This window comes from Micromesistius poutassou (genome assembly GCF_964030765.1).
Source record: "Micromesistius poutassou genome assembly, chromosome: 1".
In the NCBI taxonomy this organism is placed as follows: Eukaryota; Metazoa; Chordata; class Actinopteri; order Gadiformes; family Gadidae; genus Micromesistius; species Micromesistius poutassou.
In genome coordinates this window covers 1773758-1845846 of record NC_140271.1, presented here as the reverse complement: position 1 = coordinate 1845846, position 72089 = coordinate 1773758, and the positions used below count along the sequence as shown (strand labels likewise).

The 72089-nt window shown below is 41.9% G+C and overlaps 3 protein-coding genes and 2 pseudogenes across 8 annotated transcripts; 4 read left to right on the top strand and 1 right to left on the bottom strand.

The window, feature by feature from the left end:
• Positions 1-5941: 5941 nt before the first annotated feature.
• Positions 5942-11683, top strand: LOC311362018 (extracellular serine/threonine protein kinase FAM20C-like; the record flags this gene model as incomplete). The annotated part of the gene is made up of 10 exons (XM_084481813.1): positions 5942-6351; positions 6654-6832; positions 8185-8263; positions 8591-8683; positions 8943-9058; positions 9251-9431; positions 9915-10024; positions 10293-10374; positions 10508-10567; positions 11437-11683. The coding sequence occupies 10 exons, from the start codon at positions 5942-5944 to the stop codon at positions 11681-11683; spliced, it is 1557 nt and encodes a 518-aa protein (XP_084337939.1).
• Positions 11684-17869: 6186 nt separating this feature from the next.
• On the top strand, positions 17870-18661 carry LOC311381591 (annotated as a pseudogene). The gene has a single exon. The product of its transcript is annotated as an uncharacterized misc_RNA (transcript).
• A 1705-nt stretch (positions 18662-20366) lies between these two features.
• On the bottom strand, positions 20367-21269 carry LOC311381575 (annotated as a pseudogene). The gene is made up of 2 exons: positions 20587-21269; positions 20367-20393 (listed from the first exon to the last, which is right to left on the bottom strand). The product of its transcript is annotated as an uncharacterized misc_RNA (transcript).
• A 12217-nt stretch (positions 21270-33486) lies between these two features.
• Positions 33487-46651, top strand: LOC311376697 (nuclear body protein SP140-like protein). Its single transcript, XM_084488163.1, has 13 exons — positions 33487-33868; positions 36057-36176; positions 36770-36903; positions 37989-38027; positions 38151-38187; positions 38862-38978; positions 39313-39452; positions 41117-41182; positions 42425-42552; positions 42928-43036; positions 43616-43690; positions 43943-44083; positions 44625-46651. Exons 1-13 carry the CDS (start codon positions 33685-33687, stop codon positions 44706-44708), a joined length of 1374 nt encoding a protein of 457 aa, XP_084344289.1. The 5' UTR covers positions 33487-33684; the 3' UTR covers positions 44709-46651.
• Positions 46652-47586: 935 nt separating this feature from the next.
• Positions 47587-62031, top strand: LOC311376256 (nuclear body protein SP140-like protein). Of its 4 annotated transcripts, none has more exons than XM_084488160.1 (17): positions 47587-47791; positions 48210-48384; positions 50300-50491; positions 50876-51049; positions 53193-53309; positions 53910-54043; positions 55096-55134; positions 55258-55294; positions 55489-55641; positions 56541-56657; positions 56993-57132; positions 57902-57970; positions 58975-59102; positions 59496-59604; positions 60189-60263; positions 60497-60637; positions 61204-62031. In XM_084488160.1, exons 1-17 carry the CDS (start codon positions 47648-47650, stop codon positions 61285-61287), a joined length of 2028 nt encoding a protein of 675 aa, XP_084344286.1. In that variant the 5' UTR covers positions 47587-47647; the 3' UTR covers positions 61288-62031. The 4 variants fall into 4 exon arrangements, with proteins under 4 accessions (XP_084344286.1, XP_084344285.1, XP_084344284.1 ...); XM_084488159.1 differs by having other exon boundaries at positions 50837-51049; positions 57905-57970; XM_084488158.1 differs by having other exon boundaries at positions 50837-51049.
• The last annotated feature ends 10058 nt before the right edge of the window (positions 62032-72089 follow it).

Sequence of the window (72089 nt, the reverse complement as noted above, 5' to 3'; positions counted from 1 at the left end):
TTTCAGATTTTATCATGGTATTTTCTGAACAAGTGAACTATGCCACCCACTCTTTGAAGAAAGCTTAGGAAGAGGAACTGGGTCTCCAGATTGATGATATTGTTTGGGAAGAGTCTCAGTATAATCCAATATTGTTCTATTCATGCCAGACATCACTTGATACAGTAACAGTAAGGTCATAAACTCCATTATTCTAACCCACTAACCCTAAAACAAAACTATAAAGAATGTCCTACAGTACCACCCTTGTGTGATGACGGTTCCTTAACCCACCTCTTTTGGACCTGTCCAAAATTGTATGACTTCTGGTGTGGAGTATTCCAATGGTTTTCTGAAATGTACGACTGTGTGTTCAAGCCTGAGCCAGAGGTGGCACTGTTTAGCTACTCCCTGTCTCTATTGACTCATAGTCCCCCTGTACAGCACACCATTATGTATAGAATATTACTTGCAAAGAGACTGATTTTAAGGCTTTGGAAGTCAGAAGCAGTATCACGCTTCAAGACGTGGCTATCAGAACTTACTTCTGTATTACATATGGAAAAAATCTGATATGGCATGGCACAGACAATCTTAAAAAATTCTACAAGATTTGGCAGCCATTCTTTGACCATCTCGCTCAACTTGATGGAGACCATGAGCAGTCGTGAGATTCACCATAGGCCACTCACCTCTTCTTTGATACATTATGTTTTACTTTTGAGTACTAGTGATGCAACAATACATTTCATTGTCTTGAGTTGTATGTTTGCTGTTTTCTGTTTGTTTTTTGCCTTTCTTTTGTTTTCTGCTTATTTTCTCTTCATATTGGCATACTTTCTACTCCTAATTGTTGTACTTTACTACTGGAAAAAAACGTAATAAATATATTTAACAAATAAAAGAAGATTAGACACACACTGATCTAATTATTTCCAGTGATAGTTAGATATACATTGTTAAATAGCGTTTGTGGGACGATTATATAACCATCTCAGCCTTGCAACAATGTTGAAAACAATTTGACAGCTGCTATCATAAATATCCTATATATACGGTATATAATATGCAGGAAAAAGGAGCAAAATGGAGATTTGTTTAAAGGATGTCAGATGGAGGGCGAGAGAGGTGGAGACGAAGAGAGAGATGGAGAATCAGGAGTAGAGTTGAGAGACCAAATAGAACATTGACCAGTCTCATGTTTTAAACATGTCCCCACACACTGGACGAAACACAAGCAAACAAAGACCCTTTTCATGGCTTGTAGGTTTATATGCTTAGATGAGCTCTGAATCGCGGAGCTAAAGTGAGATGACATACTGTGTGTCCTCTCAGAGTCTGAGAGATAGAGATTAAAGACAGAGAGAGGGTGAGTGAGGGAGACAGAGTTATGTTCAAATAAATTAACTGAAATGAGTTGCGTTGAGATGGAGAAAATGAGATGAGATTCAATGAGCTTCGTTGAGACACGATGAGACCACGCTTTCCTGCACCTTAATCAGTAAATAGAGATGGTGCAGCAGCAGAAACCACTGTTAGTCAATATCAAGGTCAGATAAGAACAATTATGATATGGAATATGAATTAAGGGTAAGGGTTAGTTATATGTACAAAAATTATCGAATAGAACAAACCAAGTAAAATATAAATAAAGAATAACATGTGTCTACGTATCTACATGTATCTCAATATAGCACAACAGCTTTCAAAATACTGTAAATACACACACACACACACACACACACACACACACACACACACACACACACACACACGCAAACAAACAACACATTCTGTGACTCAATTAGCCTGTGGTTGACACTGATGAATAATACAAGCTCTGTGTTTCTCAGTGAGGAGAGGTGCAATGTAGCTCTCGCTCTCTTCCTCCTCTGGTTTCACCTCACCTTCCCTTGCCCAGCGTCCGTGTCCATGTTATGGGTTATATCCAATCAACCGACAACAATCACACCGCAGGCTTTGGAGGGTCAAACACAATGGGTGCAGTGCTTTTGAAGCGCATGTGCGCATGTTTGTCTGTTTTGTGTGTGTGTGTTTTTTGGGTGGTGAAGAATACTATGTTTGTGTGTGTTCTTTTTTTTTGAGGGGGGGGGTGGGGGTAGGGTTGGGGTTAAGAAGACTTAAGTGTATGTGTGTGCACGCGTGTCTTTGTGTGTGTCATTCCGAAGAACCTGGAGACAGAACAGCTAGCAACACCTGCATCTCAAGCCCTGGAGTGCACGCCCCCACCTCCCAGCCCTTCACATTCCATCAACACCTCGGTTACAGGCTCCATATAACACCACAAGGCTGGTTTTCAATGGGGTGGAGGGGGGTGTAGCATCCCCACCGACAAACTGATGGTTTACTTGATTTATTGAAATCCTTCCGTAGTCAACCACCGTGAGAGCTATAAGCAAAGCACAAATACAATGCATTACCTAATTAGCCAGTGTCATATATTAACCTAGCATGACATTCAGAATATATTAACTTAGCACATGTAAGAAATGTCTTATTATCGTACAAAATAATTTCAAAAGGCATTAACACATGTTAACCGTGTATTATTACATGAACACTGACCTTGTGCCTCTTCGGCGGGTGCTAAAACAATTCCATATTGAACCTTAACCGTATCGCTATTTTTCTTCTTTGTTAACGTTACTATTACGTTCTGTTCTTTTCCGCTTTGTGCGCGCTAGGAACTCACTTGAGCACGGCAAATTATTTCAACTTAAAAGTCCTTCAAACAAGGCAGAATATAAAGCAATATAAATTCACCAAAAATGGAAAGCAATAATTATAGCTCATTACTACTCAATAGCGCTGTGTTTTCTTTTACAACTACTTCAGAAATTGAGTCCTTTACAGGGGAGGTCAGTGTGATGGAGTTTGGTCATCATCCGATAATCCGATGGAAGGTAGCGGATTGACCACCATGTGGAGGCCGTTGGATGGATGGACCCATAGCAGGCTGTGTGCCCCATCCTGACGGGATTCACCTGGGGATCAACATCATTTGAGATGTTGAGGTTTTAGGGAAGGGATGGACATCCTTACCATCAAAGGGGATTGTGCACCTCATATACAGTAGTTGGCTTGGGTAACCAGTTTACCTCCTACTGTAGCGACATACAATGAATACATGAGGAAAGCTGTTTTAAGCACTTAAATTATATTTTCAATGTTTGCCAAAGACAACCGACCTAATAAAGAACTTAATAGTTTGATTCATCTTAACATTACCTTACACATTAACAAGATTCCCTGTTATCATCCAGTCTGTATAATTGAGAAAGACCAGGACAGTAACGAGGAAAAGCTGTGAATAAATGTCCCTCTATTATGTCTCCTTCATTGGCTCTTTTTTCTCTCGCTGACGTTCCTTTGACTTTTCTCTTGAGGCCTTTTAGGAATGATCTCACATTCCAAATCCTACACACAACAATGAGAGAGAATGGGAGGTTTCGACATCAAACAGATCCACACAGTGGTTACTATGATATGGGATTGGGGAGTCCTAAAAGCAGAGAGAAAAATCAAAGGAATGTGAGTGAAAGAAAAATAGGAGCCATTGAAAAAGACAGAACAGAGGGACATGTTTGAAAGAAAGGGGAAAGGACTGAGGTTGAAGGGCCAGAGGAAAAATGTGTTTGACATGAAGACAAAGACAGAAGGAAGATAGGGAGGGAAGAGAAGAAATGCTTTGGGAGGACAATCAGGGAATGAGAGAGAATCCAACGCCAGTAGAGGAAGGGATGGAGAGAGTGATAAGGAAAGAGAGGGGAAGGGAGAAATGGGGAGGAAAAAAAGGACAACGAAAGGGAGAGAATGGAATAGAGAGGGATAGAGTTAGACAGAGAGAAAGAGAAAATTAGAGTGTAGGACTGAGTAAAGGAAGGCGAAGGAAAGTCGATGAGAGAGAGAGTAGGAAAGAGGGAAGAAGGTAAAGTTGATGGACAGAATGTCGAGTCAGTCAGCATGTGTCAAGGACGTTAAATTGAGTTCTCTCCCAGCAGAAAATCTTACATCTCACAAACCCATTTGTACAAACTATACATTTCTATATTGGTATTCTTTAAAATGACCATGAAAATAAATGAACATAACATTTTTTTTACTTTCCCGTGGATGAAGAAAACCATTTTGGATGAGAATCTGCGTAACGCAACCTGGTATTTTTTTTAATCGAATTGACATCCAAGCATTGGGTATTCAGCATGTGTGTGTGTGTGTGTGTCTGTGTGTCTGTGTGTATGCTGTGTGCCATTGTAGAGACCAGGAAAGAAGCTGCTTTAACCTGGTTAGACCCTAGCGTCGAATCAATAGCCAGGTGAAAGAGCCCAGGAAAATGGAGTGCTGGAGGCTGAATATATGGGCCTCCTTGTCGTGTGGCTCAGGGTTTATGGACACTTTGGTCAGGTCAGACCATGTTTTTGTGGCCAATACGCTGGAAGGTCACTCTAATCTAAGTCGGCACCTTAGGGGAACATGCTGGCAGTCGTTCAATGCGACCAGGCACAACCTTTAAGTACTTTCTCAAACACACACATCCTATCCCGTACACAGTATCTCAATTGATATACTGCTCTGTTCCCTGCCTTATATTTATTCACAGCTCTCGTTCACTACTTTCCCAGTATTTCCTCATGTATCATAAAGACTGGGATATGAGAGGGAATCTTGTTTATGTGTAAGGGTTAAAAAAAAGTCTCAATGTGTTTGTTGAGGAGGAGGTAATGGGCAAAATGCCCAAAAACCAGAAAGTGTATGTGTGCAAGTGTATGATTTTAATTATTATTATTTATTTTTTTTACCAAATTGTTATCTTCTTTTTTTTTTTGATTACTTGTAATTATTGACTGATTGAGCAACTGCTGTTTATTAACAATCTCAGCATTAATACAGGATTTGCGTGAGCCATGAAGCTACCTAATAACTAACTGGCTGACCCTTGAACGGACAGCAGATCAATACGGTACTGTCCACTCCCCACTGCAGGTCAGAGCGACACGGGGCACAGAAACCTGCTGCAAACACCACCTCGCTGTGTTTACATTACTGAAGAATTGGGAACAAACACACACACACACAAAGATACATAAACACACAAGCACACTTTTATGATCTTCAAAAGAAACATAAAAAGCCTAACCCTTCATATGTCAGGTTTCTTTGATGTGCTTGTTTCAATGTATCAAAATGACAAAGCAATCTACAGAGGGATCAGACAGAGAGATGGAGAGAGAGAAAGAGAGTGTGAGCGATTATTGATTCAAGAGAGGTAGACACCCCAAGGAGAACCTGACGAGAGAGAGAGAGAGAGAGAGAGAGAGAGAGAGAGAGAGAGAGAGAGAGAGAGAGAGAGAGAGAGAGAGAGAGAGAGAGAGAGAGAGAGAGAGAGAGAGAGAGAGAGAGAGAGAGAGAGAGAGAGAGAGTGGATCTTCAGCTGAGATCCGCGCTGGAGAACTGAATACTGGATCAACTTCAGAGTCCTTGAGTCTTTCCGTCGGGAACCAACAATAGCTGATTGTATGTACCCCTCACCTCTACTCTGTTAAACAGAAACTGTTTAATTCATGGCATTCATTCTTTTTTTTCTCTTATATATGTATGTGTGTGTGTTTGTGTACATTTTAGCTGGATGTCAGGGATCTGGACCTACTCTATTCTAGGCAATTATTACTTTCCTTTCTTCACATTAATTCCTCCCTAAAGTATGTTCATATCAATGTGTACAATAATTTACTTAATAGTTGTCTGGATTTCTGAACGGTATCTGCTTTTTTTTTCTTCTTTTGTGTTACCAACACAAAACAATGCCGAAATGTAATGGCCCGTGCGGTGCAGCCTGTTACATTCCGATTTTTGGATTAGTATCTGGGAGAAGAAAAATTATCTTCAGAAAAGTCCCCTTTTAGCTCCCCCCTTGTGGTTATTTCTTTCTCCCAGGACCAGCATGTTGATGCAAAGCGTTGGCGGTCGGTCCACACGCTCCATCTGTCTGGTTCTGGCATTTATGTCCCTGGCGCTGCACATCCTCCTGGCCATCTTCTGTTTCTCCGTCCTCCAGACAGCCTGTGTTCTACCTCACTCTTCGTCCTCCCCCTCATCTCCCCTCCATGATCCTGGAAGTACTTTGCGCCAAAGAAAATCGTCAGTCTCTGACGGAATCTTTGCCCATAACGCCACTGAGTGGGAAAAGGAACCGGTAGATCCAGGAGGTTCAAAGTTAGAAGCTCTGTTCAGCCACCCGTTGTATAACCTGCCACGGCCTGAAATGCAAGAAGATGATTGGTTGCTGCGAGTCAAGACCAGTGAAGATGAAGAAGAAGAGAGGGACACAGGAGGCGAGGAGGTGGAAGACTGGTGAGTGGAAATCAATAAATAATAGATCAGGCCACTGATGCATATCACTATTTTTCGTAGCATAGCAGTATTCTTTGCGTTTGTCAACAGGGGTACAGAGAAGTACTTGAATACTTGAAAAGCAAAAGAAGGGACTTCATTGTGGACATTTATGATGTTTCTGCATGATTGTTGACTTTATTTATATCAGTAAAACGATCAGATTATAGAAAGTTTGACATGTCAACAAGGGTCAACCTTTCTGATAGGATATATGTATTTCATCTCAGAATCAAGAATCAATCCATTCTCTCCTCCCATAGGCAGAGCAGTAGTGAGGAGGACGGCTACGACAAAACTAACTGGACGGTGGCGGCTGAGACCCACCCTCCCTGGCTGCGCTTCCACCTGGGTATCTCCCGCTGGGAGCTTTACCACAGGACCGACCCCCTGCTGGACCAGATCACCCACTACATTGCCACCCAGCGTATCCTCAATGCTGGTTAGTTACTCTCATGGGTGTGTGTGTGTGTGTGTGTGGGGTTGCGTTAGAGCATAATTGTGTGTTTGTGTCTGAGACATAGCCCATATTCCTGGAAATGCAGAAAATTACCTCTCAAACATCGAGAAAATAAGCACTGACTCATACACATGCATGGTCACACTAACATTAAATGGAGAAGTTGAGGATACAACCTCTCCCTCTAAGCAATCTCCAGCTTGCATGGTCTTTCATTCGAAAGTCATAATAGAATCTACTCACTCACGCACTCACCCACATTAACCTTAACCCTATTTTCTGAATAAAAATGCATACATACAATACAAACTCCATTCCCACTCATACACCAACTAAAACAACTGTGAGGCCCACACAGATAAAAACAAACACCCAGAAACACAAACAAAGACACACACTCATGAACACACACCCAAATACACACATGCGTGTTTGATAGCGCACAGCAGAATGAATATCAACAATATTTGTCTGGAGTGCTGCAGATTAAACAAAATAAGTTCCCAGCTGCGCAAGCTTTTAGTCCTACTGGTTTCACTACCGATATGCGGAACCTCACGCCACATTTGTTTGTTATTCATGATCTAGACTTTAGAGCTACACTGCATATATTCACTGGCTTTTTCTGTTTCTGAATTATGATCACTACAAAATCGGCATTAAACAATTTGAAAGATAGACAAATAAAGTATGTATCTGTGCAATATGCGAAAAAAACCTGCCTTGGATTGTTTAAATATTTTTTGTTTATTTGAAATACACACAATTTGGCTTTCGCTATATTGCAGCACTGCTTATGGGAATGCAACATGCATTGCAATGAATGAACTGCAGTAGAGCTCTTTATATACCGTACATTATGTATAGAAGATTGTAGACAGCAAAACCTATGGAGGTTGGCGGTAATGGAAATTCAATGTTAATGGTCTGGTTATAGTTGTGGCAGGGCACCACGTTGTGGAGAAATAGTGACAAGACATGTCGAATCCACAATCGAAGTGTGTTCACAGTTAGGCGTTCCTATAGCAAAGTATCAAGATATTGTATTTTTTATGAGGAGTGATACTTTTGAACTACTAACTAGAGAATACTTAGACTTGGCCTATTTAGTTAGCCTATTACCAACTAGCTTTACTACGGATAATTATGTGCTATTTCCTTGTATTTTTGTGTCATGATGGTTTGTACATGCTTTGAATTGGCATGTCAACTGTGACCTCAGCGAAGTACACATCTAACACATGCTTTTTAAAAATGATTTAGTGTAGGCCTACCTTGCCTGTCAAAGTGTTTGGATGTATTTAAATATTCCTGTGTCTGTTTGTATCTTTCAGTCCAGAAAAGAGGGGGTACCCAGCTCAAACTACTCATGTCGTTTCCCAATCACGGGGAGGCTCTGCTCAAACCAATGAAGTAAGACCACAGCTTCATCGTAATAGGGTGTCTTGTACATCGAATTAAGTGTAGAAGAGGAAATTCTAATGGTTACGATGTTTGACTTTCAGTGGAAAGGATGTGGAGTTAACTTTGAGCCCCAATGTCCACCATAGTCTAGGCCTATGAGTAGACTTCACTGTGCAAGATGAACTCCTTAATGACTTAATTAACTTCAGGTCTCATTAGATAAAGGCATCTGCAAAATTGCTCAATAAAAAATAGTGAATAATAATTTGTGGGATTACGTGAACTATACAAATATTTGTCTGTGGCTGTGTCAATGTGTTCCATCACCATTGTCAGACAGACCAGAGATGCGGAAACGGACGTTAATCTGTTCTACTTCTCAGACTTTGAGCGACACAATGCAGAGATCTCTGCCTTCCACCTGGACAGGTGAGTGTCCAGCATCTGTTGAATTGTAGGCTGCTATAGTGACAGGAAGTGTGTATCTGATCGATTGATAGATTTAAAAAAATGTTTGAGACAGCAGTTAAGTCAATCAAACTATCTCCCGGACAATGACCTTCTAGTGTAGACCATCTCTGTATAAATGATTGTGCATGTGCATTATAATATAAAGTATATACAGCACTATAAGACCTTCCTTCTCTCTCTCCCCCTGCCTCTCTATCTCTCTCTCTCACTCTTTCAGGATCCTAGGTTTCCACCGGATCCCTCCAGTGGTGGGAAGACTTGTCGACGTCATCTCGGAAATCAAAGATGTCACCACAGACAAAAAGCTGTTGAGGACCTTCTTTACCTCCCCCGGTTTGTGCGCCATGTGAATGCATGTGAATATGAGTGCATGTGCATGTGTGTATCACAACATCAAGTATCACAGCAGAGATGGACGTTTCATCTTGACAGTTTTGGGCTTTCATCTTGACAGTTTTGGGTTGGTGCGCCCACCAACGATTTCAACTCTATATTCTTCTCTTGTAACTCTCTGGCTCCCTCCAGTGGGGAACACGTGTTTCTACGGCCAGTGTGAGTACTACTGCTCCACAGAGAACCCGGTGTGTGGTGGTCCGCGTGCGCTGGAGGTGTCCCTGGCCACCATGCTCCCTGACCTCACCCTGGCACCCCGGCGGTCCTGGAGGTCACCATGGAGACGTTCCTACAGCCGCACCAAACTAGCACAGTGGGTAACAGTCTGCTGGTCATGTGTTTGTGTGTGGCTGTTGGTGGATGTTTAGTTTAGTGTGTATGTGTGTTGGTAGAGAATCTTATTTTTTCATCAAATTAATGTTTGGGTCTGTAAAAAGAAAGTTGCGTGAGATTAAAATTTTGTTGAGAAACATATGTTCAGTTAATTATTTTTTAAGTTTTATCAACATGTTCCCAATCAAGTAAATTGTAATCGTATAGCCCTTCACTGGCTTTATTATGCAACCCTCTCAAGGGCAAGGAGAACTCCCTAAATGATCAAGGAAGAAACCTTGAAAAGGAACGTTTATGCACCAAGAATCAGGGATCACCAGGGATCCGTCCCTCCAGGTCTGGTTAGGAGTGAAATTTGTGCCATCAAGGGCAGACAAATTATGGTAGCATAACAAGCAAAGCAGTTGAAGGAAAATTGTTAGAAAATGTGTAATGTCCAGGATAATTCACTGAGTGTGCGCAGGTGGGAGAAGGACCCGGCCTACTGTGAAGGGGTGAAGCAAACTCCTCCGTACAACCAGGGGACCAGGCTGGTCGACCTCATGGATATGGCTGTGCTGGATTTCCTCATGGGTTGGTCAACACCTATACAGTATATGTGGCACAATTTTGAGCAGAGCTGGAAGACATATCACAGCACCGTTGGATGAGCGCTATGATATGTCAATGAAATAATGGTTTCCAATTTTATAACGCGACATGGTGCTTGTGGTTCGAGTGTCTGATTAATGACCTGTATCTGAAATCAATGTAAGTGGCTTCATATAAATGTGTCTGCCAATGACTTCAAGAGTAAATACTGATGGATAACTGATGGTCAAGCTATTTTCTGCCTCCCCAGGCAACATGGACAGACATCACTATGAGACCTTTGAGAAGTTTGGTAACAAGACATTTATGCTGCATCTTGACAACGGACGCGCGTGAGTTAAATTTGTAGAAGTCAGGTTATCTGCATTGATTAATTACTGTAGACGCCCAGAAAAACAACAGATTAATGTATAAATCAATAAAATTCATTTTTCTTTGAATATCATCTCAATCTTAAATCGACAGTTTTGGACGTCACTCTCGAGATGAACCCAGCATTCTGGCCCCTCTGCGACAGTGCTGCAGGTACAACAGTTTTTCACTCAAACTACCAAACGTATGCATACTATACATGTTTCATGTAATATATGGTTCCTTTAATTACTACTTGGCTTTTAAGTAATTTCAGTTCCAGAAGTTTGACAATGCAATTGCAATGCAACTTTGCATTGCAAACAAAAATAATTGTTCTGAAGCAAAAACTAGCTTTTAAGGTTTTAATAGACTATTTTATTTTATAATCGAGATCATAACATTAAGCATTCAAATCGAAAATAATTATATAATATATAATATATATTATATAATATAAAATTAATTATATTTCAGACCAAAATAATTGGTTTAAAAGTTTTGAGCGCAAAATAAACGTGTTTGAACACAAAATGGCATTCCATTTGGCTGCATTTGCCCTGTAGTCAGGATGTCTAATGGTTTGCCCTTGGTGCCATATTTTTTGTGTTTAAAATGAATACATTTTAAATGAAACTCAGGTTAAATTTAAATTTAACCTGAGTTTCATTTAAACTGAATTTAAACCAGGTTTAAAGTTTGGTGCAACACGGTTAACAGTTAAACCTTGATTTAATCCAGTTTAAGAGTTAATCCATGTTGGTGCAACCCAGCCTAACTGTATTTGATAAACATGTCATCTGGACCTAGTATCAATTCAGAATGTCACAAAATCTGAACTAGTTCAAGTTCTTTCGTTAGAAATATGTTAAGTTCAGTTCAAAGTTCATAGAAAAATGAACTTGTTCAATGAACTAGTTCATGCACAACACTGGGTGTCAAGCACCCTAACCACTATACAGACCCAATTAACGTCAAAGATGTTAATAGTTGAGTTACATAAAATTATAAACACAACTAATTTTCACGTGTTCTCTTTTCAGGATTCGACGTTCCACTCTCCTACGTTTGCGCCTCATGTCCCGGCCGGGCTTCCGTCTGAGTGATGTCATGCGTGAGTCGCTGGACCGGGACCCCCTGGCTGTCGTCCAACCCCTCCTCTCAGAAGCACATCTCTCCGCATTGGACCGTCGCCTAGCAACGGTATTGCAGGTGTTGCGCACCTGTCAAGATCATCGTGATGATGCTGTCTACGACGATGTAGAGGGACACTACGAAGAACCGGACTGAATAATAAACTACATGAAACCTTTTGAAACCTGTTTCAAAGCGCTTTCAATGGGACAGCAATGCCCGCTTGTTACAATATTAGGAATAGGGTTAGCTTTAGGGTGCTTATGATTAGGGACAACAATACTGACATCACACAGAGGGGGTGGTAAATAGCAACAGCTGAGGCGGCGGCTTCAAGTTTGACGCACCACGTAGGGACAGACATTAGGTCAGGGGTCGGCAATAAAGTTTGGCTGCGGGCCAGATATTTTCCAAGCCATGACATGGCGGGCCGCAACCCGCGGAGGGGGGGGGGGGGGTGTCGTTATAGGGCTATAACGACACATTCAAGAGTGGGTGAAATTTGTGGACTGACCACTGGGGGCGCTATTAATTATCTGTTAGTCTGTTTGAAAAAAAACTAAAATAAACAAAAACAAGCAGCAACAGTATTTCCACGTATTGCTGTTAGGTGTAAAAAAAAATGTCTCTCTCAAAAGATCTCAAGAGAAAACTTGTGAGCGAAAACAGGGTCTTTAATGAAGAATGGACAGAGAACTACGCCTTCATCCTCCCCAGTTTTATCAACGGCAAGCCGACATGCCTGATCTGTACCGAGGGTGTCTCTGTATGTAAAGAATATAATATTAGACGGCACCACGAAACGAAGCATGCTAATTTCAAGGATGCATTCCCTCCGAAGACAGAGGCACGAAAGCGCAAAATCGAAGCCCTCAAAGGTGGTTATGCACACAGCAGCAGGATCCTGGTGCGAGGCCTCACATCCCAACAGAAGGTAACCAGCGCATCTCTGAAAGCGTCGTGGGTACTCGCAAAGCACAATAAGCCATTTGTTGATGCAGAGGTCTTCAAAGAGATGATGGTGACAGTTTTGGAGGAACTGGATACCGACAAGTCGATGGATAGTGTGATCGGGTCAGTGAAACAGATGTCCCTCTCTGCGAGGTCCGCTGCCCGCCGCATAGAAGTGCTGTCCGATGCAGTGCAGGCTGCAATTATCGACGGTGTCAGTCGCGCAAACTATTTTTCCTTAGCCATAGACGAGAGCACTGACAAAACAGATGTAGTCCAGTTGTGCGTTTATGTCAGATATTATGATGGGAAGGATTTCAAGGAAGAGCTGCTGTCTCTAATTCCATTAGAAGGGCACACCACTGGAGATGTTATATTTGCGAAACTGGAAGAGTTGTTTCAGTTGCATTCATTATCATTTGAGAGGGTTAACCTAATCGTGACAGACGGGGCACCTGCTATGGTGGGAAAGCACAGAGGTCTGGTTAGCCGGCTGAAACAACTCGCCCCCCAAATCCACGGGCTGCACTGCCTCATCCATCAAAGTGTCCTTTGTGCCAGACTGAGTGGCGAGCTTAAGGATGTCATGGACAAAGTGATGAAAATCATTAATTTTGTCAGAGGTACATCAAGCACCCAGAAACAGGCTAAGCCTAATTCTTACTAAGCATACAGTAAATGTAGCACGTCTGCTCTGTCGTTTCAGGAGCTTCGAGCGCTCCAGCCCATGGTCGAGTGGATTCAGCTTTTTTACTTCGTTTTTTTTTTCTCTGATTTGCTCCAATTTGACCGGGCAATAGTATTGTTATCATTGTTACCAGTTTACATTTTTGGTGCCACCAAAAACAGTCAGTCAGGCCTAAATAACTTGAGCAGGTCTACCTATGTTTGAAACTCGTGTTTTACTTTTCACAGTCTATGTTTGATGTCTGGCCTGTTTGAAAGAAGTCGTGTTTTAATTTTCACAATAATATGAAGCTATGTGTTTTGTTTGAAAGACAACCTGTGTTTTAAGGACTAGTTTCAGCTATTTTCAGCGCCAGGCGCTGTCCAATAACTTACTTTGTTTTTGCATGTTGAGCGTTCACGCTGCACATCGTGCAGTTCACGATGTGTGTTCACCCTCGTATCCAGATGAAACAAGTTATTATTATTAGACTGAGGAAATTTTTCTGTTTTGAAAAATAAAGTTACTAAATAAAGAGCATTTTTTTGTCAGTCTGATTTTATATTTTTATTTTCATTATTTTTCATTATCGTTAATTATAGTTCAAACAACCTCACGGGCCAGATGTTTCCTGCTCGCGGGCCACATCTGGCCCACGGGCCGCCTATTGCCGACCTATGACCTAAAGGAACTTGGTCCTTACTCTTTCACATTCGTCGTGACTCCGACCCGAACTAAAGGAACTTGGTCTTTACCCACGTCGGGACTCCGGCCCGACCTAAAGGAACTTGGTCCTTACTCTTTCACATTCGTCGGGACTCCGACCCGACCTAAAGGAACTTGGTCCTTACCCACATCGGGACTCCGACCCGACCTAAAGGAACTTGGTCCTTACCCACGTCGGGACTCCGACCCGACCTAAAGGAACTTGGTCCTTACCCCCGTACTCTCTGGGGTCTCTCTGGTATCAGATCATGTATCTCTCTGGTAAAAATAGGCAAAATTAGTAATAAAATAAAATAGATAGAAAATAAAGGCAAAGTTAAAAAAGCATTGTAGATTTAAGATTTAGCAGAAAGCTAAAGCAAACATAAAAGTCTTCAGTCTTGTTATAAAAGCTGTCAGAGTTGGGGCAAGTCTTAAATCCTCAGGGAGTTTATTCCAGCTATTTGTTGCATAGTAACTAAATCCTGCTTCCCCATGTTTCGTGTTGACTCTGGGGATAATTAACAGATTGGTCTCATGCAACATGTCCTTAAACTGATTCTAATTCTCATCCATTTCTTGGCAGGCTGAGTGGTATGCTGAGGCACCTCTTGCCAGCAGACCAGGACATCCAGAGAGAACTTGTGCGGTTCAATGTTGACCTGACCGTCCTCAGTTTCAAGGAGGGAGAGAGCATCGTGGAGTGGTGGGGTCATGTCTTTGACATGCCAGATAAATACCCCTCCCTGAGTGCGATGGTTAAATGTCTTTTTGCAGTGATAATGTCTCCTGCAGTTGAGAACACTCTCTCTGCTGACACGCTTGTCCCTGGGATGCACAAGTATCTCTTTGCCATCCTAGAAAGGAGAGGAAATGTGCCCTTATGGCGATACCACCAGTCCAAGGGATCCTCAGAGAGGCACTAGGAGTCGCATCCCCCTAAAGAAATTAAGAAAATACATTAACAAAAGTGTCATTATTGCATTTGAGAGAACTTGCTAGTCATAGCAATAATTTTGTATGTGTATTACACAATTTGTTTTGGCCAAAGGCACACATGCACATAGAATTAAACTGATTAAGAATAAAGTGTACTAACCTCCTCCTCCGCAACCACTTCCACAACAATGGCACGTGTCAGCCTGGGAGACACCCCAACACTGGGTGCCGCCTTGACCTGTTTACGCAAAACAAAACCATGTATTTTCTTATTGTTTTCAATAATTGCCAAAGTACTAAACAAGTAAAGCAAAGAAATGATTGCCTTATTGGTGTCTACCATTTGTACTGTGCAATTCAGTGATTACATTAATGAAATAAAGACAAACCTGGCACATTGCAGGTCTCCCCTTGCAGGCAACACGTTTCGGTCGTCGCTCCACCACACACCGTGTCTGATTAAAGAAAATCAAACACACTTTTAGAACATATATAGGAGTGTTTAAGGGAGAGAATATAGTTTTAAAAGACCTCAATCAACACGTCACATTTTCAGCTTACCGTTGTATGTTGTGGAACAGCTGGGCAGTCAGGGCTCAAAAGATGAGCTTGAACCACGGCGTCCATCACAGCCACATAATACACAGCTGCACAGTGCTCCGACATCTTGTGTCGGATTTGCTTCTACATTGGTCAGCGCACATGTTACGACGGCACGTGATGCGGCCGCAAGCCGGTGCGAGGTCCCGTTCATCACTGCGCGGTTTTAATTTCTAATATTATTCTATCAACACAGACATTTACATCAATAGTTGGGCATTATAATTGGTTTGCATCGGGTGTACTTTGGAGTGGGTAAAACAGTTTTTAATGGCAGGCTAGCAGTTCCCCTCGACTTGCGCTAGCCTAGCACCAGAAATTTCTGCAATAGAAGGACTGAATGAAAAGTGTTGAAAACTGTCTCCAATGATAAATAACACACTGGCTCACTTGGAAATGAGACCCGATGTCCAAAATCCTGAACTATCCCTTTAAGATAACGTCTGGCGAATGTGAATGTAACCTGGCATCTACATGCTAGTTCAATGAACACTCATATCTTGACTTTTTCAGATTTCCAGTTAATGATAGATTTGCTGCCCAGTGATGTAATGCAATAGAAACACAAAACTGAACGTGGTTGATGTGAATGAATTATTGTTGTCTATATTGATCACAGGGGTGATAGTAGAAAAAAATCCTGAGCCTGAACTTTTTTTCCCTGGGAGGTAAGCGGTAAACCAAGATATATGCCCTGATCAACATAATTGTCAAGCGGGCTCCAGGGGTATGCTCCCCTGGAGGAAAATTTGGATAAATAGTCCCTTAAATGATAGATTCTAGTGAATTTTGTGGAAATAAATTGACAACATTCAGACATGAGATGAACAAACCAAATAAAAGCCTATATTACAGTAGCATTTTTGTGTAGAGCACCAGAGCTCTTGGGACCCTGGGCCTGGTAGGCCTGTTCAGTAATCCATCCCTGCTTTTAACTAGTCACTTACCTGCGTACGTATTGCTTGTATAGCATACTGAGACTACAGATACTACAGCCATACCAAGAAAGGTCAGTAGGTGGAAATTATAATACTCCAAAGTAAACTAGGAATTGATTAGTAGCCTAACCATTGACTAAAGGGCATGAACAAGGTGACATAAATTCTTCTGCAAAATATGCACCATTTATTTTAAATACATTTTGAAACAGTTACAGTGCAACAAAAACATATATAATACTACAATCCTAAAGTTGTTTATTCAAATCAATTTGCTATTAAGAGAATACTATTTAATAGAAAACTAAAAAATATAGCTTACTAAAGATAAGATATTATAAGATAGCTTGCATGCTGCCTCGAAACAGACAGATGCTTAAGGGCGGGTTTATCCTCCGCTAATTTCTGACACAAAGTGACGAGTCGATGAGCGATTGTAAACAACAGATCAAACTCGGCAATGAAGGAGCACAAGCTAATTTTTAAATCAGCCATGTGATCGGTCATTGAGGGTCAGATATCTGCTGTGGCTGTTTCCCCCGGCTAACGTGAGGTGTGCTGAATTGCTCGGACAGCTGCTTGATGCCTAGGGTCGAATTTGTGCCATGGCAGCACTTTTTTTCCGCAAGTTCCATACAATATTCTCCTTGTGCACAGAGTTTTTGACACCAGCTCATCCACACCTGTCCGTTGTGACGAGATTGCATTGTAAGAGGAAAATAAGCTTTGTTCCACGCTGTAAAGCAACACAATAAACATAAGAGCTGTGTACAATTAGTGGTAACGTTATCGTCACTGACTGAATGCGTTATCTTATGCAAACCAAAACAACCTTACAATAAACGTAATATTGCTCTTTGGACTTACTTTGTAATCGGGGCCTTGTGTTGTTATCTTTGGGAGGTGAGACGCTGCGGAGACGCTTCAGAAATATGCAGAATGTCCATTTTATAAATATATATATAAATATTGCAAACCGCATAAATGTTTCTCGAGCCATTGATCAATAGAGACAACCTGCCGCTTCTTGATAGCCGGGGTTATAGATAAATTATAGATAATTGCTTGTGCTTGTGTAGGTACAACACATGGAATGTTGCCACTTTAAAAATTACACCAAATATATTTAGGAAGACGTTAAGGCATGTAAACATGCCTTTAAAAAAAAAAGGCATGGTCTCTTAATTAAAAAAAAAAAATTTTTACAGGTGCGTAAACGCTATTTCCAAAATTCCAGAGGTGGGTAAAAGGCGTTTACGTGTGTTTAGCCACCACTACAGCCCTGGATATGACTGGCCAAAACCCAAGACTAGCCCCTACCCTATTTCTGATTGGCTTAAGTACTGGTGTGGTTAGAGTGAAAGCGCCTCTCTGACCTTGGGAAGTGTCAGACCATGCGAACGTGAACCTGATACATATTTTTTTTCGCAGACACATTGATACGCCGGAATTCCGGCGTGGCGCCGGAACACTATCAGCCCTGTGATCAGTTTTACTCCCATTTTCCTCAAGTCTGGCACAAAGGGGCAGATAATGCTGGACATGGATGACCACACATTTGCCCGGCATTACAGAATACCAAAAACCCGGTTTGAGGTCCTTCAAGGGTACCGACAGGAGGGTGGCCTGCAAAGTGACCACTACCCTGCCTATTTCCAAGAAGGTGCTCATGTTCCTGTGGTACATGGGCAACCTGAACTGCTTCTGGGAGATATCTGACAAGTTTAACGTCTCATCTTCGTCAGCACACAGCGCTGTACTCCAAATGCTGGCCATCATGTTCACCCTTGGCCGGATTTGTCTCTTGGCCTCCAGGCTGTGAGAAGAGGGTGTCTACTACCATCTTCCAACGCACATGTGGCCTTGAGGGGGTTATTGGAGCGATTGATGGCTGCCACATCAGTATCCAGAGGCCACCAGTCAGAGGAGCAGACTACATACAAGTCCTACTACTCTCTCCTCCTCCAGGGGATTGTTGATGCTGAAGGTTGCTTCATCAACATTGTCACTGGAATCCCTGGCATAGTGCATGATGTCAGACTGCTGCGGTACTCCTGGTTATTCCAAGAATGGCAGGAGAAGATGGGGGAGTGCTGTCTGCTGGGGGATAGTGCTTACATCGGTCAGGCTTTTCCCTTCATCATCACCCCCCGGCATGACATTTGGGAGAACGAAGTGCAAGTGGAGGCGCATTAGAGACTTGCAGAACACATGCCTGTCACTATGGCGAAGATCATCTTGGCTGCATGTTACCTTCACAACTTTGCCCAAGGTGCCTCGGTAGGATGTGATGAACACCCAGATGGATGTCCAAGAGAAGATGCCAACGAGTAGGAAGTGGTGTTCCAGCAATTTTTGGCAAAACAAAAGACTGTGTCTGAAAATGTCTCATTCAAGACTCAATGGGCCATTCCAGCCTTTAGCACTTGTCATTGCTTAGAGGCTGTTTTGGCAGCTTGTCCTATCTTCGTCAAGATGCCGCGCTCGCCCAGGCGAGGGGTTATTCCAGACGCACGATCCGGTTGAATGAAATTAAATGTAATGGCAACCAAAATAGGATCTATTGTCCTTCTAAAAATATATATTATCCTAAGGGTGTATGTGGGATTCAGTGTAAATGTAAACTATATATATTATATTCAAGCTTATATCTTTATATAATTTGTAGGCTATTCGTATTAGTTGTTCTTATTCAGATCATATTCCTATTTGTCTATATATCATGGTCAAAAAAATATATCGTCCTTGAGAGACTCGAGGACTGAGAAGTCACGAGAGTCAGCCGGGCAACAACATCCCGATTCCGAACATGAAGCACTCCTCAGCTAAAAGGAACTTAGTTAATGTTGTGTTGATTGATGACTGTTTGCACCATTGCACAATCGTGATTCGTTTGAGAATGAGAACGCGGGAGGAGCTGAGTCTGACCGACTCGGCTGAGAACGTGCATTCGCGATTCGTTTGAACGAGAACGAGGGAGGAGCCGAGTCTGACCGACTCAGTGACTGAGAATCATGATTCACCGCTACCGGAAATGCGAACAAACGAATGAAGGACTCTTCTTGGCGAACTGATTCATTCAAACGAATCATGAAATCCACCACTACTCATGGCAGATAAAACAGACGCAGTGAGATAGATAAAAGTTCAATATGTGGGCTACAGATAGATTCCCTTATTATGATAGTTTTGCACCAGCGTGGGTTGACATATAGACACACGCCCCCTCCTTGTGTTTTACCAGTCAGCTGTGTGTCTCTGTCTAACCGAATAGGCTGGCCAAAGCCATCGATTTCAAGATCCTGGCCCAAGTCATGTTCTGGGTAAACAGACTGTTTTACCCACCGTAGGCTCAGCACCTGAATGACCATAGCAGCAGCTGATCATACATAGATGAAGGGGGCGGGCTTTTAAAGCCACAGAACACGCCCACCTCTACCTGCCTATTTAACTCGGACTCCGCCATTTTAGAATCAGAATCTCTCGGCGGCGTATCCTAGATGCCAAGCTTAGAGACGCTCTGCGCGTGTTATATACCATCCCTCTCCTTTTGTTTCATAGACGATAGACAATAGACCAAAACCTTAACCAAATAAAGTGAGTTAAAAGCGATCCTGTCTCGGCTGCCTTTCCTGGACTAAAATATCATAACATATTCATTGGAGTAAAACATGAATCAAGAGTTAGAAAATACTCTTGTTCTACCAATACATTTTGACCAAACATAATGTAAAAATAAATAGGCTACGTATAGTAACGCACCGCATTTAACGTTCAGTAACAATAACGGCATTGTAACAACGGAAACAGTAATTAGTTAGATTACCCCGTTACTGAAAAAATAACGGCGTTACCTAACACCGTTCTTTTAAACGGCGTTATTCCAAAAACTGGACATGATAATGACATGATTGCCAATGGTTCAGTGTAATGTAACATTCTGTCTGCACACATACTTACTTAACATTAACTCTCTCCCTCTTCCTCGTCCATCCACTCCCTCTCCCCTCCCCGCTCTTATGTCCCCATCTCTGTGCCTCTAAATAATGGGGTAGAAATGACTAGCCTACACAGCATCAATACACACACATGTATGGACGCACAAACATAACACTCAAAGCTGCAAGCACTTTATATTCATCATACAGCCACATTAAACCTTATAATATGTCTTTGCATTAAATAGGCCTGCATCATGAAATTGCCCAAATACATATAAAGTTAACAATTAGTCATTGAAAAAAATGTATACTACTTACTTTGAAGTGGTGCAGTAAATCTCGAGCTGTTGCGTGTCCCATAATTGCGAGCCCAAGTAACGTGAATGCACTTGATCTCCGACCCAATATCATACGTGCACGTCGAGTTGCTTATTTTTAGTGGCATGGTTCAAAGTCTCATTGAATATTAAAACACAGTCAGACTTGTTGACCCTGCAGATTAGCTCGCTTCTGATGAAAGGCGCTAGTCCAAAGCGAGTTATATAGGCCGTCTTGTCCTTTCCAGATGTAAACGTGCTCGCGATTTGAGAGTCAGGGAACATCAAACTGAAGAGATCTCCTATCCCCTCATTGGAGTTGTAAGACTGGTGCTTGACCACTGTGTTAAAAATCCACAAAACCTCCGCTTTCAGTGTTGGTGTCACACCAAATGCTACTCTCAGGTCAGTGCTAGTAGCAGCGCGGACCGTTGTCTGCGGCGGTGGCGCCGGGGCGGAGATGCAAAACTGCGAAATGGCTGGGGTCTCTGTGTGGCTCCTGGCAGAGGTTTTGTGTTTTTCACACTGCATGTGGCTGACGACAGCCTTAATCCCCATGGTGCCGAGCTTGAATTTACTTTTACACAGAATGCATCTGGCCTCTTCTGGGTTGGCAACAGACGTGAGCCAACTTCGGAAACGGACGTCTTCCAGCCAACTGTCCTTGAATTTGCACTTACCCATTGTCGCAGACTAGCTAGCAAGTGCGCAGATAACCGTTTATATATGCAGCTAGCAAGAAAGAAGCCTCTCTACATGTCCTTCCCGAAAAGTCCCGCGAGAAAAAAATAAATAGTCCTGCCCCGACAAATTTAAGACCTTGAGTTACAGTATTTAAGACCAGCATATGACATTTTTAACGAATTTAAGACTTTTTAAGGACTTAAATTTAGAAACATGAATTTAAGACTTTTTAAGGATGCACGGCCACCCTGGCCTGTACAGTGTCCCTTGGGGATGATGTTGCTATGACCCCAAGTTGGTACAGCTTCTTTATTTTGCGGAATATCTGGCCCTTTTTTCAAATTTCACCAGACTTCCTATTTATTATAGTGGACACGTCATCTTGGTGATGATTATCTCTTTCTGGTTTTATTCGTGACCTCTCTACCTTCCATGTTGACCTTGGTAACCTGCTTCCTCTTGACCATCCTCTCAAGCCTTTTTAGTCTCTTCTTAAGGTTTACCATCTCTTTGGTCCTCTCCCGAAGTGTATTTTGTGTGTAGCACAACTTGGTTTGGGGTAGATTTCCTGGTGTCTGAGAGCAATGGCATACATACAGTTCCATGGGGCTGTCTCGAACGGTCCTACTATGTCCAGACCTATCTTGGTCCATGGTGCTGCAGGCAGAGGTACTGGCTGTAGTGGTGCGGCGAAAGTCTTTGCCGTGCGGTCCAGGCTTTGGCATAGCGTGCAGGCTGAGATGTAAGACTGAGCAAGGGAATCCATTCCAGGGAACCAATACAACTCGCGCAGGCGTTGTTTAGTTCGTACTATGCCCTGGTGGCTCTCATGTGCCAGCACAACCAATGTTTTCCATAAAGAAATGCACCACTAAGCGAGACCCATGGCACACTAAGTCTCCGTGTACACTCAGTTCATTTCGCATTTTGAAGTATGGTTGCAGTTCAGTACTCACTGATTTTTGCAACCAACTCGGGCTCAGTCTCTGGTTCGTACGCAGGATCAGTAGGCAATGGTAATCAAGACAAGCAATCCACGGTTTGGTTCTGTGTGCCAGCACAGTACACTACGTCATAGTTGAAGCACAGCAGTCGGGCTGACCATCTCGCGATGCGCATTCCAGCTCTGTCAGCACCTTTATTAGATAGAAGAGTAGTGAGGGCCTGGTGATCGGTACGCAGAGTGAATCTGTGCCCCCACAGGTACGTTCTCCACTTCTCGACTGCCCAAACACAGCCTAAGGCCTCTTTTTCAACTGTTGCATATTTTCTTTCGGCCTGTGTCAACGTTCTTGAAGCAAATGCGACTGTGCGTTCAATGTTGTTAGGATGTATCTGCGTGAAGACCTCAGAGGCATCTGTAGAAACGATGCTTGGCAGGGCAGGGTCATACAAGGCTAATGCTGGGCTGTCCACCAACAGCTGCTTCAACTCCCTGAAACACTCCCTGAAGCCTCATCAGTCCATTTGAAGTCTGAGTCACTGCGAAGGACGGCACGCAGTGGCTCAACCACAGTTGCATGGTTGGGTATGAATTTGTTGTACCATGAAATCATGCCCAGAAATGAACGCAAGGTGCCTGCATCGTGTGGTGGAGGTGCTTGTGCAATTGCTTTAACGTTCTGTATCCGGCTCGATGCCTTGTGCGGACACTAAGTGACCCAGAAAGCGCAGACTGGACTGTCTGAACTGGCACTTCCGGTTGAGACACAGACCTGCATTTGTAAGCCGCTGTAACACTTCTTGAAGTGCAGTGTCGTGCAGAGCTTGGGTGCGTCCAAAGCATATAATGTCATCTAGGTAGTTGTTGACGTTTGGAACACCTTGCAGGACGACTGACATCATCTTCTGAAAAGCAGATGGACGCTAAACCATAAGGTACCCTGCATAATCGGAAAAGGCCTTCATGGGTTACAAATGCAGTCAAATCCCTACTATCGGGATGCAGAGGAAGTTGATGATAGGCACTCTCAAGGTCAATTGTGGAAAACATGATTGACCCGGCAAGAGTAGAAAGCAGTTCATCCATATGTGGTAGAGGATGACTATCCACCACTATGGCTTTATTTGGTTCTCTGAGGTCAACACACATTCTTATGCCACCTGTTTTCTTCTGTATCACGATGATGGGTGAAACCCAGGGTGATGCGTCAATCCGTTCAATCACCCCAGCAGAGAGCAATCTGTTCAATTCATCAGACACATCAGATCTGACAGCAAAGGGCAGACGTAGCTTTTGGCTAACAGGTATGGCAGACTCAGAGACCTTAACTTTATGCATGAAACCTTTCACACAACCCACTGTTGGAGCTTGCGCTTCGGCTTTGGAGAGCTGCATGACTGGGCTGGCTCAATACGCAGCTGAAGTGCAGTTATCAAATCCATGCCCATTAGTGGAGTCCCAGTCTCTGTTACATAAAAGTTCACTTTACAGTACTCACTGTTCCTCACCACTGTAGCAGGCATGCATCCCAGCACTTTGATTGGAGTTTGGGAGTATGTCACAAGACGAGCTGCAGGCGGCTGTAGAGGCACTCCCTCGAAGTATTCCTCCACTATGCATTTTGGTAAAACTGACACTGAGGCTCCCGTATCCACTGTAAGTGTAACTGTCTTTTGAAATGTCCCAGCACGAATGTCCACAGTGCAATGTAGTTTTGCTGGTGACTCTGACTGTTGCAGCAATAGCAGAGTATATTTCGGTATTTCCACTTGCTATGAGTCTGTGCAGCAGACCTACACACGTGCGCAAAATGTCCCTTCTTGTTGCAGGTTTTACACATGACTTTAATCGCGGGGCATTCCGGTGCATTAGCCAAATGCTTGTCAGATCCACAACGAAAACATGAGCAGGAATTTGTAGCGGGAGTGTAACTGGCGGTAGAATGGCTTGCAGATGAGCCTGAACGTGCATTCCCATATGGCTGTCTACTCAACCCTTTTCCTTGAACTTGGACTGCATGTACAGGAAAGCTACTTTTAACACTAGTCATGCACTTCGCTTGTTCTCCAGCTGACTCTATCTGACTAGCAATAGTGGTAGCCTGCTCCAGTGTTAACTTTTCTTTTAGCAACAGTCTTTCTCGGATCCGTGGATTTGCAACATGTTCCACTAGCTGGTCACGTATCATGTCATCACAGCTAGCAAATTCACAAGTAGCAGCTAACCGTCACAAAGCAGTCACGTACTGAATGATCGATTCATCCGCAAGCTGGACTCGTTTTCTAAATGTGTGTCGTTCGACGACAACGTTTACCTTTGGTGTGAAGTAGCCATGCAGGGCAGCTATCGCAGTTGCCAATGTAGCACCAGTCTCCGGCAATGTGTAAAATATTCTTTGTCCCTCTGTTCCTAAGCAGTGAAGCAAAAGGGCACGTTGTCTTGCCTCAGTCCAGTTTAGTCCATCCACGTCGATGACCAAGCAGTAGTTCTTGAATATTTGTTCCCAAACCTTGAATGGAACGACGGGCTCCCCCGGCGCAGGCAGAAAAAAATCCGGGAAAGGCGCCGTAGCACTCATGTTGAAACATTAAAATGTAGAAAAAAAATCTGTAGTGCAAAAGTAACGTGAGTAAGTTCCTTGTCGCCAATTTGTTATGTTGAAAGTAGTATTAAGCACAGGAGACCGACATACGTTCAAGTATAATTGTATTTAAGGTAAGCATGTAGCACAGTACTGAGGGGTGTTCCACAAAGCCGGTTTTATCACTTACCCAGCTAAGTTAACCCAGGGTTAGCGGCAACCCTAGGTTTTCCGTTCCAAAATGAACACGGTATGTAAGTTGCTATAGAAACATATGCTCTCAATCAAACCTGGTCGGAGCAGGTTTTGCGCAGGTTAAGTTTGGAAGATAACCCTGTTTTGCTCAGAGTAGGCTATTTAAACCCGCGTTTATCGCAGCTTTTACGTGTTCGCCTGTTGATATCGGAGCGCAAATAATTTGTGCAATTCACAGAGATTAATTAGACCACGGCTCGACATGTCCTTTCCGGATGACTTTTTGCTGGAGAGATATAGTTTTTCACGTGATTCTTTGATATATTTAAATAGCCTTCTCCAACGCTACATTGCAAATGTTACCAATCGTGGATCTGCCCTCAGTTCACTACAAACAATTTGTATAGCTTTCCGTTTTTTTGCGACGGGTATCTTTTTGTACAGTGTAGGAGATGCTGAGCACATAGGCAAAGCTACCGTCTGCCGCTCAGTGCGTCTATCTTGCGCTGAAGCGGTTGTTGCGTAACTTCATCGTTTTTCCAGGCCATAAACCCACGAGACGCATTCAAATGGAGTTTCACCAACTTGCAGGTCAGCATTATCTACTTTAAGTGTTCCTAAATGGCTCCGAAATTATCCTTGTTGACTTTTCATCTGGGTCTTATATTTCAGGATTTCCTAATGTAATTGGGTGCATTGATGGCACACATCCAATGTAAGCAATACATTTCAACAGGGTGCGTTGCATTATGAACATATCATAGACCTCATATAATTGTTGTGCTTGTGCAAGATAGCTCAAAGTTTGTATTTGATCGCAGGGCAATTCGATGGGTATCTCCTAGGAGATCGAGGGTATCCATGCCTCCCGACGCTCATCACCCCGTACCCTAATCCCGCTCCTGGACCACAGATAACATTTAACCTGGCACACAGCAGAACCCGCGTTAAGATTAAAAATACATTCGGGATATTGAAGTCCAGATTCCAATGCCTACGTGGACTAAGAGTTTGTCCAGAACGGGCATGCAATGTAATTGTTGCATGCGCCGTCCTCCACAATATAGCCACTCTGCGCAAAGAGATGCCTCCCCCCTTTGACCCGTTCCTCGAGGAGGAACACATTCCGCAAATGGTTGTAAGGGCTGGACAAAGGATGCGAGACCACATTTGCAGAAATCATTTCAATTAAAAAAAACAAAAAACACCAAACACTTTTCTTCCATAATTTTTATTCTTTAGTTGCTGAGGGAGGAAAAAGAATAATTTGTACCTTGAATAGCAATATCATCATCGTCCACTTTGAATTTCTGCTCGAGATCGGTAAAATATGCGGCCCGTTTCACCATTTTCATCAGGATTTCCATGATCCATACATCACGTCTTTATAGGTTTGCCGTGAACGCGCACAACCCTGTGTTAACCAACCCCGTGTTGATTGAACTAATTCATAACCGGTGCTGTGGAACCGACAGCTCTGGGTTAGTCGGCACAGGATCGGACAACCTAGAGTTCAGCGTTAACTCTGTGTTTGTTAAACCTCCGTTCTTGGAACACCCCACTGTAGTTCTAGCTTAGGCTAAAGCCGTTTCTCAATACCAAGTACGCGGACTACGTTCTCGCGGACTTGGAAGTACGTACTTGGCAAGTCCGGACTTTCAAGTACAGACTTCCGAGAACGCGAGTACGCACCTGCAATTGGAACAGCAGCGGACTCGATGATGCATTCTGGGATATTTAACGGTCCCAAGTCCACACGAGTCACCTCCGATGCATCCTCGGTAGAACGGCCTCATCGAGAACGCATCGAGAACACTTCCGGGTTTTACGACAGTACTCGCGTTCTCGCGTACTTGGAATTGGAACAGTGCTTGGGCTACCACTGATGACGTTTATCGAGAACGCAAGTACACGAGAACGCACGAGAACGCGAATTGAGAAACGGCCTAACTCTCGAGTTCTTCTTCTACCTCCTCTCTACAACACACCACACAACAGTAGAGCGCACCCCAGTGGTGCAATCAGGTAGTGGACACAACACATAGGCCTACGTGTGAAACTGCATAGAAATAGCGTGTGGATTGTGGAAACATTTTTTTCCATAGGGCTGCATGAATGAACATGAATGAAGTATAGGCTATGCCATGCGTTAAAATGATAATAATAATAATAATAATAATAATAATAATAATAACAATAATACATTCAAGCAAATTATATTCCAGGCTTCCAAAACAAAATCTAGTTTTAGGGTAAATGATTGGTTAAATGATTTGGGAAAGAACAGCTGATACAGCGGTAAGTTGTAGGCCTACTTTTAAATCAATGCATCTGCAAACACCGTACAGCAAACACATATGTTCTTGACCCAGACATCGTATACAAGCCCATTACTTTTAGGATTGATGAGTATTTGATCGTAAGAAAACATCGTTTTACCGCGAGTGAGTGTTTAAAAGAATGAATGAATGCGGGTGATGCTTGGTGTGCACGTGTGTGTGTGCGCGCCCATCTGTTTAACACACGCAAATTCGTAACGCATGATGCAGTCCATGGGGATTAACAGGAGGACACATGCATATTATGAACACAAGTCGATAACGATAATGTATACAATACTGGGAACAGTATTGTACAGATATATATTATACAGATAATGTATTGCCGCATATCATTAAATAGACCCACAGTTGCGGCCATCGAGAACCGCGTCCGCATATCATATGTTTTAAGTTGTCTTTGCCGCAATTTACATGACGAATCAGTGTTTCTGAAGTTGGAGAATAAAACGCTATTCCATGTGTTAATTAGGCCTATTATTTGGCCATAAACCGAGCCATTTGAAGTTTGAAATTCATGTGGTCATGCATCTGTCTCAGCGGAGACTGCAAACGCGCTGTCAAAATATCAACTCGTCAAGTCAAAATGCGCTGGCTCTTAAAGGGGATGGGAGATGCCTCTCTCTTTGGCATACTTGCAGCTTGAATACCTTTCTTGTATGAGAACCTTTATCCTTTCTTTTATCTGTTGCTGGTTGGTCGCAATCGTATGATAAACCAGAAATTGTGAATAATAGGGGCCGTGCGATAATAGGCGTTATAGGCTATAGGCCTACTGCATGAGAAAATTTAGATCGATATTGCGCAACAATCGGGAGATGGGACCCCCCCCCCCCCCCCCCCATTACATCAACTTCACGATATCTGCAAAGTGCTGGGAGACGAGCTCACACAGTCGAGTCGAGTTGGTACTGGCGGTGGAAAAGCGGCATCTTCCAGCACTACATGCGCTGACTGGGAGCGATACAACAAGCAAAACATCAACCAAACTTGCAGCTCTGAACACTGTCCGCAAACCAGACAAATCTTCTCTGATTCTCATTTTCAACTGTCCACAGCTATCTTTCTTTTTGTTTGTATACAATTGCATTTATAATTTTCCATTCAATACAGCCGCCCCCCCCCCCCCCCCCCCCCCCCCCCCCCCACACACACACACACACACACACACACACGACATCCACTGGACATCTACAGAAACACAATTAAAAACATCAAATCAGAATTCTTACACTTACACTACATGGTCATTGTAAACATTGTGATCACCTCAGAAAATCTGTAGCTTCAAGAGTTTATATGTACGCATATTTAAGGAGATATTGCCTAATTTGCATATATATATATATTTTTTTTTACAAAGTCTAATACAAAAAGTATTTATCTTAATATGAAGATTAATCTGGTAGAAATGTATGAGGATATCTATAAAGGGGGGGGAAAGTCTGGTAGTGTGATAATAGTGTCACCTATTGTGGTCATTTTCAGGACTTTCGCCCCGGGTTGAGATTTTGGCACACATCCCACGTGTTCAATGGGGTAATATTAGTATAGCAGTTAAATCCGCTGCATCCGCTGCAATGAAGCGCATACAAATCTTACCCAGGACCTAGACTAATAGCTCTTATCATTGGCAGGGAGCAAATATCCATATAAATATACTACTGTGTGTGTGTAGCCTACGCAAGGGTACCTGCGTAGGACTCCCGTAAAGATGGAAAGAAATTGGCAGATTCGGAGTTTGCGGTTCAATAGATCATCAGTGAAACATCGTTGCAACACAAATGACACCTCTAGCTAAATATAGTAACCTAGAGAACCAGCTACAACCTTGTTTTCATCCAAACGAGCCGTCTTTAGCGAACGGTGAATTGCATTGGCTTCTATGAGCTGTCGGCTTTCAGCCGCGAGCTTAGGGACCGTCTGCAAAGTGCAAAACAGAAAACGACCACAATGGTCAAATTTCAATAGCGTCGCCATTGTTGACTCTAGAGCTCCAAAACTTGTTCCATATAGGCAAGGCCTCTATATGGTCTTACTACAACCTTTAGTTTTGAAAAATATATCTCTTCTTATTTTTAAGGATTTTTTATTTGGCAACAATTTCAATAGCGTCGCCATTATTAAATCTAGAGCCCCAGAACTTGTTCCATATAGGAATGGCCTCTATATGGTCTTACTACAACCTTTATTTTTGAAAAATATATCTCTACCTATTTTTAAGGATTTTTTATTCAGCAACAATTTCAATAGCGTCGCCATTGTTGACTCTAGAGCTCCAAAACTTGTTTCATATAGGCATGGCCTCTATATGGTCTTACTACAACCTTTAGTTTTGAAAAATATAACTCTACCTATTTTTAAGGAATTTTTATTTGGCTAAATTTCAATAGCGTCGCCATTGTTGACTCTAGAGCTCCAAAACTTGCTTGATGTAGGCAAGGCCCCTATATGGTCTTACTACAACCTTTAGTTTTGAAAAAATGTAACTCTACCTATTTTTAAGGAATTTTTATTTGGCAACAATTTCAATAGCGTCGCCATTATTGAGTCTAGAGCTCCAAAACTTGTTCCATATAGGCATGGCCTCTATATGGTCTTACTACAACCTTTAGTTTTAAAAAATATAACTACCTATTTTTAAGGAATTTTTATTTGGCTAAATTTCAATAGCGTCGCCATTGTTGACTCTAGAGCTCCAAAACTTGCTTGATATAGGCAAGGCCCCTATATGGTCTTACTACAACCTTTAGTTTTGAAAAAATGTAACTCTACCTATTTTTAAGGAATTTTTATTTGGCAACAATTTCAATAGCTTCGCCATTATTAAATCTAGAGCCCCATAACTTGTTCCATATAGGAATGGCCTCTATATGGTCTTACTACAACCTTTATTTTTGAAAAATATATCTCTACCTATTTTTAAGGATTTTTTATTCAGCAACAATTTCAATAGCGTCGCCATTGTTGACTCTAGAGCTCCAAAACGTGTTTCATATAGGCAAGGCCCCTATATGGTCTTACTACAACCTTTAGTTTTGAAAAATATAACTACCTATTTTTAAGGAATTTTTATTTGGCTAAATTTCAATAGCGTCGCCATTGTTGACTCTAGAGCTCCAAAACTCGCTTGATATAGGCAAGGCCCCTATATGGTCTTACTACAACCTTTAGTTTTGAAAAAATGTAACTCTACCTATTTTTAAGGAATTTTTATTTGGCAACAATTTCAATAGCGTCGCCATTGTTGACTCTAGAGCTCCAAAACGTGTTCCATATAGGCAAGGCCCCTATATGGTCTTACTACAATCTTTAGTTTTGAAAAATATAACTCTACCTATTTTTAAGGAATTTTTATTTGGCTAAATTTCAATAGCGTCGCCATTGTTGACTCTAGAGCCCCAAAACTTGCTCGATATAGGCAAGGCCTCTATATGGTCTTACTACAACCTTTAGTTTAGAAAAATATATCTCTTCTTATTTTTAAGGAATTTTTATTTAGCAAAATTTCAATAGCGTCGCCATTATTGACCCTAGAGCCCCATAACTTGTTCCATATAGGCATGGCCTCTATATGGTCTTACTACAACCTTTAGTTTAGAAAAATATATCTCTTCTTATTTTTAAGGATTTTTTATTTGGCTAAATTTCAATAGCGTCGCCATTGTTCACTCTAGAGCCCCAAAACTTGCTCCATAGATGCATGGCCTCTATATAGATATAGAGGCAGAGTTATATTTTTCAAAACTAAAGGTTGTAGTAAGACAATATAGGGGCCTTGCCTATATGGAACAAGTTTTGGGGCTCTAGAGTCAACAATGGCGACGCTATTGAAATTGTTGCTGAATAAAAATTCCTTAAAAATAGGTAGAGTTACATTTTTTCAAAACTAAAGGTTGTAGTAAGACCATATAGGGGCCTTGCCTATATCAAGCAAGTTTTGGAGCTCTAGAGTCAACAATGGCGACGCTATTGAAATTGTTGCTGAATAAAAATTCCTTAAAAATAGGTAGAGTTACATTTTTTCAAAACTAAAGGTTGTAGTAAGACCATATAGGGGCCTTGCCTATATCAAGCAAGTTTTGGAGCTCTAGAGTCAACAATGGCGACGCTATTGAAATTGTTGCTGAATAAAAAATCCTTAAAAATAGGTAGAGTTATATTTTTCAAAAATAAAGGTTGTAGTAAGACCATATAGAGGCCATGCCTATATCAAGCGAGTTTTGGAGCTCTAGAGTCAACAATGGCGACGCTATTGAAATTTAGCCAAATAAAAATTCCTTAAAAATAGGTAGAGTTATATTTTTCAAAACTAAAGGTTGTAGTAAGACCATATAGGGGCCTTGCCTATATGGAACAAGTTTTGGAGCTCTAGAGTCAACAATGGCGACGCTATTGAAATTGTTGCCAAATAAAAATTCCTTAAAAATAGGTAGAGTTACATTTTTTCAAAACTAAAGGTTGTAGTAAGACCATATAGGGGCCTTGCCTATATCAAGCAAGTTTTGGAGCTCTAGAGTCAACAATGGCGACGCTATTGAAATTTAGCCAAATAAAAATTCCTTAAAAATAGGTAGAGTTATATTTTTCAAAAGTAAAGGTTGTAGTAAGACCATATAGGGGCCTTGCCTATATGGAACAAGTTTTGGAGCTCTAGAGTCAACAATGGCGACGCTATTGAAATTGTTGCCAAATAAAAATTCCTTAAAAATAGGTAGAGTTACATTTTTTCAAAACTAAAGGTTGTAGTAAGACCATATAGGGGCCTTGCCTATATCAAGCAAGTTTTGGAGCTCTAGAGTCAACAATGGCGACGCTATTGAAATTTAGCCAAATAAAAATTCCTTAAAAATAGGTAGAGTTATATTTTTCAAAACTAAAGGTTGTAGTAAGACCATATAGAGGCCTTGCCTATATCAAGCAAGTTTTGGAGCTCTAGAGTCAACAATGGCGACGCTATTGAAATTGTTGCTGAATAAAAAATCCTTAAAAATAGGTAGAGTTATATTTTTCAAAAATAAAGGTTGTAGTAAGACCATATAGAGGCCATGCCTATATCAAGCGAGTTTTGGAGCTCTAGAGTCAACAATGGCGACGCTATTGAAATTTAGCCAAATAAAAATTCCTTAAAAATAGGTAGAGTTATATTTTTCAAAACTAAAGGTTGTAGTAAGACCATATAGAGGCCATGCCTATATGGAACAAGTTTTGGAGCTCTAGACTCAATAATGGCGACGCTATTGAAATTGTTGCCAAATAAAAATTCCTTAAAAATAGGTAGAGTTACATTTTTTCAAAACTAAAGGTTGTAGTAAGACCATATAGGGGCCTTGCCTACATCAAGCAAGTTTTGGAGCTCTAGAGTCAACAATGGCGACGCTATTGAAATTTAGCCAAATAAAAATTCCTTAAAAATAGGTAGTTATATTTTTCAAAACTAAAGGTTGTAGTAAGACCATATAGAGGCCATGCCTATATGGAACAAGTTTTGGAGCTCTAGAGTCAACAATGGCGACGCTATTGAAATTGTTGCTGAATAAAAAATCCTTAAAAATAGGTAGAGATATATTTTTCAAAAATAAAGGTTGTAGTAAGACCATATAGAGGCCATTCCTATATGGAACAAGTTCTGGGGCTCTAGATTTAATAATGGCGACGCTATTGAAATTGTTGCCAAATAAAAAATCCTTAAAAATAAGAAGAGATATATTTTTCAAAACTAAAGGTTGTAGTAAGACCATATAGAGGCCTTGCCTATATGGAACAAGTTTTGGAGCTCTAGAGTCAACAATGGCGACGCTATTGAAATTTGACCATTGTGGTCGTTTTCTGTTTTGCACTTTGCAGACGGTCCCTAAGCTCGCGGCTGAAAGCCGACAGCTCATAGAAGCCAATGCAATTCACCGTTCGCTAAAGACGGCTCGTTTGGATGAAAACAAGGTTGTAGCTGGTTCTCTAGGTTACTATATTTAGCTAGAGGTGTCATTTGTGTTGCAACGATGTTCCACTGATGATCTATTGAACCGCAAACTCCGAATCTGCCAATTTCTTTCCATCTTTACGGAAGTCTGCGTAGGTACCCTGGCTGCTTCTGAATAAATCACGCCTCCAAGTTTCACTTTCGAAACATCACCACGTAACAGGAACTGAAACGTTACAGCCTCGTGCCAGTTGTGATTTCAGTCCGAAAACAATTAGTTGATTTTCCTAATATTCCTGATATTTCATATTTTCACGGGTTGCCTGTTGTTATGCGTTTGTAAGTACACGTTGTACACGTAGACGTTTACGTCTATACGTGTCTAATGGTTATCATATTTGTAACTGCAGACGGGACCCGGAACCCCAGGCTCCTTCATGTTTTCAGAAGATGAGGACAGCGGCGAACACGCAAGGGAAGGACTCTCGGAAGGTGAGTCCCTGGAGAAAGAGAGAGGGGGGAGAGGTAAACGTGGGAGTTTCTCCGACCGGGACGACCAGCGGGGACACTCTTCTTCTCAGGCAACTCCAAGGAAGAAGAAACTCATGACGCCAACCTTTGGTAGGCTGTCCCTCACCACCTGGCTCATGTGAAATCCCTTATAAGGTCAAGTCCATTTTATTTGTAAAGCCCTTAATACACAGCCTCAAGAGAACCGATATAAAAAAAAACAACGGATGTGGATTTGTAGGTGAAAGCGATATTCTTACATTATTACTATTCATATAACGTCTGTGTGTGTGTGTGGAGTGGGGGGGTTGTTCTAATAGGCTTAGGGATGCACAGATACCTATACCATAGCCCGATACAGTGCTAATGTACTCATAAAAAATCTTAGATACAACCTCCCGATTCCACTAACATTTGTCCTTTATGATGGTAAACACATTAACCGATGCCATTTTATAACTGTTACTGAACTAAGTCCCCAATTTAGAGCGAAAGGGGGAGAAATTGGATGTTTTTGCCATTCTCCCAAAAAGACCCAAATGGCGTCACAACCAAGCTGCACCGGCGGCATTGTTTGTGTGGACTTCTGGAGCTCTGCCTGGGTAGCGGTTATCTGCGGCGTTCAAGAGAAAGTTTAGCTTTTCGGAAACCTATTGTATACCGGTACGGTGTGTTGAATTGTTCTTGTACTTGTACTTGGTCTGAGAAAAAGTGGAATTGGTGGATCCCTAAATATGTTTAAGGACTGTTCTCTTTTTGAAGTAGAACATTTAATGAAACATAAGCACGTTGAGTATTTCCAAGAAAATGTATAACTAATTGGCTTTGCTTTCCTTACTGTTAGAATCTCATAATTGGCTCACTAGTGGCAAACTTACAAGGGAAGGACTCTCGGAAGACAAATTCATGGGGAAAGAGAGAGGGGAGAGAGGTAAACGTAGGAGTTTCTGTGACCTGGACGACCAGCAGGGACATGTTCTTCTCAGGCAACTCCAAGGAATTTATTAAGTCAAGTCCCCTTTGTTTGTATAGCCCTTAATACACAGCCTTGGGAAAACCGACAGATATGAAAATGTTGAACTATGCTGTACTGTAAATCTATCTTAACCCCAATAGTAAAGGGGCGAGGAACAACTTGCAGTGGGAATTAAGAATGCAAATGTTGCTTAATGGGATAGTGGCATAAACAAAGCACCAATGAAGGTTAAGTAACAATAGGTTATTATGGAATAGTGTATTAGGAACACAAAATATCAGTAATCATCACTGGCATAAATTTCTAACTGTACTTTACAGTACAATTATGGTGCTGATTGGTATTTGTTTTATGTTCACACAATTGTGCACGGTGTTTGGGTTGAGGGAGGGATTAAGTACTAAAGAGATCACCTGCTGATTAGTGTTCATTGTGGGGAATATGTACCCTGATTCACTGATCGTGTTGTCATTAATTTAGAGTAAACATTGTCCCCCACTCTCCCTGTGTGTGAATAGGTGAGAGTGAGGCGATGTCTCAGGACTAATGTTGGACTCTGCAGTCCTTCTGTGATATCACAGAACTTCTAGGGGGGAGACAGCATTGAGCATGTGCTGGAATTCAAAAACTGCATGTTATGCCTCGTAAGGGATTTACTACAGAAACTCATTTTGTGAGGAGATTAAGTTTTCAGAAGGGGATTTCTAAAGTGGCAGTCTAAATGGTTTTGATTTGAAATATTTATAGACACTATACCGTTTACTACTGCTAGCCGAGTTTGTGTTTGCCAATTATGCGCTTACAGATCCCTGTCTCCAGCCACATGATTGGTTGAAACCAACACAAGAAAAAAAAGCGAAACCCTGTTCATTCAGATTTTAGCTTGCACATTAGTGACTTGCACATTTGTTTTAAAAGCTCAAGCCTACACATCTGTACTTTAGGTGTACTTTGGGTACACATTTTGAGTAACCAGTCCAGAAATCCATAACCAGAACCAAGGTATTTTGACCATTCACAACACGTTGTTAAAGAAAATAAATCCCCTCTGAAACATAACCGAGGCAGGCATTGTGATGCATTGCTTAATACTGTGTCCTGATTGGTTGAAATACCTTGGATCCGGTCTAATGTACAGTGCAAGCCACTCGCCTCTCTTGAGTGATTGACTGAAATTATGTATTTAACATTCATTCTGCCAGGTTTGTCTCTTTGAGATAAAGTACAACTTCTAAGAGAGAGACAGTGGTTGCATCATTGCATTAAGCATATTTTTTCACCCTGAATATATTAATATATTTTGTGTTATATTCCTGAGCCTAGGCTCTCTGCCAAAGGGGGAAAATGCGGAGATCTGGAAGTGGGATTTCTACAGGCACCACCTGCCTGTTACCTGTGGTGCGTCACCTGTGGTGACGCTGTCCCGCACCAAACTGGCAAAAGGTGAGCCGGTAATAGCCTGATTGGAGGCTGGAATTTGTGATCATTTTATTCCTGTTCCAAGTGTTGAGTTTATACAAAGTTGTGTACAGAAACACAGCGATGGGATTTATGTTTTGTTATTTATGTGAAGGAATTGGTATTGAAGTTTTCAGTGTGGCGTTTGAGGTAATGAACTAATAAACTACACAATGAGCCATAAAGGAGCAAAAGCCTTATTTCCTCTTTGGTCTAGGGGATTCATGGTTAAACTTATTTCTGTATTATTGTTAACCTTAAAGATGAATTATTATGGTTTAATTAGAAATGTTGAATATCAAACCAGGGCTTGCATTTGAAAATAAATAAACAAAAAAAATGACAAGACATTGGTTACACTGGAAACAGTAACTAACAGGATGAAAGGGAAAAACCAAACAAGATGGGGTTTTCATTTGTCTCTTCAAGGGAAACAGAGTGGGCTTGACCAGAGATTTAAAAGCAGTTTAGAGGAGTTTCACAAACAAAGAAATGCAAAGTTAAGTTCTGTTTTCTTTTTTAAACCTATTTCCCATCTTCAAGCAGTTCTTACCTCATCACCGTCTCTGTGGTTTCAGGAGAGCCGTGCATCCTGAGGGGCAAAGAGTGGTACACGCCCTGCGAGTTTGAGAAGCTGAGCGGCAAGCTCAGATACAAGAACTGGAAGAAGAGTATCCATTGCAAGGACACCACGTTAGAAAAGCTATTGAAGGTATTTAAAAGGAAAACCAAACCCTAAAACAAATGATTATAGGTGACGAAGGACCCTCTAGTCACGCGCCACGTTATCAATTGACGGCAGATGTTGTCCAACCAAGCACACATACACAGATAGGTTCTCAATTTAAGACCTTTCACCTCCCACACACTCGCTTCAAAGTAAAGTGGGCTGTGATGGCTTTGGCTCACCACCACCCCAGCCTCCACCTGCTTTGGTTCTGCTCTGTATTATATGTCATCTACATAATGGGTTGAGATATCTGATGTACCACATGGAGGATTTGTCTAGTGCTCCCTGTTGTCAAATGTTGGTATGCTGTATCTGACATCTTTATGTCCGGCTTTAAATCTTACAGCAGGGAACACCATAAAGGAGTGGAACCATACCCCCAAACTAAAGTTTATTACCATTTCATGCAAAAAATGGTTAAATCTATCACATGAGGAATTTTTGACAGAAGTGATTTAGTGATGTTAGGAGTATGGATCTCGAAATCTCGACTTAAATGCAGTTTTAAAAACATAGGATAATTAATATAATAGTAATAATATAATATAATATTCAAATACTCATTTAGATATGGACTCGCGACTCGAGTGAGTAGAAAGTGACGACACCTATGCCTGAATAGCAATAAAGCCACCACTTAATGAAAAAAAAAGTGTCTGTGAGACGGAATATTTTACATTTTTGGTTGTGGGCAGGGATGAGGTCAAACAGGGTGTTGGGGGCAAGAGAGTTGGGTGTAAGGTTTAAAGTAGTTCACACATGCACGAGCAAACTACTACTGATCAATTACTTTGGTTCTGTTTATAATATCTAGATTCTACAACTGTGTTTGAATCTAGATTCAACAACTTATCTGTATATACAAATGGCTACCTAACACAATCAGCCCAGCCTGTTTAGACATAGGGGAGTTTATCTCCTATATGAGGCACCTCTTTCCATTAGCTTAATGTGTGTGTGTGTGTGTGTGTGTGTGTGTGTGTGTGTGTGTGTGTGTGTGTGTGTGTGTGTGTGTGTGTGTGTGTGTGTGTGTGTGTGTGTGTGTGTATTGTACAACCCCATTGCAGCAAGGACACCTGAAATGCCCGGGATATAATAAGAGCAAGGTAACTTTCAATAAATCTATCCTGGGGTGTTACCGTTAAATTATTTGGATTGCTGCTTTGTGTTTTCTCAGGATTCATGCTTGGCTGTTTGTCCTCTTTCTGCTCGTTTGTTCTCATGTCTAGGCCAAGAGATTGACGCTCCCCTGCAGCTCAAACACCGGTTTGTTGCAGTTATTCTGCTACATTTGTTTTACATTTTACTTGTACAGGTATTTTTACTGCATTTATCTATTAAGATAAATGCAGGTGAGGCTGAGAACAGTCAAAGCATGTTATCAATATGAAATAGCAGGGAGGGATAATTATAAAATTGATACAAATCCACCAGTGGCAGCATTGTACTTTAAAGCTGGTGGGCAGCTTCTATTGGACTACAAGGGCAGAAGGAAAGGATGTAAGGCCAATTAGTCAAATCAGGCCTACTCTTGATTTGTAAAACTAAAAAATCTGGGCCTATCATTGGGCCTATTTTTGCCCTCAATGACTGAAGCTATTGGTTGTAATTTTCCCGTTTATTTTTATTTTTTAAATTGTTTAAGAAAAATGAAGACACAAGACCAAAAGGGATGCCATTTAAAATGCATCATGCTCTGAATCATTCACTAACATCCTTTCCACAATATCAAACAGAACGGTCAGAGTAACAAACAATTAAAAGAACAACAAGAACATTATTTCACAACTATTTACATGGGCTGTAAGCCTAACATTGTTTGAGGCAAATGTGGATGTTAATGAATGTTTCAGAATGTTGGTCATGGTGTTAAGGCCCATTGAAGCTCATGTTCACCTCATGTTCAATCCCATTGAACCCCATGGAATTGACTTGTGCAGACCAAGGAGATAATCTGGAGGAAGTGACAGACGAGGGGCCCAGGGTCGGCCACAAGGTGTTCAGAGTGACATGTGGAGCTCTGACTGGGATGCTGCACGAGCGCCGCTTCGCCTCAGGTATCAGGGTCTATCTGTTTTTCTTTCTATCTGTGGGTCGATCTACCTTTTCCTGTTTGCCAATCTGTGTGCCTGTTTGCCTGTCTGTTGGCATTGAGAACATATTTTGAACAGAACAGTTTTGAAATATTGTAATTCAGTTGTCTTCCTGGACCAAAATATATGCAATTTGGCTTATTTTAAAAAGTCTTGGCAACTGCATACATATTGATTATGATCATGCATTTCCTGGCATTTGTTAAATGTCATGTGGCATTATGAACGCTGTAGGAAAGTGAGGTGAGTTTTGGTCTGGTTGGACATAGTCAGATGGCTGAAGGTCCTCCTTCTCCAGGGAGGTGTGGGAAAAGTATTCGGACTGAGGACCGCTGGTTGAGTCCAGTGGAGTTCGTGGAGCAGGGTTCAGCAGCGCCTAACGCCCTCTGGAGGAGGGACATCCAATGGGAAGGACAGCCGCTCAGCAGTCTCATTGAGGTAACACACTTTCTCTTCACTTTTTTTGTGTGTGCGCACACACAGGCCCGTATCTTCCATTGAGGTCACCGAGGTCAGGACCTCTGTATGTTTTGTGAGGTCATATAAAAGTAAAAACATTGACATGTTGTCACCTAGTTCGTAACTTTCACAATATTGCATTAGAAGGACCACGGACTTAATAACCATTGTGTTACCTCATTTGGTGATAGATGAATTGAGAGAATGAACTGACATTTTTTCATTTCAATCTTCTACAATATAACATTAAGTCCTTATGTGCCATAAGGATACAACATATGTATGAACATATGTGCCTGCGTGAGTGTGTGTGTGTGTGTGCATGAACGTGACTTATGGGAATCTATGCTAAGTAACCATGGCAACTTATCCGACCAAACTAACCTGGTCGGTAGCAGGTTAACTGTCAGGCTAACTTGAGCGGTGTTTCAGAGAAATCCATCTGTCAGCAACAATTGTACCATCAGAAGGTTCCGCCAAGCCTAGTCCTCACGATTTTGTCATAAATGTACATATATGAAGTACAAACAGTGTATATTTTCACTAAGGGGATTAAATGATGCAAATGAAATAATAAAATGAATTGCTATCTATTGTTACTGTGGCTATTTTTTTTAATACAAATCTATGTATTATAGCGTGATCAGGAATCAGTGGTTGGGTGAATGGTCTAGCACTTGCCCTGTGATACGCGAGACCCGAGTTTGTGTCCAGCGTATTTCATAGTATTCTTGGCATTGGCTTCATTTTGTAACGCCCTTTATTAATTTTATTAATTCCCTAATTAAGAATATTCAAAGAAATGGAAAATAAATGGCATGAAAAGTTATTTGATTTCTCTAGTAATCCTTCCTATATTAGGTCATTGCATGGGGATTGAACCCCAGACGACTGCTTTCAAATCCATGGTCAATATTAAATTAAAATATGTTATGCTTAATACTACTTATGCATTCAACAGATCGCTGATTTTTGTACCAGGCAGCCTCCCTGTTTCTATTAATGGTTATGGTGTTCCCATTTTGAGTTATTATATGCTTGTACTCCTCATAGACCTCCACAAGCAGGTTCTGTTCGCTGCTGGAAAAGATCCCCTCTGTCCTTTTCGGACATTTGATCCATGATTCGACATTCACGGTTCTGGGCTGGTTACATATCTCGTGAACGTGCGTAATCTAGGATAACGTTAGCCTGGCTTGAACTAACCTGAGCAAGGCGCGGCTGAACTGCATTGATGGAACGGCTTAAGCCTCAAGTGGAAGTTGGCTCTAGTTCTAACCAGGCTTAATCAACTAAGCGCCGCTTTCGTTAGCGACTTTGATGGAATACCCCTCTGAACTCTGTCCAGTTGTTGTTCCTTAATGTAGAATACAGCCCACAAAGAACTTTTTATGTAGGTGCTACATAAAATACCTACATACCAGATTTTTCCGTGTGTGTGTGTGTGTGTGTGTGTGTGTGTGTGTGTGTGTGTGTGTGTGTGTGTGTGTGTGTGTGTGTGTGTGTGTGTGTGTGTGTGTGTGTGTGTGTGCACGCAGCAAAATATATAAAATATGGCATAGTTGTGCGTTTAGGTGTGAGTTCATATTAGTACCATTCATACCCTTTTCATATATCTGAGAGTGTGTTCTTGATCCTTCCAGGAGATGTTGATCTTACACTCTGAGCAGTGTTTCTGTCAGCTGTGCCAACCAGACCCTCAAGCCCTGGTGAGTCCCTCTGTCTGTTGGAGATAGTCGCAACATGTTTGATGGTGAAAGAAAAGACCCCCAAATACTAGTACACTGAATCAATTGGCAATAGCAATGTTTATTTATTCACTTTATTTTTTATTTTTTATGAGGAATCCGAAACAGATGGAAAGGTGGCCAGGTTAATTTATTTATTTAGTAAGGTGGATGCTGCAGGCAGCGCACAATTTTTAAAATATAATGGAAGTCAATGGGAGGACAAAGCCGTCAGCCAATTCTCTGAGACTTCTCCAATTCTACTGCTACAAAAATGATTAATCGTCTTTTATACCATTTTTTAAATCAAGAATAACCTCACATACTAAACTGGACATCCACGTGTTTGTCTCCTTCTTTTGAGGATGCCCATAGCCAACTTATAGAAGTCTGAGTTGTAGAACAAGTCTATAGTTTCAGGCTAGGTTCTTCATACAATGCTGGTTGTCTGCTTCGGTAGAAGATAAATGTACTAAAACGTAATAGTACTAATACTCTAAACTACTTATCATACCAATACCAATATTATTCTACTTCTGGTCATTTAAATACGATACGATATGCTAGATAACAGATAACAAATGCTACTTATCATACTAATACTACTACTTATAAGTTATACCAATACTACTATGTATCACACTAGTACTACTTCTACTACTAATCATACTTATACTACTACTTATAAGGTATCATTCTGATAATACTATGCATTATACCTGTACTACTTCTGTTAGGCTTACTTATCATGCTTATACTACTTATACTAGTACGACTAGACATAGTCGTACTATATCACTTTAGTTTATCCATCTGTTTACTTTCACATTTTCCACTAGCTTTACATTTTCCAATAGTTTTATTTTATTCAAATGGTTGGTATGTTTATACTGTTACTTTTACTCCAGTCTGACATTAATGTACCAACGTCTTTTAAATCTTTTCACTTTGGTTTAGCTGTTCAACATTTATGTATATTAAACCATGAAACTTTATTAAACACATCAGATCATTTGTGATCAGAAGTGTCACCTAAAACGACACTTCTCCTCCTCCTCCTGTGTGTGTGTGTGTGTGTGTGTGTGTGTGTGTGTGTGTGTGTGTGTGTGTGTGTGTGTGTGTGTGTGTGTGTGTGTGTGTGTGTGTGTGTGTGTGTGTGTGTGTGTGTGTGTGTGTGTGTGTGTGTGTGTGTGTAAATACATGTGTGTGTGTGTGTGTGTGCAGGAGGGACAGAAGAACGATGATGAGTGCTTTGTGTGTCGGAGTGAGGGTGACCTGGTGATGTGTGACCACTGTCCACGCTCCTTCCACCCAGAGTGTCACTTGCCCCGGGTGGACCCCTCTACACTGCAGTGAGCACACACACACACACACACACACACACACACACACACACACACACACACACACACACACACACACACACACACACACACACTCAGGGACGACAAGCTAAGATATCACTGTTCATAGGATGGGGTGCAAGCGCACACACAACATTTGCATGTGCACACAAACCCACAGCCACACACACACACACACGCAGGGACACCTACGTACACACATGCGCATGTACACAAACACACAAAAGCACACCAACACACGTAATCACACACGTACTGACACACATACACAGGCACACAAACACACTGCCTCCCCCAAAAAATGAAACATTCTAACCTTGTGTGTGTGTGTGTGTGTGTACGTGTGTTTTTGTGTGAGAAAAGGGACAACAGTCCTTGGATGTGTACGTTCTGCATCTGGAAGATGACTGAGTATCGCTCTCAAATGACGCAAGAAGAGACGCGCATGCGTCCTGTCTCCCACCACATGCTGGTAACCACCCTGGTCCTTTTTACCTCTTGCCAGCTATCATCCTAGCTCGCAAACTAGCTTCCATGCTTACTCTCTTCTAGCTCCCATGCTAACTCTTCACACTAAGTCCTTGAATATCCCTAAGCGCTCCCTGCTAGTGTAGCCTATTTGTTGGTGCTAAAGACATGTGGCCACCTAGGATCAAGGTTTGGCAGCAGCCTTTTTTTTGTCCCTGGCAATATGGAAAATAAAACCGATTCGCACACAGGGTCAACAACTCTGTCTCAAATCCATATCAAAACATTGCTTGAACATCAATTTACAAACAAAACCTGTTATGATCATATAGATTTCCATCAAACAGTAAAGCAACAGCATATTCAATAAATGTAGCCTATTTGGCAATAAGGAAAATAAAACAATTTGCTGCATCCCAAAGTTTAAAATAAAGTTGGCTATTTTAGCTGTGTTTAGTGCATGTCCAAAATAGCAACATAACATGTTATGAACCTATAACAAACCTAGAACCTTTCAAACCACCAATATTACACTATTCATATCGGAATTTGTAATATCAAAGCTGTCTTTGTGCCCTAACAGCAGTGCCACTACCTGCTCCTGACTCTGTACAATGCAGACAAGGATCACATTTTTGTACAAGATCCATGCGTCCATGTAAGTCTCTATCACTGTTTTCCACATTATATTATTATTATATTCTCTATTGTGTATGTATATGATATCGCTCTGTCTCTCTGTCCCTCGCTCCCTAACTCCCTCCCTGCTTTCATCCCTCCCTCTCTCCCTCTTCAACTCTCTAGCAGACAGATATAAACAAACATACTGGCAATTGATTGACTGAACCAAATCAGAATGATTTTCTGTTTCTCTCTTGCGCTCTTTATCTCCCTCCCTCCCTCACTGCAGGTGAGGGGATACCGCTCTCAAATCGAGACTCCTATGTGGCTGAACAAGATCACAGAGCAGCTCCTAGACCAGCAGTACACCATCGGAGAGTTTTTAACCGATATCCAACTCATTTTCTCCAACTGTGATAAATTTTACCAGGTTAGTGAGTAGGACTCCGCCCTCCCGCCTCACAAATAATGCCGCATACGAGATGCATCGTACACTCCCCGCCAAGTTGCTCTTGTGACGTAATTTCCTGGCTTGTAGCACTTAAAGCGGGGAAGAACAGTCATTGGCTAGTCATTGTTATTGTTAGCTACATTAGCCTCTTTAGCAAACCAGCTCGAAAACAAACAACAAAACTTTACATTGTATTGCACGCACAGCAAGACCATGCAATGCATACATTGGTGATTGGATGAAAGCAGCAATGTAATCAAGTGTAAAAGCATTTAAAATCGACATTAAAACGACCAACGTGGTACAAATACAAAGAAAAAAAAAATTTCTCTCTCGAAGGCGGCAGTAATACCGGCCATTTTCAGTAGTTATTTTTGCCATGCATGTTAAAGGTCTTTGGTAATGTTGAATCGATTTTTTGTTTTACATTAATTAATTTTTACTAATAAAGTTTATTATTATTGACTTTTTTGTTTTTCTATTTGCATACATATCATTTTTTATTTTTATTTTTTTTCAGAATAACCCAGAGTTCCGGGACATGGGAGTCAAACTGAAAGAGTTCTATGAACAAGAGGTTGAAAAGGTTTTCCGCAGCCAATAGCAGAGAATTGCAGAGAATCGCAATTAATCACATAGTATTGGTGAGTTAACTCACCAATTCAAAATTTCAGAGAAAAAAAAAATAATAAAAATAATAAGAGAATGTGTGTTAATGCTTTAATTTGTATTAATCTAATTTAAATAAGATTGTGTTAACGCGTTAATAGCGCGCTAATTTTAACAGCCCTACTGTAAATAAAACTAATGGAGCTTTTCAACATCTCAGGAAAAAGTTGTCAAAACGTATTTGCTTAATCTCTAGAAGCAAGGGCTTCTTTAATTCCATCATGTCAGTGTATTCAGTGTGGTAGGGGGGACCTTGAATCTTGAACAATACGAATCTTCGATAGAAAGACATTTAGTCGACATCGACTTAATAGTCAAATCATCTATCAGGATAATTGTGAGGACATTCCATTGATAGGATGGGGATGCTAAATGGGATACAATAGCATTGCTTGGCTTCTAGAAGGAGACACCTAACACTTATACAATGTTTCTGTGTGCAATTTGCTGTGTTTATTATTTAAAAGTTTAAGTCTCACAAAAGATTAGGCATCATGGAGCCCTATACTAAAACATATGTAATATACGTTTGGACAATTAGTCGATGACGGTTCTGACTTAAAGTGTCAGGATTCTCGTATGGACTCTTGTTTTTGTCTCCCCCTACCTGCTGGACTGTGGACTGTTATTTGGGCAACTTCCTGCCTTTGTTGGTTTCCCTCCATTTTCTCTGTTCACCTGTTTCTCATTTTGTTTTGATTGGGAGAGTATTTAAACACTGCCCTTTCTGTTCACTTTGTCAGATCGTCACGTTATGTCCTGTGTGTTACCTGACTGCCACGTGAACTCTTTAAAGAGAATCTATCGTTTACTATTATATATTGTTTTTGGACTAAGTCTTCTGCCCATCGGTTTTTGGATCTCTCGCCTGTACCTGTCCGTCTGCTACCGTCTGCCTGCCTGCCCGTTTATGAACTCTGCCTGTACCTGGGATCTGACTTGCCTGCTGGACTGTTTGTGAATAACAAAAAAATTCTGCAATTGATTCCTGTTTTGAGTCGTGACATAAAGATGCCATGGCATAAAATCAAAGCTCTCATGTTCATTGAGTATGGGTCTCACCGGGGGTTCACAGCTGAGGAGCTACTCCAGCATGAGATCACCAACTCTGCATTCTTATTGGTTGACAAAGACGGTTACTTGAGGAAGAGTGCCAAATCACAACTTGGGACTGAGCTGTTGAAGTTCTGTTCACAAATAGATACAAAAAGCATCAAATATAGAGAGAAGGAGAGAAGAGGAAAATCAAAAAACATGGTTGTGAAGTGGTATTAGAATGTTCTAATGTTCCAGTGGTATTAGAGAACTTTTGGTCATCTTCCATTAGCAAAACTGCTTTTCAGGCATTCTATGTTGAGTGGCTGACCACCAATTACAAAGGCACCAAACCACTATACATTGGTATATCACCACAGGCATGGATTGTGTCAGCTGTGAGTGCTACTCCATTCCCTCGGCTCAACTGCACACACGAGGACGCTGATGACAGGATGATGTTCCATGTGCAGGACATTTTGAGTCACCGTACAGGATCTACATCACTGACACTGTCATCAGGTAACACAGATGTCTTTGTGTGCCTGCTATACCACATAACAGTCAATTGGAGAAGTATTGGCCTCCAAGAACTCTGGCTGATCCGCAACTCAGGAGTGAAAAGATCAACATTACCACTTGATATCTGCAAAGCGCTGGGAGACGAGCTCACACAGTGTCTCCCAGCACTATATGCACTGACTGGGTGCAATACAACAAGCAAAATATCAAACAAACTTGCAGCTCTGAACACTGTCCGCAAACCAGACAACTCTTCTCTTCTCAATTTCAACAATAATTGCACAAGAGTGCAATACAAATAGCAGAAACATTCTTGGTCAAATGTCTCAAACCATCAACGGACATGGAGACATTTGACAAAATGTCTGTATATTAATTAAATGCTTGTTTTCTTTCTTTTAAAAAAGTCCTGTGTTTGTATACAATTGTATTTATAATTTTCCATTCAATACAGCACAAAACAGGACACCCCCCCACACACATGACATCCACACACATCTACAGAAACACAATTAAAAACATCAAATCTGAATGCTTACACTACATGGTCATTGTAAACATTGTGATCACCTCAGAAAATCTGTAGCTTCAAGAGTTTATAACACGCATATTTAATGAGATAGTGCCTAATTAGCATATTGTATTTAATTTTTTAGACAAAGTGTAATACAAAAAGTATTTCTCTTAATATGAAGATTAATCTGGTAGAAATGTATGAGGATATCTATAAAGGAAAAGAAATGTCCCATTCACCGGTAGTGTGATAATAGTGTCACCTATTGTGGTCATTTTCAGGACTTTTGCCCCGGGTTGAGATTTTGGCACACATCCCAAGTGTTCAATGGGGTAATATTAGTACAGCAGTTAAATCCGCTGCATCCGCTGCAATGAAGCGCATGCAAATCTTACAGGGAGCAAATATCCATATAAATATACTACTGTGTGTGTGTGTGTGTGTGTGTGTGTGTGTGTGTGTGTGTGTGTGTGTGTGTGTGTGTGTGTGTGTGTGTGTGTGTGCGCGTGCGTGCGTGCGTGCGTGCGTGCGTGCGTGTAGCCTACGCAAGGGTGCCCCCTGGCTGCTTCTGAATAAATCACGCCTCCAAGTTTCACTTTCGAAACATCACCGCGTAACAGGAACTGAAACGGCTTCGCGCCAGTTGTGATTTCAGTCCGGAAACAATAACTTCATTTTCCTTTCCTTTCATATTTTCACGGGTTGCCTGTTGTTATGCGTTTGTGAGTACATAGCCTACGTAGATACGTGTCTAATGGTTATCATATTTGTAACTGCAGACGGGACGGAGTATAGTATTCAAAATGAACCCATTGGATTTCCTTGACAAAGACGAACTTCAAGTGTTTTTCCGACGCAATAAGACAGAAATGTCTTGCATGGATAAGCCGCATACATTTATAAACCATCTGCGGGACCACAATCTCATTCTTGAGGAGAGATATAGGGTGAGACACCCCAGCCATGACTGTGGGACGCAACACATTTGAATTCTGCGCGCAAAAGTAATTGGCTACGTGAAATCCCCTATTGCTGGATTACAAATATAAATAAGTAATTCATATCACAATCCATTATATCGTAACATATAAATATAGGTAATATGGTATGTTTTACTGTAGGCCAAACGATGTCAAAGCAACCAATAAAGTTGCTGAAGACAAAACAACGGGGGGATCAATGTAAATAGGCCTACATAAATACATACAAAGGCGGGAATGTACTAATTGACTTGCCCTTTAACTTGGCCCTCATACTACAGTTTGTGACAAGCTCCACTACCTTTAAAAAATCCACGAAGAAATCTGTTACTTCATTCATACCTCCTTGATGTTTATTAAAAACCTTTCTTCCTCCCATCTCCAGAAGGTGATCCGTATAAAGAGCACAGACAAAATGAAGACGAGCGTATATGAACTTCTGGACTGGATCGAGAAAGAGCGACCCTGGAACATCAAGCCGTTCTGGACCTGCGTCTTCAAGGATATCATGATGACCCAGTACCCCACTCTGAAGCGGCTACGAGATAGCCTCTTCGACGGTCAGAACCCTGCTTTGGATATTGTGAAGGGAGCAGGGCCAGAGCCAGGGTTTGAGGTCCGGGGGGGGGGGGGGGGTTCGGCTTTCAGTTGGGGGATTCAGTTTTGTTGGAGGGGCGGTGGGGTGGGGGTTGTGCCCGGCCCGTGTACGCACCAATACAAGGGTGTCAGTAGCATTAGCAACAGTAGCAACATTTAGAAAGAAGTAGATGCAATTTTCCGCATTCTGGTGCATTTGACCATGTTTTTAGATTTAAAATGATCTCCCTCTTTCATTGTTTTTCCTTGGAGCCGGCATGGTCGGCAATTACTGACTACTATTATGTCCTGGTGTACTACACAGAGGACTGACACTGACTAACTTTTTTGGCACTTTATTCACTATTTAATGAGAGCAAAATATGAGGATTTAAAAAAATCAGAGAGTGAATTAGAAAAGAATGAGGTAACTTTGAGGCAACGTATAGCCTATAATTAGTTACTTATTACTAGTTACTTTTGTAAATTGCTTTACTCGTTACTGCATTTGAAAAGTAACTTCACTACTTATTACTTCACTTTCAATAAAAATATAAAAACATTATCCCCTACAATTAAAACAGAAATGCACTTAAGCCGCGGTGACACATGGTGTTACTTTATGCGATGGTCCAAAGGCTGAATGAACCTGATCTATTTTGCAAGCTATGACATCGTGTCTTCCTCTCACCCTCTTGCAGGCAAGAGCAGCCTTCTCACGTTTAGAACTAATGCTGTCTATCCAGTGCACCATCATTCCTAAGTAACTTTTGTTGTTGGCGGACCAAATGTCCGCGGTGGTGGACACATGATCCAGGGATCCAGGGAGTTATTTTGAGCTTTGATTCCATGTCGGAATAACACTTGTCCAGGTAATGGGATAATGTTTTCCTGTCGGATGTTGGCTTGCGCGTCGCAGGTATTTTATCTAGTATTTTTCTAAATCTGGGTTGCGACAGTTGAAAGACGCCTGTCGCCTGGGCATAGAGTGCATTTGAATCGAATATTTTTGTCCTTTCAAGTCATAAACTGAAATTACGTTACTGTAATCCGTTACTTTGTAACTCGTTACCCCCAACACTGGCCCTACATTAATGTCATGCTTCAAAAATGGAAACATAAAATGTGTACCTAGGCTACTCAGAGCCTAAATTAGAATCAATCTTAGGATTCAGCGCCCTGCAGAACATAAAACTATAACTCAATACCACTGCAAACCAAGTAGCCTAAAATGCAAGGATTTAGGTGAAATAAACTAAAAGGTCCTTATGTCCATCTCGTCTGTGGAACAGTCAATGTTTTAATTGTTTTGATTAAATTAACAAGTTAACAATCTAAAATATAGGCTAAATATCTGAACAGAAAGAAAGGCTTTTTCAGCTAAAGCTGGTCATTTTGACAATGACTGTTGCTGAAGTCTCACTGTCGTTGATCCGACTCTCAAAGTCAACATAGGCTTGCTACGGTGCATGTTTAAGCATTTACTTATCTCAGACAAATTCTCAAACTCTGATTTTGTATACAGTTGTATTTAGTTTCTAATTTAATTTTTTATCTCTACGGGCATGGAAGGGAGATGTGGTTGTTGCTGCTGTAGGTTGAGGGTGTTGGCGTTGCTGTGGATGAATGTCCCGTTGAAGCTCAGTGTGACCCATGACTGATGTGGATTTATTGGTGAAAGCAATGATATTATAACTTTATGACTTAATCGTATTACTTGTGTGCGTGTTTGTGTCCTTTAAAGTACAAAAGTTAATGTAACGATAAGTACGTTGAGTATTTCCAAGTAAATGATTGGAAATTATTGGAGAACTAATTGCTTTTCTTACTGTTAGAATCTCAGAATCAGCTCACTAGCTATATTGTTAGTCATCTGACCCAGCTCTTCTCAAACCCCAGGTTCCTTCCAGTTTTTTGATGGTGAGGACAGCAGCGAACACGCAAGGGAAGGACTCTCGGAAGATGAGTTCCTGGAGAAAAAGAGAGGGGGGAGAGGTAAACGTGGGAGTTTCTGCAACCGGGGCGACCAGCAGGGACACTCTTCTTCTCAGCCAACTCCAAGGAAGAAGAAACTCATGACGCCAACCTTTGGTAGGCCTGGCTGATCTTGTGAAATCCCCTCTTAAGTCAAGTCCCTTTTATTTGTATAGCCCTTAATACATAGCCCCTAATAATACATACAGATATTAAAAAAACAAAACTGATGGGGATTTGTAGATGAAAGTGTTGATGTTCTAACTGTATTACTTAATCGTATTACTTGTGTGTGCGTGTGTGTATGGAGGGGGAGGGAGGGGGGGGGGGGGGGGGGGGTTGTCCTAATATGTGTTAAAGGACTGTTTTCTTTATTAATTAGAAAATGTAGTGAAACAATAAGCACATTGAGTATTTACAAGAAAATAGAGAACTAATTGGCTTTGCTTTACCTACTGTCAGAATCTCATTATCAAACCCCAGGCTCCTTCACGTTTTCAGAAGATGAGGACAGCGGCGAACACGCAAGGGAAGGACTCTCGGAAGATGAGTTCCTGGAGAAAAAGAGAACGGGGAGAGGTAAACGTGGGAGTTTCTGTGACCGGGACGACCAGCGGGGACACTCTTCTTCTCAGGAATCTCCAAGGAAGAAGAAACTCATGAAGCCAACCTTTGGTAGGCTGTCCCTCACCACCTGGCTTATGTGAAATCCCTTATAAGGTCAAGTCCATTTTATTTGTAAAGCCCTTAATACACAGCCTCAAGAGAACCAATATTAAAAAAAAAAAATTGTAGGTGAAAGCGATATTCTTACATTATTACTATTCATATAACGTCTGTGTGTGTGTGTGTGGAGGGGGGGGGTTGTTCTAATAGGCTTAGGGATGCACAGATACCTATACCAATACTCAGATTATAGCCCGATACAGTGCTAATGTACTCATAAAAAATCTTAGATACAACCTCCCGATTCCACTAACATTTGTCCTTTATGATGGTAAACACATTAACCGATGCCATTTTATAACTGTTACTGAACTAAGTCCCCAATTTAGAGCGAAAGGGGGAGAAATACTATGTTTTTGCCATTCTCCCAAAAAGGCCCAAATGGCGTCACAACCAAGCTGCACCGGCGGCATTGTTTGTGTGGACTTGTGGAGCTCTGCCTGGGTAGCGGTTATCTGCGGCGTCAAAGAGAAAGTTTAGCTTTTCGGAAACCTATTGTATACCGGTACGGTGTGTTGAATTGTTCTTGTACTTGTACTTGGTCTGAGAAAAAGTGGAATTGGTGGATCCCTAAATATGTTTAAGGACTGTTCTCTTTTTGAAGTAGAACATTTAATGAAACATAAGCACGTTGAGTATTTCCAAGAAAATGTATAACTAATTGGCTTTGCTTTCCTTACTGTTAGAATCTCATAATTGGCTCACTAGTGGCAAACTTACAAGGGAAGGACTCTCGGAAGACAAGTTCATGGGGAAAGAGAGAGGGGAGAGAGGTAAACGTAGGAGTTTCTGTGACCGGGAAGACCAGCAGGGACACTGTTCTTCTCAGGCAACTCCAAGGAATTTATTAAGTCAAGTCCCCTTTGTTTGTATAGCCCTTAATACACAGCGTTGGGAAAACCGACAGATATGAAAATGTTGAACTATGTTGTACTGTAAATCTATCTTAACCCCAATAGTAAAGGGGCGAGGAACAACTTGCAGTGGGAATTAAGAATGCAAATGTTGCTTAATGGGATAGTGGCATAAACAAAGCACCAATGAAGGTTAAGTAACAATAGGCATAAAAATAAACTGGCATAACTTTCTAACTGTACTGTACAGTACAATTATAGTGCTGATTGGTATTTGTTTTATGTTCACACAATTGTGCACGGTGTTTGGGTTGAGGGAGGGATTAAGTACTAAAGAGATCACCTGCTGATTAGTGTTCATTGTGGGGAATATGTACCCTGATTCACTGATCGTGTTGTCATTCATTTAGAGTAAACATTGTCCCCCACTCTCCCTGTGTGTGTGAATAGGTGAGAGTGAGGCGATGTCTCAGGCCTAATGTTGGACTCTGCAGTCCTTCTGTGATATAGCAGAACTTCTAGGGGGGAGACAGCATTGAGCATGTGCTGGAAATCAAAAACTGCATGTTATGCCTCGTAAGGGATTTACTACAGAAACTCATTTTGTGAGGAGATTAAGTTTTCAGAAGGGGATTTCTAAAGTGGCAGTCTAAATGGTTTTGATTTGAAATATTTATAGACACTATACCGTTTACTACTGCTAGCCGAGTTTGTGTTTGCCAATTATGCGCTTACAGATCCCTGTCTCCAGCAACATGATTGGTTGAACCCAACACAAGAAAAAAAAGCCCTGTTCATCCAGATTTTAGCTTGCACATTAGTGGCTTGCACATTTGTTTTAAAAGCTCAAGCCTACACATCTGTACTTTAGGTGTACTTTGGGTACACATTTTGAGTAACCAGTCCAGAAATCCATAACCAGAACCAAGGTATTTTGACCATTCACAACATGTTGTTAAAGAAAATAAATCCCCTCTGAAACATAACTGAGGCAGGCATTGTGATGCATTGCTTAATACTGTGTCCTGATTGGTTGAAATACCTTGGATCCGGTCTAATGTACAGTGCAAGCCACTCGCCTCTCTTGAAATTATGTATTTAACATTCATTCTGCCAGGTTTGTCTCTTTGAGATAAAGTACCACTTCTAAGAGAGAGACAGTGGTTGCATCATTGCATTAAGCATATTTTTTCACCCTGAATATATTAATATATTTTGTATTATATTCCTGAGCCTAGGCTCTCTGCCAAAGGGGGAAAATGCGGAGATCTGGAAGTGGGATTTCTACAGGCACCACCTGCCTGTTACCTGTGGTCGCCAGCAGGGGACGCTGTCCCGCACCAAACTGGAAAAAGGTGAGCCGGTAATAGCCTGATTGGAGGCTGGAATTTGTGATCATTTTATTCCTGTTCCAAGTGTTGAGTTTATACAAAGTTGTGTACAGAAACACAGCAATGGGATTTATGTTTTGTTATTTATGTGAAGGAATTGGTATTGAAGTTTTCACTGTGGCATTTGAGGTAATGAACTAATAATATATAAATGAACTAACAACTACACCTTAAAGGAGCAAAAGCCTTATTTCCTCTTGGGTCTAGGGGATTCATGGTTGAACTTATTTCTGTATTATTGTTAACCTTAAAGATGAATTATTATGGTTTAATTAGAAATGTTGAATATCAAAGCAGGGCTTGGATTTGAAAATAAATAAACAAAAAAAAAAGACAAGACATTGGTTACACTGGAAACAGTAACTAACAGGACGAAAGGGAAAAACCAAACAAGATGGGGTTTTCATTTGTCTCTTCAAGTTAAACAGAGCAGACCAGAGATTTAAAAGCAGTTTAGAGGAGTTTCACAAACAAAGAAATGCAAAGTTAAGTTCTGTTTTATTTTTTAAACCTATTTCCCATCTTCAAGCAGTTCTTACCTCATCACCGTCTCTGTGGTTTCAGGAGAGCCGTGCATCCTGAGGAGCAAAAAGTGGTACACGCCCTGCGAGTTTGAGAAGCTGAACGGCAAGCTCAGATACAAGAACTGGAAGAAGAGTATCCATTGCATGGACACCACGTTAGAAAAGCTATTGAAGGTATTTAAAAGGAAAACCAAACCCTAAAACAAATGATTATAGGTGACGAAGGACCCTATAGTCACGTGCCGCGTTATCAATTGACAGCAGACATTGTCCAATCAAGCACACATACACAGATAGGTTCTCAATTTAAGACCTTTCACCTCCCACACACTCGCTTCAAAGTAAAGTGGGCTGTGATGGCTTTGGCTCACCACCACCCCAGCCTCCACCTGCTTTGGTTCTGCTCTGTATTATATGTCATCTACATAATGGGTTGAGATATCTGATGTACCACATGGAGGATTTGTCTAGTGCTCCCTGTTGTCAAATGTTGGTATGCTGTATCTGACATCTTTATGTCTGGCTTTAAATCTTACAGCAGGGAACACCATAAAGGAGTGGAACCATACCCCCAAACTAAAGTTTATTACCATTTCATGCAAACAATGGTTAAATCTATCACATGAGGAATTTTTGACAGAAGTGATTTAGTGATGTTAGGAGTATGGATCTCGAAATCTCGACTTAAATGCAGTTTTAAAAACATAGGATAATTAATATAATAGTAATAATATAATATAATATTCAAATACTCATTTAGATATGGACTCGCGACTCGAGTGAGTAGAAAGTGATGACACCTATGCCTGAATAGCAATAAAGCCACCACTTAATGAAAAAAAAGTGTATATTTTACAGAATATTTTACATTTTTGGTTGTGAGCAGGGATGAGGTCAAACAAGGTGTTGGGGGCAAGAGAGTTGGGTGTAAGGTTTAAAGTAGTTCACGCATGCACGAGCAAACTACTACTGATCAATTACTGGTTCTGTTTATAATATCTAGATTCTACAACTGTGTTTGAATCTAGATTCAACAACTTATCTGTATATACAAATGGCTACCTAACACAATCAGCCCAGCCTGTTTAGACATAGGGGAGTTTATCTCCTATATGAGGCACCTCTTTCCATTAGCTTAATGTGTGTGTGTGTGTGTGTGTGTGTGTGTGTGTGTGTGTGTGTGTGTGTGTGTGTGTGTGTGTGTGTATTGTACAACCCCATTGCAGCAAGGACACCTGAAATGCCCGGGATATAATAAGAGCAAGGTAACTTTCAATAAATCAATCCTGGGGTGTTACCGTTAAATTATTTGGATTGCTGCTTTGTGTTTTCTCAGGATTCATGCTTGGCTGTTTGTCCTCTTTCTGCTTGTTTGTTCTCATGTCTAGGCCAAGAGATCGACGCTCCCCTGCAGCTCAAACACCGGTTTGTTGCAGTTATTCTGCTACATTTGTTTTACATTTTACTTGTACAGGTATTTTTACTGCATTTATCTATTAAGATAAATGCAGGTGAGGCTGAGAACAGTCAAAGCATGTTATCAATATGACCAGAGTTGATAATGAATAGGTCTTCAACTTAAAACCAAACAATTGCACGAGCTCTTCTTCTATTGTCAGTTTCAGCTATCTCTGACACAGAGGAAGAGCTGGAGGAAGAGGAGGAGGGGGGGGAGGAGGAGCTGCAGGCCAACCCGGATGAAGACGAGGTTAGCCAGGAGGACGAAGAGGAGGTGCAGGGGAAAGACTGCTGCACCCAGAGGTCCGATACAGGTGACAGTGCTACATATGGACACATTCAAATGTATTACCACTATTGTAGTATTCATTTATATTGCAATGATTATTAGCTATTACAGGGCTTCCACGTGTCATTCAAAAGTCTCAAATCCAATAATCGAAACTTTAGGCCTTAAAAAAAATTTAAGCTGTTTTTGGAAAGAGGGGGGCTGTGTTATCCCCATGGTTACGACCAGTGGTGGCTGGTGGTTTTTAAAGTGAGGGAGGAAGGACTGTGCGCTTGGTTGCCATTGGCCTGCTTGCAATGTTAGTGGCGTATGGTGGCATAAGTATTTGAGACTCAAGTTGTTTCAGGGTGCTTTGGTGATCTATGAAATAGCAGGGAGGGATAATTATGTGAATAAAATTGATACAAATCCACCAGTGGCAGCATTGTACTTTAAAAGCTGGTGGGCAGCTTCTATTGGACTACAAGGGCAGAAGGAAAGGATGTAAGGCCAATTAGTCAAATCAGGCCTACTCTTGATTTGTAAAACTAAAAAATCTGGTCAAATCATTGGGCCTATTTTTGCCCTCAATGACTGAAGCTATTGGTTGTAATTTTCCCGTTTATTTTTATTTTTTTAAATTGTTTAAGAAAAATGAAGACACAAGACCAAAAGTGATGCCATTTAAAATGCATCATGCTCTGAATCATTCACTAACATCCTTTCCACAATATCAAACAGAACGGTCAGAGTAACAAACAATTAAAAGAACAACAAGAACATTATTTCACAACTATTTACATGGGCTGTAAGCCTAACATTGTTTGAGGCAAATGTGGATGTTAATGAATGTTTCAGAATGTTGGTCATGGTGTTAAGGCCCATTGAAGCTCATGTTCACCTCATGTTCAATCCCATTGAACCCCATGGAATTGACTTGTGCAGACCAAGGAGATAATCCGGAGCAAGTGACAGACGAGGGGCCCAGGGTCGGCCACAAGGTGTTCAGAGTGACATGTGGAGCTCTGACTGGGATGCTGCACGAGCGCCGCTTCGCCTCAGGTATCAGGGTCTATCTGTTTTTCTTTCTATCTGTGGGTCGATCTACCTTTTCCTGTTTGCCAATCTGTCTGCCTGTTTGCCTGTCTGTTGGCATTGAGAACATATAATAGTTTTGAAATATTGTAATTCAGTTGTCTTCCTGGGCCAAAATATAGGAAATTAAATGCAATTTGGCTTATTTAAAAAAGACTTGGCAAATGCATACATATTGATTATGATCATGCATTTCCTGGCATTTGTTAAATGTCATGTGGCATTATGAACGCTGTAGGAAAGTGAGGTGAGTTTTGGTCTGGTTGGGCATAGTCAGATGGCTGAAGGTCCTCCTTCTCCAGGGAGGTGTGGGAAAAGTATTCGGACAGAGGACCACTGGTTGAGTCCAGTGGAGTTCGTGGAGCAGGGTTCAGCAGCGCCTAACGCCCTCTGGAGGAGGGACATCCAATGGGAAGGACAGCCGCTCAGCAGTCTCATTGAGGTAACACACTTTCTCTTCACTTTTTGTGTGTGTGTGCACACACAGGCCCGTATCTTCCATTGAGGTCACCGAGGTTAGGACCTCTGTATGTTTTGTGAGGTCATATAAAAGTAAAAACATTGACATGTTGTCACCTAGTTCGTAACTTTCACAATATTGCATTAGAAGGACCACAGACTTAATAACCATTGTGTTACCTCATTCGGTGATAGATAGAGAATGAACTGACATTTTTTTAATTTCAATCTTCTACAATATAACATTAAGTCCTCGATATGTGCCTGCGTGAGTGTGTGTGTGTGTGTGTGTGTGTGTGTGCATGTGTAACATTTGAATACCCATCTGATCATCTGCCTTGTGAAGGCCTCTTTTTTACTATAGCATTACAACAAGTGTTATAGTTATATTTTGGTTAGTTGCAATGCACTAACTAATGCTATTCATTACCGTTTACTACCCCAAGTTCACGTAAAAAGATAATATTATAAAATGACGGAACAATACAAAAAAAAAACAATTCTTAAAGCTGCTCTAAAGTCATGTCCAGTTGTTGTTCCTTAATGTAGAATACAGCCCACAAACAACTTTTTAAGTCGTTTTTAAGTGTGTGTGTGTGTGTGTGTGTGTGTGTGTGTGTGTGTGTGTGTGTGTACGCGCGCCTGCAGCAAAATATATAAAATATGGAATAGTTGTGGGTTTAGGTGTGAGTTCATATTAGTATCATTCATACCCTCATATATCTGAGAGAGTGTGTTCTTGATCCTTCCAGAAGATGATCTTGATCTTACACTCTGAGCAATGTGTCTGTCAGCTGTGCCAACCAGACCCTCAAGCCCTGGTGAGTCCCTCTGTCTGTTGGAGATAGTCGCAACATGTTTGATGGTGAAATAAAAGGCCCCCAAATACAAGTACACTGAATCAATTGGCAATAGCAATGTTTATTTATTAGCATATTTTTAAAATATAATGGAAGTCAATGGGAGGACAAAGCCGTCAGCCAATTCTCTGAGACGTCCAATTCTACTGCTACTAAAATGATGAATCATATTTTATACAGTTTTTTAAATCAAGAATAACCTCACATACTAAAGAGGACAGACACATACTGGACATCCACATGTTTGTCTCCTTCTTTTGAGCATGCCCATGGCCAACTTATAGAAGTCTGAGTTGTAGTTTTTAAGAACAAGTCTATAGTTTTAGGCTAGGTTCTTCATACAATGCTGGTTGTCTGCTTCGGTAGAAGCTAAATGTACTTGAAAAATGTAATAGTACTAATACTCTAAACTACTTATCATACCAATACCAATATTATTCTACTTCTGGTCATTTAAATACGATACGATACAACTTACGATACAATATGCTGGATAACAGATAACAAATGCTACTACTCATCATACTATCATACTAATACTACTACTTATAAGTTATCATACCAATACTACTATGTATCACACTAGTACTACTTATACTACTAATCATACTACTTATAAGGTATCATTCCGATAATACTATGCATTATACCTGTACTACTTCTGTTAGGCTTACTTCATGCTATCATGCTTATACTACTTATACTACTTATAAAACTAATGCTCAACGTACAACTAGACATAGTCGTACTATATCACTTTAGTTTAGCCATCTGTTTACCACTTTCACATTTTCCAATAGTTTTACTTTATTCAAATGGTTGATGATGAACCATTTGAAACTTTATTAAACACATCAGACCATTTGTGATCAGAAGTGTTACCTAAAACGACACTCGTGTGTGTGTGCACGACACGTGCGCGTGTGTGTGTGTGTGTGTGTGTGTGTGTGTGTGTGTGTGTGCAGGAGGGACAGAAGAACGATGATGAGTGCTTTGTGTGTCGGAGTGAGGGTAACCTGGTGATGTGTGACCACTGCCCACGCTCCTTCCACCCAGAGTGTCACCTGCCCCGGGTGGACCCCTCTACACTGCAGTGAGCACACACACACACACACACACACACACACACACACACACACACACACACACACACACACACACACACACACACACACACACACACACACACACACACACACACACTCAGGGACGACAAGCTAAGATATCACTGTTCATAGGATGGGGTGCAAGCGCACACACAACATTTGCATGTGCACACAAACCCACAGCCACACACACACACGCTGGGACACCTACGTACACACATGCACATGTACACAAACACACAAAAGCACACCAACACACGTAATCACACACGTACTGACACACATACACAGGCACACAAACACACTGCCTCCCCCAAAAAATGAAACACTCTAACCTTGTGTGTGTGTATGTGTGCCTGTGTGTTTTTGTGTGAGAAAAGGGACAACAGTGCTTGGATGTGTACGTTCTGCATCTGGAAGATGACTGAGTATCGCTCTCAAATGACGCAAGAAGAGACGCTCATGCGTCCTGTCTCCCACCACATGCTGGTAACCACCCTGGTCCTTTTTACCTCTTGCTAGCTATCATAGCTTCCATGCTTACTCTCTTCTAGCTCCCATGCTAACTCTTCACACTAAGTCCTTGAATATCCCTAAGCACTAGCTCGTCCTGCTAGCGCTCCCTGCTAGTGTAGCCTATTTGTTGGTGCTAAAGACATGTGGCCACCTAGGATCAAGGTTTGGCACCAGCCTTTTTTTTGTCCCTGGCAATATGGAAAATAAAACCGATTCGCACACAGGGTCAACAACTCTGTCTCAAATCCATATCAAAACATTGCTTGAACATCAATTTACAAACAAAACCTGTTATGATCATATAGATTTCCATCAAACAGTAAAGCAACAGCATATTCAATAAATGTAGCCTATTTGGCAATAAGGAAAATAAAACAATCTGCTGCATCCCAAAGTTTAAAATAAAAGTTGGCTATTTTAGCTGTGTTTAGTGCATGTCCAAAATAGCAACATAACATGTTAAGAACCTATAACAAACCTAGAACCTTTCAAACCACCAATATTACACTATTCATATCGGAATTTGTAATATCAAAGCTGTCTTTGTGCCCTAACAGCAGTGCCACTACCTGCTCCTGACTCTGTACAATGCAGACAAGGATCACATTTTTGTACAAGATCCATGCATCCATGTAAGTCTCTATCACTGTTTTCCACATTATATTATTATCATATTCTCTATTGTGTATGTATATGATATCGCTCTGTCTCTCTGTCCCTCGCTCCCTAACTCCCTCCCTGCTTTCATCCCTCCCTCTCTCCCTCTTCAACTCTCTAGCAGACAGATATAAACAAACATACTGGCAATTGATTGACTGAACCAAATCAGAAAGATTTTCTGATCTCCCTCCCTCCCTCACTGCAGGTGAGGGGATACCGCTCTCAAATCGAGACTCCTATGTGGCTGAACAAGATCACAGAGCAGCTCCTAGACCAGCAGTACACCATCGGAGAGTTATTAACCGATATCCAACTCATTTTCTCCAACTGTGATCAATTTAACCAGGTTAGTGAGTAGGACTCCGCCCTCCCGCCTCACAAATAATGCCGCATACGAGATGCATCGTACACTGCCCGCCCGAGTTGCTCTTGTGATGTAATTTCCTGGCTTGTAGCACTTAAAGCGTTCCCGTTTGTCTTTGTGGGCATCGGGGAAGAACAGTCATTGGCTAGTCATTGTTATTGTTAGCTACATTAGCCTCTTTAGCAAACCAGCTCGAAAACAAACAACAAAACTTTACATTGTATTGCACGCACAACAAGACCGTGCAATGCATACATTGGTGACTGGATGAAATCAGCAATGTAATCAAGTGTAAAAGCATTTAAAATCGACATTAAAATGACCAACGTGGTACAAATACAAAGAAAATACATCTAATTTCTCTCTCGTAGGCGGCATTACTACCGGCCATTTTCAGTAGTTATTTTTGCCATGCATGTTAAAGGTCTTTGGTAATGTTGTCGATTTTTTTGTTTTACTTTAATTAATTTTTACAAATAAAGTTTATTATTGACTTTTTTGTTTTTCTATTTGCATACATATAATTTTTTTTTCATTTTTTTTTTCAGAATAACCCAGAGTTCCGGGACATGGGAGTCAAACTGAAAGAGTTCTATGAACAAGAGGTAGAAAAGGTTTTCCGCAGCCAATAGCAGAGAATTGCAGAGAATCCCGATTAATCACGTAGTATTGGATTGATGAGATTATCAAATTGAATGACACATTATCATTCATACCAAATGTACTTATTAAGTAAAAACTAGGCCAAGTGACCTTGAGGGAGTTTTATTGACTCACTCAGTGTGGGTTGAATATGAAACTTGAACTTGAAGATTTGGGAATTGTAAGCAGACTGTCACTTACTGCAGTTGTAATCAGGCAGTCACTTACTGTGACTGAAAGTTGAAAGTTTACGTTTTGTGAGCAAAACCTTAAATAATAAGAGAATGTGCGTTAATGCTTTCATTTTTATTAATCTATTTTAAATAAGATTGCGTTAATGCGTTAATAGCGTGCTAATTTTAACAGCCCTACTGTAAATATAGCTATTGGAGCTTTTCAACATCTCAGGAAGAAGTATTTGCTTAATCTCTAGAAGCAAGGGCTTCTTTAATTCCATCATGTCAGTGTATTCAGTGTGCTAGGGGGGACCTTGAATCTTGAACAATACGAATTTTCGATAGAAAGACATTTAGTCGACATCGACTTAATAGTCAAATCATCTATCAGGATAATTGTGAGGACATTCCATTGATAGGATGGGGATGCTAAATGGGATACAATAGCATTGCTTGGCTTCTAGAAGGAGACACCTAACACTTGTTTCTGTCACAATGTTTCTGTGTGCAATTTGCTGTGTTATGTTTTGCTTTCAATAAATGTCTTTGTTCTTTTTATTATTTAACAGTTTAAGTCTCACAAAAGATTAGGCATCATGAAGCCCTATACTACAACATATGAAATATACGTTTGGACAATTAGTCGATGATGGTTCTGGCTTAAATATCCCATGGCATGCTACTTTATCGATGCTTATATATAGGTGTTAGTGGGCCCCTAATACAGTATTTGAAGACGTTCAAGAAATTCAGCCTTGGTGCAGAATTACAGCCACTACGAGCCAGTCCCACAATGAACTTTCCTCAAACGTGCCGTTTTTTTAGAGGCGGGTCAAGGTGGAGGGTGGGGGTGTGGCCCTGAGCAGCTTGTGGCTACGGTACCATGCGCTAGTGTTTACAGTGGAACACTGAACACTCCGGGTGCTCCGGCGGGAGTCCTGGAGCTCTATATCTAAATAATATCATATTATATAGAGATATCTATATAATATAATATATATTATCATGACCAAAAGCTGTGTGCACCTCCGGATCATATGAATCTCAAACGACTGCATCTGGTTCTCCGACGTCTCTGGTTCTTCCACTTCCACGTCAATCTCAAGTACAGACTGAACAGTGAAATGGAGGAGAAAGGGATTGTTGCCTGCGATTGTCTCCCGCTGGAGCCCCGCTGCCTGCCGCCCGCCGCCGAGGCACCACCGCCGCGGGGCTCCACTGCCGGCGGTGGTGCCTCAGCGGCGGGCAGCAGGCAGCGGGCAACAATCCCTTCCTCCTCCATGTCGCGGTTCCTTCCCAATTCCTTCTCAACCATGGCTGAGATAACCCCCACTACGAGTCTCGTTGTGGAAATACAAGAGTTCGTCAGAGAACCCGACACAGTCTAGTCTTTTCATCAAATGGGAGCTTTAAGCAAGCTTGCGTTATTGTGTTAATAATAATAATAATAAATTTTATTTGTAATGCACTTTATATTTAAGCAATCTCAAAGTGCTACAGTACAAGCTTAATTTAAAAAGGGACACAAGTTAAGAAAAGTTAAGAGAAGACAAAGTGTACTAAAATTTAGCAAAAAGCTTTCCTGAATAAATAGGTCTTCAGGTTTCGTTTAAAAGCATCAGTGGTCTGTGGGGCCCTCAGGTGGTCTGGGAGGGCGTTCCACAGCCTTGGAGCTGCAGAGCAGAAGGCCCGGTCACCCATAGTGCGGAGCTTGGTTCTCGGGGTTTTGAGGGTGTTTGAATTAGCGGATCGGAGGGTGCGTGTGGTGGGGTGGGGGGTGAGGAGTTCTTTGAGGTATTGGGGGGCATGTCCGTGAATGCACTGGTGGGTGAGGAGAGAGACCTTGTACTCAATTCTGAGTGGGACAGGGAGCCAGTGGAGGGTTTTGAGGATGGGGGTGATATGATCGTATTTGCGCACCCTCATCAGGATCCTGGCAGCGCTGTTCTGGATGTATTGCAGTCTCTGTAAGCTCCTGCCAGAGATCCCGATGAGGAGTGCGTTACAATAGTCCAGCCTGGAGGAGACAAAGGCGTGGACGAGCTTCTCTGCATCAGCCAGGGTGAGAGTTGGACGGAGTTTGGCAATGTTCCTGAGGTGATAGAATGATGTTTTGCAAAGATGTTTAATGTGGGTGTCAAAAGTGAGTTGTGGATCAATTTTGACACCTAGGTTGGTGACAGAAGTGGAGAGGGGGATGTTTTGACCGGTGAAAGTGATGCTGGTGATGGTGGAAGAGTGGAGTTGATGTGGAGTGCCAACTAGAATGGCTTCTGTTTTGGAACTGTTGAGTTGAAGGAAATTTAGCTTCATCCACGCCTCTATCTCCTCCAGGCAGGTGGTCAGTGTGGATGTTGGCAGGGGAGCAGTGGCAGTGGGATTTGTGCGTAGGTAGAGTTGTGTGTCGTCAGCGTAGCAATGGTAGGCTATCCCATGCTTGCTGATGACCTTACCTAGGGGAAGCAGGTAGAGGGTGAAAAGGGTGGGGCCTAGCACAGATCCCTGGGGGACACCACAGATGACCTTGTGGGTGTCTGACCTTGCTTTGCCCAGGGTGACATGCTCAGTTCTGTTTGTCAAGTAGGAGGTGAACCAGTTTAAAACGTTGGCTGAGAGTCCAATGGTATGTTGCAGGCGGTGGAGGAGGATGTTGTGGTCGACTGTATCAAAAGCAGCTGTTAGGTCGAGGAGGATGAGAAGAGATGGAGAACCAGAATCTGATGTCATCAGAAGGTCATTTGTGACCCTGACCAGGGCTGTTTCTGTGCTGTGGCCCTGGCGAAAACCAGACTGAAACTTCTCAAAAAGATTATTGTCTTTGAGGTGATCATGAAGTTGTGCAGCAACAATCTTTTCCAGAACTTTTGACAGGAATGGCAGGTTTGAAATGGGTCTGTAATTGGAGAGGATTTCTGGGTCCAGGGTGGGTTTTTTCAGCAGTGGTCTGATGACAGCGGTTTTTAATGCAGGTGGGATATAGCCAGCCAGGAGGGAGTGGTTTATGATCTTGGTGATGGCAGGAGATATGGCAGAGATGTTAGCCTTTAGCAGGGCTGAGGGGAAGGGGTCCAAAGCACAGGTGGTTGGTTTCATTTTTCTGACAGTATCCTCCACCTCTCCCTGTGTGATGTTGAGAAAGGAGCAGAGAGGCTGGGCATTCTCAGGTAGTGGGTCAGCAGTTTGGGGGGGCGGAGCAGCAGGGGTGGAAAGATGTGAGCAGATGTTGGCGACTTTTTGTCTGAAAAAAGTGATGTGCATGTTGCACCTCTCCTCAGTGACCTCAGAGTGGGAGAGTGATGGGGGTTTGAGGAGGTGATTTATTGTTGAGAAAAGTTGTTTTGAGTTTCCCGGGCTGTTGTTGATGATAGTGGAATAAAACCTGGACCGTGCGTTTCTCAGAGCTTCTGCGTATGCCTTCCTGTGCTCCTTGTACGCCTGTTTGTGAACAGTCAGCCCAGAGGCCTTGAGCCGCCGCTCGAGGACACGCCCAGCCGCCTTCATCTTTCGCATCTCGCAGGTGTACCAGGGTGCTGAGCGCGAGAAGGAGACTGTCCTGGATGTTAGAGGGGCGTGGAGGTCCAGTAGCCTGCTCAGGGACTGGTTGTAAGAATCCACTGAGTCAGTAGCAGAGAGGAAGTCAGTGGAGCCAGAGGAGAGAAATTGAAGGTCCAGGGCCAGAGCATCCGCATTGATCTTTTTCAGGTTTCTGAACTGAATCTGCCGCTTGGGTTTGCTGTAGGGGGAAGGAAAAGGTAGCTCCATTGAAACTACCTTGTGGTCGGAAACACCTAGATCATAGACCAGTAGGTTGCTGATGGGGGCAGAGTTTGAGATGACCAGGTCGAGTGTGTGTCCCTTAGAATGTGTGGGGACATCAACATGTTGTTGTAGATTTAGAGAGTCCAGAAGCTGGAGGAACTCGGCAGCGGGGAGACAAGAAGGGGTGTCAACGTGGATATTTATATCTCCCAAAATGATGATGTTCGCAGAGGAAGTGCAGAGAGTTGTGAGGAGATCGGATATTTCAGGGATGAAGGCAGAGTTGGATTTGGGGGGGCGGTAGGTGAGGAGAACAGTCATGGGGAAAGGGGGCTTAACTTTAAATGCTAGACATTCACAGGAGGATGTTGCAGGCAGTGAAATGGGGGAAAACTCCAGGTCTTGTCTGTGGATGACAGCTAGGCCACCACCCCGCCCAGTGCGGCGAGCTGCCTCCAAGTAGCTGTATCCGGGAGGACAAGCCTCATTCAGGGCAGAGTAAACCTCTGGCTGATGCCAGGTTTCTGTCAGACACATGAAATCAAGTCCCCTCTCCCTGATGTGCTCTTCAATCAGGGTGGATTTGTTGTTGATTGACTGGGTGTTAAAAAGTTCAAATTTAAGCAATGACTGTGGAGTGAATCTTTGCACAGGTCGCAACACATTGAAATCCACTCCACATGGACTGTAATCCATTCCATGAACAGTATCCAGCCGAGTGTGCGGGAATCTCGCGGTGTTTCCCCTGCTGGAGCGCAGAGATCTCGCGGTGTTTCCCGTGTTGATCGTTGCCGGAGCGACGGCGTTCTGATGACGCATCAGACGTGCGACAGGTGACCAGAGACACGGGATGTTTGTAGCAGAGCAGCTCGGCTGGTTATGGAAGATGAAATCTCGTCCCGAGCCTCTGTGGATGTAACGAGGGCGGCGAAGAAGTCCAAGCTCTTTGATGATGGGGACGGCAAATCCAGGATCGACCGCAGGTCTTAGTCGGCGAAGTTGCGAGATGGAGTAGCTGAACGCCATGCTGACCAAGGGAGGATGCTACCCAGTTAGCTGCCAAACAGCGCTAGCTCAGAGCCGCAGCCAACCAACCACTAGTCCGCCGGCCAGAAAAATAGCCGTTTGTCAGGCGATGTAATGGTCGGATCCAGAGAGCCCCTTACAGGTGGAACAGGGCTGTCAGCTGTGGTTGTCTGCAGCTGATAGGGAACGCTGGTAGCTGGTGGCTACCCCACCATTAGAGGATGGGTGAGTCGCAACTCCGATGTCTAAAAAAGTACCGCAATTTCGGCAGTCCGTACTGTGAGATAGAGCAGCTTTGCTACTAAAATATCAAAGAAAAAAACTATAGATTAAAAGCAATTTACATGTTTTTGCGGGTGGAGAAGCGGCGAACAATCAGCGCCAGCGTCCTCTCCTCTCCTCACACGATGCATGTTGCGTGGTATGCGCCATAACACCAACAGCAGAACGGTTATCCAAATCACAAGAAGTGTACAACACTTGCGTTACAGTGTGTGTATTCACACACACACACACACACACACACACGTGGCGCTCGCATGGTCGTAGCTCATTGTCTCATTGGCGGGCCAAATTCTCTAGGTGGGCCAAGCAGAGAAAGGGGAGGTAACATGGCGACATATGGGGCCAGATCCAAAATCGCGTGTTTGAGCTTTCCTTTTTTCAAAGGCGGAGCAAGATACCTAATGCTCGCTAGGGGAAGTCATATTAATGTTAGAAAACCTCAAAGTGAAATTTTCATGCCATGGGACCTTTAACAAATCAGATTCGGCCATGCAAAGTCTGTGTGCTAACTTTAAATCAATGTCTAGGTTTTTAGGTCCTGCTGTTCTTTGTTCTGGGTCTAAGTAAGATGCCATTGGTATGAATAAGGTTTGAAGTGATTACCTATCTTGTGGAGTCTATAATTATTGTTTTAAATTGGAAGAATTGGAATTTGAAAATTCCAATTGGTTGATCCAATCGGCTGCCACGGACTACACCCCTCATCAATTGTTGCAGACGGCCGAGTACGAGAACGATTACGACCATTGACTTTCCAGGCTAAATGAGCGTGGCAAATCTAGTCTGGTTGTGCAAGGCTTGTCTGGAGCCATTAACTCCTATAAAAAACACATTGTTTTTTGACATTTTGTCGTTTGAAATGAGAATAGCGGGGTGCTTAGTTGACTGTTTAGCAAAAATGGGTCTATGTTTATCTACAGAGGTCTCAAAAGACCAGTTAGATTGCATCTAACAGCTCCATTTATAAAGTTATTCTCAAAGATATCAGGTCTATTCAGTGAAACGTGTTGATTTTCAAATAGCAAATGCAAATGTCAATGTTTCTTCAAAAAGGCAGTTTGGAGTGAGTGAGAGAGACTTAGGTCTAGGCTTTTTCTCTCTTTACTCTCTATTGAGCCGCATAGTATCTAACTTGGTTGCAGTTCCATTATAACTCCACTGGGGGTGATCGCGGGCGAGTGCAGATTGGATGGGGGTCTATGGGGCTAGACGGCTAAATGTATCTCTTTCAACTAATTGTCGTTGAAATATCGCTGATTTTATTGTAGATTCCGCAAGTTAAATATAGATTATTGTTCAAAAGTCAAATGAATGAGTACTTGTGTCTTTTCGATTTCTTACAGTTTGGGCCATTACATGCTAGCATTCTGCTAATGAATGCTGATTGGTCAGGGACGGACATGCGACTGATTACGACCAGATTCCCTGGCATCTGAAGCTAAAGCAGAATCAGAAACATTATCTTAAGGAGGACTTTCCGTCTAAGTTAATTGTTATATATTATATGTGTATATATATAATACATATTATATATATATATATATATATATATATATATATTAGGGATGCACCGAAATGAAAATTCTTGGCCGAAACCGAAAACCGAAAATGAGGAAACCAAGGCCGAAAACCGAAACACCGAAATAAATTATGCCAATTATTAGTAGGCCTACCATTGCATTTATAGCTATGACTGTGTACTAACCTCACTAAAATCAAGGCATTGCAATTCAAAGAATAAATCAATTACAATTATTAAAAGTATAAAAATATTTATTTAGCACTGAAAAAACAACAACACTGTTTTCCGTTTTGCACTTTGCGGACGGTCCCTAAACTCGCGGCTGATAGCCGACAGCTCATAGAAGCTGTCTCATAGCGAGCCGTCGCTAAAGACGGCTCGTTTGAATGAAAACAAGGTTGTAACTGGTTCTCTAGATTGCTACATTTAGCTAGAGGTGTCACATCAAGCGTGTGCTGGCCGCGGTTTTTGTTTGCGTCATCACAATTTCCTGTTTCGGCCGTGTTGTTTCGGTGATAAAAGTGTTTCGGCCAAAAGCCGAAAATGCGCTTTTGGCCATTTTCGGCCGAAAACTTTCGGTGGCCGAAATTTCGGTGCATCCCTAATATATATATATAGTGTATTATATATATTACATGTGCGGAAGTGCCAAAGTGACTCAGAACTTGTCGTAAAGCAGGACCTCTTGCAGTATCCAAATATATGACGTCATCAGGGTGAAACCCCATAGACTCCCATTCGTTCTGCACTCGCCTGCGAGCGCCCTTGCATGGACAGAGATGCGTTACCGCAACCGGTTCAGAAACCGGAAGTTACCAGAGAGTGCCAGTTCTCTTCCTATTAGACATTGGCCGTTTCTCAATTTGCGTTCTTGTGGTGTGTTCCAGATGCCTCGAATACCTCAGAAGTGGGGAAATCTCCCAGCTTTCTTGCGGCATGCCCCCTCGGAATTCTGAGAGTATACCAAGCAATGTGATGACGCTCTCAACAAAAATGGCTGCGCCTGTGAAGAGATTTATTAGGTGTCGAGCACAAAGTGCTAGGCAACCTATTGAAATTGTTAGTGTTATTATTATTATTCCACCGCGTTTGCATTACACAGCCTAAACTGCTTGCACACTTTTTATGAAACTTACTAGACCTGTAGAGGTTGACCCAAGATTAGCAGACAGCAAATATTACACTGATTGGCCAAAAGGTGGCGCTATACCAACTGTCCAAAAAATGCAAACTTTGCACAAGCATATCTCGTAACTGGTTTGACCTACACTCATGAAACTTTGCGCACACATGCATTTCCACATGATGAACATATATGCCTCAAGAACCTATAGCCGTTTCTCAATACCAAGTACGCGGACTACGTTCACGCAGACTTGGAAGTACGTACTTGGCAAGTCCGGACTTTCAAGTACAGACTTCCGAGAACGCGAGTACGCACCTGCAATTGGAACAGTAGCGGACTCGATGATGCATTCTGGGATATTTAACAGTCCCAAGTCCACACGAGTCACCTCCGATGCATCCTCGGTAGAACGGCCTCATCGAGAACGCATGGAGAACACTTCCTGGTTTTACGACAGTACTCGCGTTCTCGCGTACTTGGAATTGGAACAGTGCTTCGGCTACCACTGATGACGTTTACCGAGAACGCAAGTACACGAGTACGCACGAGAACGCGAATTGAGAAACGGCTTATGACTTCCGGTTCCCAGATGTTCCGCCATTTTGAATTTAGTTAAAAACTGTAAATTTCCTAAGGATGCCTAAGGGTTTTTTGACTTTGACAAAAATCCTTTAGCCCATATCATCTATGGCCCATTATCTTCAATCTGACATAAAGATTAGTCTGTACAATAAAGAGCACCCATGAGCCATTGACTTCTAAAAGGGGCGTGGTTTAAAACGCGAAAATAGTTAATTGCTCATGTCAACATCAAGTTGGACTCCTATGATGTTGACCCCAATACAAAAGTTGTTCATAATAAAATTCTAAACAATTTAAACCCAACATATTTTCAAATAGGGCATGGCATCTAAATGGGCGTGGCCTGTCACTAAAATTGCCACAGTTCATAGACGCAATGTTTGATTTAAGCAGGACTGACTTAGTGGCCGTTGGCACCCAAAGTTCCAACTGCTCAAGTGAAATGAAGTCGATTGGCAAAACAACATGGCCGCCATAGGCAAAAAATCATCAAAAAGAGTTAATTGCTCATGTCAACATCTAATTGGACTCCTATGATGTTGACTCCATTACAAAAGTTGTTCAGAATCAAATTCTGAACAAGTTAAACCCAACATCGTGTTTGTCATGTTTGTAGCGCCCCCTACAGGATCTTTAAAAAGCAGCCCCTGCGCCATGTTTCACCAAATGTATGAAACTCGGTAGGCACGTATGCGCCGCGCCTCCTCGCACTGGGCAGCGACCACCTTGACTAAGACATTTCCTGGGGGAAACACTGGTATGTATCTATCCATCATACGTCCAGGAGGAATGGCCAATCACACTCACAACTGGTGACATAATATCACCCCTTTAATTGAGACGATGTTAGGACAACTGTTGTCTGTTGTGTTTCTCAGGTCTTCAGTCTTGGTTGTGTACTCCAGGTGGATCATTAGGTTAATCTAAGTTCAATCCTCTAGACGGTCAACAGCCACAGTATATTTACAGTATGGCGGTATCATGTTTACACTGCTTACCCAATAAATAAATCAATGTTTGGTCGTTGGTCCGGGGTCCAGACATCGTCTTGATAAAAGCCATGTTCTATTTATGTCTGGCCTCATGTCATAACCGACCAAGCGGTGGTGGAAAACAACACCAAACCCACACGTCTTACACCTGCAGTGGAACGCATGCAGAATACAGGCTGAAACCAGTCACAGACATGGGAGAGGAGTCAGTCAGTCACGCCAGCTGGGCCTGTTGTGACTAAACCAGTGACTAAACCACCCTTGTCCACCATATTTCCCTGTAATAGACTTGGCTGTGGTGGACCCTTCGAGGTGTGTATTCCAGTTCCACCTCAGTCACGGGTGGAAGCCAACATCAATTCTTTTTTTACACTTCTGACAATAATAAAATATATTTATGCAAGCGTTGTTTTCACACATATTTTTTTCCTTTTTCAGCATTCAAAGATTTATGTGTGATGCAGTTTTTTTTTCTGTTTGCGGTTGTGTGGCCTGTCGTGATCTGCAGTGGGGTAGGCTGGTGCCCATTCCACGAGGCGAGGTGAATGTTTTTCGACCACGTATGAGAAACCACTCGTCTTTTTCCCAATGAGCACTCACCGTTTGGGCTGTTAAACCCGGATCCACTCCTTTGCATTGATGCAGAAGTGTTTGAGCGGTCCACTCGGATTTGACCTCAATAATAATAGTTAGCTTAATTTCTGAAGCGCATGATGCTATCCGCTCTGAAACAGGATTGGTGTTTAATAATGGGTCTATGCGCTTGCATACTGTGCGGTTTCCTTTTTCCTTCCTTTTCAAGCTTCCATTTGCAGGAATGGACAAGACAAGACACTCACAGTGTCAGAGTGTCACAGAATGTATGATAATCAATAAAAACTTGATTCAAAGAAAAGAAGTGTTTTTTTTCGGTACGTACCGAAATGAAACGCGCATCGAACTGTTAGACCCATACCGAAAAATTTCGGTAAGAATGAGTATCGTTACACCCCTAATTAAACCAGACAATGAATGAATGATTATTTAGCCCAGAAACAATCACACGCAAAAGAAGAACATTCTAAGTATTTAAAACTTTTGATGAATCGTGATTAATCATAGCCTCTTACGTAGCTGTTTGCTAACTGGATTGGGTTACAGCGAGAATCTTTGCTTTTCTGTATCTTATATATACAAACAAAGCAATCCAAAACAACACGGCACGGCTTCCGCTCTATCGCATCACCTCCCAAAGACTTGGGTTGAGTGTTAAAGGCAACGTATTCCGGACTCTGGCAGTTGTGGTGAATTATGTCTTAAGCCTCTGTTTGCTAGCAGCGAAGCT

What these genes read in the sequence shown, in the direction of transcription:
- LOC311376697 (XM_084488163.1), top strand. Translation starts at nt 33,685, where the DNA reads ATGTTTTCAGAAGATGAGGACAGCGGCGAACACGCAAGGGAAGGACTC. An exon ending in CCGCACCAAACTGGCAAAAG is followed by an intron (nt 36,177 to 36,769) that starts GTGAGCCGGTAA and finishes CTGTGGTTTCAG; the next exon opens with GAGAGCCGTGCATCCTGAGG. An exon ending in CGCTCAGCAGTCTCATTGAG is followed by an intron (nt 39,453 to 41,116) that starts GTAACACACTTT and finishes TGATCCTTCCAG; the next exon opens with GAGATGTTGATCTTACACTC.
- LOC311376256 (XM_084488158.1), top strand. Translation starts at nt 47,648, where the DNA reads ATGAACCCATTGGATTTCCTTGACAAAGACGAACTTCAAGTGTTTTTC. An exon ending in ACTCATGAAGCCAACCTTTG is followed by an intron (nt 51,050 to 53,192) that starts GTAGGCTGTCCC and finishes TCCTGAGCCTAG; the next exon opens with GCTCTCTGCCAAAGGGGGAA. An exon ending in CGCTCAGCAGTCTCATTGAG is followed by an intron (nt 57,133 to 57,901) that starts GTAACACACTTT and finishes TGATCCTTCCAG; the next exon opens with AAGATGATCTTGATCTTACA.